Source organism: Patiria miniata, unplaced genomic scaffold (genome assembly GCF_015706575.1).
Source record: "Patiria miniata isolate m_02_andy unplaced genomic scaffold, ASM1570657v1 HiC_scaffold_6, whole genome shotgun sequence".
NCBI classification, from domain to species: domain Eukaryota; kingdom Metazoa; phylum Echinodermata; class Asteroidea; order Valvatida; family Asterinidae; genus Patiria; species Patiria miniata.
The window spans coordinates 14710347-14763302 of NW_024037073.1; the positions used below are offsets into that span (position 1 = coordinate 14710347).

The 52956-nt window shown below is 40.8% G+C and overlaps 2 protein-coding genes across 2 annotated transcripts; both read left to right on the forward strand.

Moving 5' to 3' along the window:
• The first annotated feature begins 316 nt into the window (after positions 1-316).
• On the forward strand, positions 317-34269 carry LOC119743285 (zinc finger FYVE domain-containing protein 26-like). The gene is made up of 27 exons (XM_038219688.1): positions 317-320; positions 1258-1358; positions 2872-2964; positions 3714-3921; positions 5480-6537; positions 8199-8435; positions 9376-9441; positions 12005-12190; positions 13383-13478; positions 14282-14441; positions 15745-15909; positions 16843-17117; positions 17988-18127; positions 20068-20123; positions 20501-20694; positions 21825-21985; positions 22882-23058; positions 23667-23832; positions 24940-25032; positions 25322-25384; positions 25778-25924; positions 27273-27470; positions 28263-28516; positions 29043-29211; positions 29910-29969; positions 30524-30757; positions 31544-34269. Exons 1-27 carry the CDS (start codon positions 317-319, stop codon positions 31772-31774), a joined length of 4992 nt encoding a protein of 1663 aa, XP_038075616.1. The 3' UTR covers positions 31775-34269.
• A 6544-nt stretch (positions 34270-40813) lies between these two features.
• LOC119742618 (galectin-4-like) lies at positions 40814-48505 on the forward strand. The gene is made up of 8 exons (XM_038218740.1): positions 40814-40862; positions 41982-42070; positions 42723-42927; positions 44730-44858; positions 45747-46013; positions 46435-46523; positions 47543-47723; positions 48279-48505. Exons 1-8 carry the CDS (start codon positions 40833-40835, stop codon positions 48429-48431), a joined length of 1143 nt encoding a protein of 380 aa, XP_038074668.1. The 5' UTR covers positions 40814-40832; the 3' UTR covers positions 48432-48505.
• Positions 48506-52956: the final 4451 nt, after the last annotated feature.

Here is a 52956-nt window from a genome sequence, read left to right on the forward strand (position 1 = left end):
GTAGTCCTTTGTTTTACATCTCGGCACAGCTAGAGTGTATGGGTGAGAGGAAGCAGAGAGCCTGGTTGCACGCTCAAACACCCTGACAGGAGCAACCAAGTCAAACAAACTGATGGAACAACTTGCATGCCTGATTATAGTAGTTCTTTGTTTTACATCTCGGCACAGCTAGAGTGTATGGGTGAGAGGAAGCAGAGAGCCTGGTTGCACGCTCAAACACCCTGACAGGAGCAACCAAGTTGAACAAACTGATGGAACAACTTGCATGCCTGATTATAGTAGTTCTTTGTTCTACATCTCAGCACAGCTATAGTGTATGGGTGAGAGGAAGCAAAGGGCCTGGTTGCACGCTCAAACACCCTGACAGGATGAACCAAGTCAAACAAACTGATGGAACAACTTGCATGCCTGATTATAGTAACTCTTGGTTCTACATCTCGGCACAGCTAGAGTGTATGGGTGGGAGGAAGCAGAGAGCCTGGTTGCACGCTCACACACCCTGACAGGAGGAACCAAGTCAAACAAACTGGTGGAACAACTTGCATGCCTGATTATAGTAGCTCTTGGTTCTACATCTCGGCACAGCTAGAGTGTATGTGTCAGAGGAAGCAGAGAGCCTGGTTGCACGCTCAAACACCCAGACAGGAGCAACCAAGTCAAACAAACTGCTGAAACAATTTCCATGGAATTATCTGTAGAACAGACTGAGGGTGGCTACTGATCGATGTCACCGGAAAGGTGTGCGGGCAGCACTCCGATTTCAACGGACGCAATATTTATGTTAACCAATCAGATTCACAAAGGGAGTCACATGATTAAAAATTAACAGGTCCCATTTTGTCGTCATGTGATTAGAGAACGGAATTGGGCATGTGCGGGTTAATATTGTGGTCTCAGTAAACCAGTAAAATCAGAAAGGTGTGCACTTTCAGACCCAAAATTAGTCTGCAGTCTCATGAACCAGTATGTACGTGTATTACATACCATACATTCTGAGGACAGCAAGACAAATAGAGAACAACAGATTCTTTGTTGTCCTCTAACGTACATTTTTTGTCGAGAACAGTCCTCGAACATAAGTCTGTGTGCTTAGTCTATGGGAGAGTTTTATATTACAGGAACAAAGGGAAACACAATGCCTGTGCCAATAAGTCAGGGATATTTTTGTCCAAGTGTTAAATTGAGCAATTATGTGTCACGACCCCACCCAAATTTATAAACATTACAGTTGTTGATTTTTATTTGTTGGTTTATCAGCACTAAATGTGGAGGACCCGTGGCACAGGTATTTGCCTCCTGCAGAGACGCGTTTGCTGTTTGTTATCTCCAATGGATGCCGAGTCTCTCCTGCTTTACAGGTAAGGAGCTCAGTTGTCAGGCAGGGATGATGAGTGATTCTACATTGGATTTTCTAAATGAACCCTAACCCTGCTGAATCCAACAGGATCCAACTATGTCACATACCCGATGGAGCCTGTTGGATTGAGCAGTTAACCCCTGGTGTACATTCCTCATGCAAAATGTTGGATTCAGCAGGCAACTGAACCGCATTATAACGCATTGTTGGACTCCGTTGGATTCAGCAGACAACTGAAAATGAGGCACAGTGGATTGAACAGGATAGTCTGGTTGGACTCTGTTGGATTTGGCAGGGTAGTCCTGAGGAAGTACTAGGGGGTTAGGGTTACCCATATCCAAACTTGTGGGGAAATATTGTCTGGCAGCCAACATTTCGAAATTTGTCAAGGACTAATTTTATAACTAAACATGTCTCATTCAAAAACTGTATAACTTTTGTATTTATCCAACTTGCACTCGGGAGGTAACACACTGAATATACAGTGTTTATACGTCAGTGAAGGGCAAAACCTAATTTGACTTACATTACCCCGACGCAAATATTCCACCTTATGAATAGTTTATGCGGTACCCGCAGCTATGTACATCAGATTCGAACCAGCCAACCGATCCCGTTTAAGCTCGATGGTCGAGTGGTAAGACGTCTGCACTAGAAAGCAGGAGGTTGTGGGTTCGAGTCCCACCTGAGTGATTTTTCCAACTTGCACTCGGGAGGTAACACACTGAGTATACAGTGTTTATACGTTGTAGAAGGGCAAAACCTAATTTGAACTTTTGTATCTCTAGAAAAATAGCGATTTAGAAGAGGAAACTATTTTTCAGGATGAAACTTGAAAATAGTACGGGGAATAAACTTTTAATGTTTAAATTGCGAGGTTGCAAAACAATACTGTACAAAATAAAACTATTGGGTAGTCTAAATTGTGCATTTAGTAATGTGCTATCCTATGGAAAAGGGTTGTTGGTAATAACTATGCCAGTTTTGAGGTGCTTGTGTGTCACAGCATCAGATTTTGTTGCTATTTTGAGGAAACAAATTTGGGAAATCTCTGTCAATGGGCCGTCAGGATTCAAATATGAACTGTTGAAAAGATTATCAAACTTTTCTTTTTCAAGATTTCTCAATGTTTAATAATAAACGATTCCCAAAAAAATCATGTTTTGTGGAGAAAAACACTTACTTATATGTTCCCCTTTTCTTTTAGTTGTAATTTCTGTCATATGAAGTGATGCAAATGGTCTATAGACAAATCCGGCGGCAGCCATTTTCTGCGGTGGCGCACAAACGCGTGAGTCGCGCTCAGGCAGTACGCATGCACTCTGGGCTCCTTGGACCAATAGAGTTACTAAAATGTGTGCGCGCCTCATCATTAAGAACGCATGCAGCATGCTTGTTAGCATGACACCACCGCAGTAAAAGCTTCTAATTCTTGTCGCCGGATACCAGTGTAGAGCCAATCCATCCATTTTTACTGAAGTGGTGTTAATGTATACGTGGGTTGCCATTCACAGGTGCTGAAAGTCAACAATGTGGAAGAGCAACTGGAATTGGCAATGCAGCAATTTCTGGAGAATTACGTCATTGTCAACGACGAAAAATTGCGTGTAAGTTTTTGTGGAACATTCTTTGGGAGATCGTTCTTGCAACGTGATAACTGAATGTATCTCGCCAATTCCATGGTAACTCGCTTTACATTTACCAGGGGTCTTCCTTCAATTTGTATTTAATACTTTTATTCTATAAAGCCAAAGTATTTAGGGTGGAGTTTCCTTTAAATTAAGTGACTGAACCATAAAAAAAGGCCAACAAAATAAATTTCTGTTGGTTTGGCAATACATTCTTTATTGGTATCTAGCGTTAGAAGAAAAGGACATGGAAAACATATAGGCCTAAATACTCTTCCTGTTGAAAAATTTCCTCATACTGTGCAGTGATGAAAAAATCTTTTTAGTGCCCTTATAAAATCTGTATCTAAACATAAGGTGCTAAAATGACTACCTCCAATCCATAAGTAAAAAATAAATTTCAACAAAATACCCTAGTTTTTTTTAAAGAAACTTGACCGTATTTTGTCTCACTGCCACATCACTCAAATGAAAGGTCTTGCTGTCCCCTTTAATTTGATACCACATTTGAGATTGTAATGCTTGTAGTTTTGAAGATTCCAGAAAGTGTCAATTTTTCAGCCTTTCTCATGGAATATCCCATCTTGATTTATAATGGAAAGTTTTGCCAAAGATGAACACGTTTCAACTGCTGTGAATTCCACGGCAATTGCTTCATTCCCATATGCACGAAGTATGAGTTGGCCCTCATTTGTATGAAAACAATCCTTCCACTGGCTGTTTGCTAGGTCACCATACCCAAGCAGCTAGACTGGTTCCGGAAGGACTTCACTGGAAAGAGTCTGGGCACAGATATAGAGCAGGGTCATATCTACGGGGGCCTGCTCAACGTGGTGGCGCCCCACATGTCCAAACAGCTGGGGGAGAAACTGGAGAGTTTTGTCTTGAGCTGCCAGCCAGGCAAGATACAGCTGGAGGAGAAGCCTAGCTCACCAGGTCAGTGGTTCACAAGTCACTACAAGACCATCACAAGTCATTACAAGACCATCACAAGTCATCACAAGTTATGACAGGTCATTGTGAGCAATCGCAAGCCATCACAATGTATCACAAGCCATTGTAAGCAATCATAAGTAATCATACGTCATTGTGAGCAATCACAAATCACCACAAGTTATCACAAGTCATTATGAGCCATCACAAGTCATCCCAAGGTATCACAAGTCATTGTGAGCAATCATAAGTAATCACGCGTCATTGTGAGCAATCACAAATCACCACAAGTTGTGACAAGTCATTATGAGCCATCACAAGTTATCACAAGTCATCACAAGTTATCACAAGTCATTGTGAGCAATCATAAGTAATCACGCGCAATGTTAGCAATCACAAATCATCACAAGTTATCACAAGTCATTATGAGCCATCACAAGTCATCGCAAGTTATCACAAGACATTGTGAGCCATCACAAGTCATCATCAGTTTTCATAAGTCATTGTGAGCAATCATTAGTCATCACAAGTCATGGTGAGTAATCACAAATCACCACAAGTTATCACAAGTCATTATGAGCCAGCACAAGTTATCCCAAGACATTACAAGTCAATCGCAAGTTATCACAAGTTGTCACAAGTCATTATGATCCATTGCAAGTCGTCACAAATAATCTTAAGTTATCACAAGTCATCACAAAGCACCACAAATCATCACAAGTTTTCATAAGACATAAGTCAGTCGCAAGTCATCACAAGTTGTCACAAGTTATTACGATCCATAGTAAGTCGTCACAAATAATCTTAAGTTATCACAAGTCATCACAAAGCACCACACGTCATCACAAGTTATCATAAGACATTGAAAGTCAATAACAAGCCATAACAAATTATCACAAGTCAATCACAAGTAAATGGAAAGTCATCACAAGTCAAATAATTACAAGTCAGCTAGTCTCAATTCATGTGACAGGATATTCACATGAACTGCGGCAAACACATTTGGTTCCTCCTGTTTTTCATTCCATAGAGTGAAATAGCAAGGCCACAATTTGTCTTTTAGTTATCTCACATATTACCTTTTCAATAAGAGAAAGTCCTTATTCTCTCTCTGTATTTTTTCTGTACTTTGTTTCTCAATTACAGTGAAATGAAACCGAAAGAATACATTTGAAAGCAAAGTTTGGACAGTAGACTTGAATTCAGTTAGTAGAGAAACAAATGGTTATTGTGTGCTTGCTTCTAAAATAAAAGGACAGCTACTTGATTTGATTGAAAACCTTTCAAATTAAGGTGTTTCAATGTTTTCATTAACCATTTACTGATATCTACATGTATCAGGCATGCAACTTTTCCTCGGATCAGCTGATTTCCTCTTTTTTATTCCCATTTCAGCCATTCAAAATAGAAAAACACTGTACAAAGTCTTCTGAATTTTGGAATTTCCTCTTTTTTGAGAATGTACAGTTGCATGCCTGGTGTATGTAGTTGGCTTAATCTACAAAGTTCTATGTTCCTTTCCTTTAGAATAGCACTTACGGGTATGCTTTACTTTATCCAGGGTTGCCATTGAGACCCAAGTTACACCGTGGACGCTCCTTCAACTTCACGGTCAGAATCGAGCCATACGACTTCTCCTATGGCTACAAGTTTGAGTATCGATCCGCATCCAAAATGAAGAAGCCGATTCTGACACACCGACGCAGCTCTTCCCAACCAGAAGGCCTGCTGGGTGAGGTCCCTGTCAGGAACTTTGAGTGCCTGTCCCGTCCGACGTTCAGCATGACAGAGTCCACCCTGGCCTACCTGCACTCCAAGTCCAAGCTGGTGGCTTCCTTGGCTGGCCTCGTCAGCATGTCGGTGGATGACCGGCCGGACAGATTTGCCCTCAAGAAGTCAGTTGAGAGTAGTGGTAGCTTTAGCAGCTCTTTTGGTAGCCCAATGAGCTTGGTCTTTGACGAAGGGGCATTTGGTGAGGACAGGGAGTTCCTGCCGGACATAACAACATCACGGAAGGAGATGGCCAAGATGGCTCAGCATGTGATTGGCTACTCTGCCATGCAGCGCTACCTGGAGTCCTACATGTCGAATATCATCGAAACTGCAGAGATGCTGCAGAACAAAGCCAGTAGTCTCCAAATCCCAGAAGGCCATCCGGCTAACAACGTAGCCTTGACCATGCGCAACGCCCACGCCTGCACCTTAGCCAACCTGCATAGTGACCACTACCAGGCTATGGTGTACTTCAGCTTGGATCACCTCATCACCTACTCCAAGTGGACGGACGCCTTGCACCTCATTCACTCGCTGCCGAACTCGGATGCCTTGAGCGATTGGCTGCCGAACCTTTCAGTCATACAGGACTTTGTGCTCTGCTGTGCAGCTCAGGCTGATCTTCCTGGTAACACGGATGAGTTACTGATGTCTGATTCCTGGAGGGCGCTGATGTGCCTCCGAGACAAAGACTTGTGTGCGCGGGTGACCCTTGGTCTGTTACCCAGACTGCCAGTGGCTGTGGGTCTGCAGTTACTGGAGCACTGTGTGGCAAATCCTGCCTCAGAAGCCAGTCTGAAGGAAGCTGTTGCTTTTAAGTTGGATCAAATGAAGACCTACAGTAAGGTAATAAAAACGAGGTTTTGTTCACTCTTTTGCTGTGGGTAGTCAATAAAGGAAATGATGGCTCTGTCCCATTCAGAGATATTTTTTAATAGACTTGGAGAACCTATATCTGGTTTGACAAAATTTGTTTCCGGAAATTTGAGGAGTGGTTTGTTGATCATTAGAACTGAGCGTGTGGACAATATTGTGTTTAGAGTGGGTTTGACAATGGAAATGTATTCATTTCATTGGCTGAGGGGTTTTTGATTTATTATTCAATAACCCCGGTACATCTAAGTGTGTCACTTGATTAAAACGGCGTACTTATTTTTAAAAAAAAAACGATCAGGAAAACTCAATGTTACTTTAATTGTTCTTTGTCTGCATGTGTTATTGAATGATTTCATTACTTGTAAATTAGCAATTTCAGAGACACACGTATAATCAGGCGTGCAGCTTTTCCTCAGATTAGCCGATTTTCTATTTTTCGCTTCTCTCATGCGTCATTAGAATTGAAAAACACTGCAGAGAGTCTTGTATAGCTTGGAATTTCCTCTTTTCTTGTGATCTCCCAGTTGCTTGCTGGGATAATGTAATTTGCTACACTTCACTCTATTACACCACTCTCCATTCATAAAAAAAAACACAAACAGTAATTAAAAAAAAAATAGGGAAAAGTAATTAACTGTAACATTTTAGCCCATTTAACTGTTTTTATACCATATAGAAGTGTTCACACACAGTATAAGCAGTGTTCCATCAGCAAATGATTTTTATGCCCCGCGGCGAAGCCGAAGGGGCATACTGTTTCCGCCTCGTCCTTCCGTGGGTGGGTGGGTGTGTGTGTGGGTGGGTGGGTGGGTGGGTGTGTGTGTCCGGACAAATCTTGTCAGCGCAATAACTTGAGAAATACTTAACATATGAACTTCAAATTTGGTTTGTGGATTGTTCTTGGTAATCCTAAGAAGCCTTTTGCATTTGGGGCCAAAAGGCCAAAGGTCAAGTTCACAGAGGCTAAAACAATAGAAATCTTGTCAGCGCGATAACTTGAGAAATACTTAACATATGAACTTCAAATTTGGTTTGTGGATTGTTTTTGGCAATCCTAAGAAGCCTTTTGCATTTGGGGCCAAAAGGCCTAAGGTCAAGTTCACAGTGGCTAAAACAATAGAAATCTTGTCAGCGGGATAACTTGAGAAATAATTAACATGTGAACTTCAAATTTGGTTTGTGGATTGTTCTTGGCAATCCTAAGAAGCCTATTGCATTTGGGGCCAAAAGGTCAAGGGTCAAGTTCACAGTGGCTAAAACAATAGAAATCTTGTCAGCGCGATAACTTGAGAAATACTTTACATGTGAACTTCAAATTTGGTTTGTGGATTGTTCTTGGTAATCCTAAGAAGCCTATTGAATTTGGGGCCAAAAGGTCAAGGGTCAAGTTCACAGTGGCCAAAACAATAGAAATCATGTATTTATTCTGAGATTATAGGGATTAGGGATTAATTCATATAAAACCTACAGAAGACACTAATGCTGTCAATGAATGTTCCATGTGACCAAGGTACATGTAAGTTGATGTTAAAAGAGTGGTGTTATGTCATGGGAACTGTCACCGTTGCGGGGCATTTGTGTTTGTAAACACACCTGACTTGTTTTTTCATATTCTTCTGATATAATGAAAGATCACTGAGTATGCACAGGCCAACGACTCGTCCACGACCTTTGACCTAGACACGCAGGACGAGAGCCACCCTGACGCCATGCTGACCTCTCCGAGCCCTTACATCCAGTGGCAGCAGGTGGCCTCTGATAGCCTAGACAACCCCCACGCTGTCTTGGGTGTGCTGCTAGCTGCCAGGGACTTTGAGCTGGCCAAGGAGTGGGCAGTCCTGCATGACGTCTACCCAGATTTGAAAGAGGTAACTTTTAATGCATGAAGGAGAGAGTTTATCATGGTTCTTACGAGGCCCGAACGCAAACAATTAGTTTTGGAAGGATTAACCTGTTTGCATCTTTACAACATTGTATTACATTGTATTTATTCCCTGATGAATCCATAAAACATAGAGTGCTGGGGTGGTTTTGGGTGGTACAGGGTGAAACCGGCAGGCAGTTTGGGGCGGTAGGGGATAATAGGTCATTTTTCATTAACACTCTCAATTCGTCCTTGCACTTAATTACTTTTTACATTGGGTATTTTTCCTGAAAATCCCAGTCAGCCATCACAATATCATTATATCTAAAATGTTTAAGCAAACTCCACGTTTTTTTTGTAAGAAATTTGCGTGTGTGAAGTTTATAAGGATTTTGGCTTTAAAAAATGTTTTTGACACATGCCCTTGCACCATCGTAAAAGGTAGTCTTCATTTTCACTCCCTGACTTCTGCTTAATAACTAGCAAAGATAAGTGAATAAGTGACACAACAATTAATCAAAATAATCATTATGGGCCTGCTTATTGTAAGCCTCTCTCTCACTGATAAATTCAGCTACGCCGTCACAGCAGTCAAAAATCAATCAAGTGACTGTTTTAACAGTTAAGAATTCCCTTGTTAATTGTGCCTGTTTTGCCAGCTGTACTTACAAGTTACCTCTTTTGTCTGTTGATGTAATTTGACTAGTCACAGTGTTAACACGAATGTGATCTGATGATTTTTTTTACTAGCCTGTACATACAAATGCATGCCTGGAGAAGTTGAAGAAAATTTTGACTGTCTGTGACTGATCAAACAATTTTCATTAGTTGATTAGGGAACTGACTTGTGACTGGGGTTTGATCGGTCAAAGTGTTGTAATTAATTTATAAATTGATCTGCGCTTTGAATGTTCCTTTTAATATTCCCTTTCTTTTATCGGCAGACAATTCATGAGAAACATCTACTACACCTATTGAGTGATAGTAGCAACACTCTGATGGCGTATCAGGTGAGACCAATAATCTATCTATGAGAGATTCCTGTTTAGAAGACGTTTTATGATAAATTGTGGTTTTTCTCACTGAAGACCTATAGAATCATTTGTTTTTCATGCATTTTGTTCATTTCCAATAATAAAATCACTCAAAATCCAAACAAGAATGTTGCAAACCTAACCTGTCGAATTTTCAGCTCAGTAAATATTACACAGTGAAAACCCATGCACAACCTTTTGATCACGAAAGGCGATTTCATCTATAGAATTCTTTAGCTCCAAAAATCAGTCAATTTCTTGATTTCTCCTAAATGACAACAAGCCAAACAGAATAATGTAACGGGGTGTTTAGTACCAGTACGATCTTTAACCCTAACCCCCTAGAGTGATTTGCTAGGAACCTTCCTCATCCTTGCAAATTCCAACACCGTATGGTAAACTGTACACAAAAACTGTTGGTCTCTGTTTATTGGTGGTATGCCTAACCCCATGTAAAGCATAATCAGTTTATTAGTGCAGTACTCATCCTAACAGATTCCAACAAACCCTGATGTTGGAGTTTGACTGGATGGGAATCGTCAATCCAAGAAAGCATTTTGATTATAATTTGGAAGGTTACTTTTGGGATACATGCCAAAGGGCATTAATTAATCATCTCTATGTAATGTATGAGTGACCAAGCTGTACTTTTTGCAATCCTTACAAATTCCTCCAAAACCTCCCAGGATAGTTTGAAGGATCTTAGAAGGTTTGGGCTAAATAGCAATCAAATTAGTGATGCAGTATTACATATAACCCTAACTCCCTAGGCCTTTTTGCTAGGATATAGCCTCAATCCTGCAAAATCCTCCAATTGGCCTCATGGAAAAATAGCATATAGCCTCAATCCTGCAAATTCCTCCATTATTTCTTGAATATGGTCCGTGAAGGGGTGACCACTGCCTGATCCTGCAAAATCCTGCGACAGTGACTGTCAATATGTTGAGGCTTGGCCAGTGACATCCTGGATCAGTACGGAGGATTTCAAGCATAATCTAGGCCTATATTTATGCGTGGCTGAGCAAAAACAACACAATGTCCAGCCCAAGACCTTGACAAAGTGCATCTTACGAAATCAGTAACGCACTTTTGCCATGTAACCTGAAGGATTTTGAGGGATTCAGGGCGGTTAGGGATAATGAATGTTTATGAGTGCAATGGTAATAATCTTTTCATGAGGTGACAGATGGAATTTTCCATCAGCAAAGCCAATGCAACATTGAATAATTCATCCAAAAAACTGTGGATTGGGACAAAGAATCCATGACATGTGATTAACGACCGACCAATCAGATGACGCGATATTATTATGGGTATTGTTTAAACTGAAATGTACTAATTACATAATTATGTTATTGTATATGCTGTTGAAAAAATAATACTTTAAATTAAGCTACCATATCCATTTAGTCCAAACTACTCAAGGAAAGACAATATATTAGCAAATGTGATTGTCGATATAAGTTGATACGGATGAACTTGTATTCTCAATTTTTTTACCCCTGCCAATAATTTGGCCCCTTATGAATATATCTGACATAAATGATTAACTGTGTCTTGTATCACGTTGTAAGGTCAGTGCGATGGAAATAAAATAATTGATATAATTGTTGGGCAAATCTGTCACTGTTAAAATATGCTGGTATGAATAAAACAATATTGATAAGAAATTGATAAACTGGTGGACTTCATCCCAACACAAGCACAGTTCTCCATGTTCATCAGAGAGAAGGGCTGTGTTTCGGTCTTCAGCTCGGAAATAAACAATGTCATTTGTGGGTTTACATAGAAATCAAAGACTGAATGCAAGGGTCGCAATCATCTTCACTGACAACGAGCCTGTGCCGTACCGACTCCATATAAGTTTCTTCTGCACAAATCTGCGAGAAGGGAAAGGAAATAGGCTGGTAGCTTGTACTTCATTTACAGGACTCGTCACTTTGTCTGTCCTGCCTACAGGTTACCAGACAGTTACACCCCAGAATGACACAAGTCTTTGGGGAATCAGATACCAGGCACGATTTGCACTTGTCACTACCTGACTGGCAGGCCCTAGAGCTGATCCGACATCATTCATTGTGACGATAGATCTGAAAGATCCTCACAGCAGATCATCTTGCCCATTTCATTCTTGTTTTCCTGGCTTGCAGATGCTTTAGCAGATCCAAGATCATCCAATGTGCCTTCAGATCTGCAAGATCCTCGCCTTGTCAGTCTTGCACATCAGCTTAATCCTGTACTAATACCTGACTGGCAGCCCTTAGAGCAGATCCAACATCCTCCATTGTGATGATAGATCTGAAAGATGCTCACAGCAGATCATCTCACCCATTTATTTCTTGTGTTCCTGGCTGGCAGATTCTTGTGCAGATCCAAGATCATCCAATGTGCCTTCAGATCTGCAAAATCCTCGCCTCCTATACTATACTTGAGATCATCCATTTTTGCTTCAGATTAACAGATCCCTGCACGAGATTATCTTAGCCATTAAATTGATACATCTGAGTCTTATTCTATCTTATCATAACCCGATTTGTAGATCCTAGAGCAGATCGGTGATCAGCTTTTGTGTCTGAGGATCTGTCGGAGCCTCCTGGAGGCCCAGGGGGAGAGGATCAGCCTGGCTAGCACGGTCTTCCTGGTCCAGTTTATGATGGATCACTTCCTGGACCTGATGGCCATGGAGCAGGTAGAAGAGCTTCAGGCACTCAGTCTGGGAGCCAAGGTCAGTTCTGCCGAAGGCTTAGACTATATTTCAATAATAGTAACGGTACTTTTTGATACCGAAAAATACCGAATGATGTTGTCGAAATACCGACGACCTCGGTATGGGATTTCTTTAGTGTGATTTTCCCTCTTAAATGTGGCCAGAAGTTTACAGAAGCCCTTTTGAAAAAAGTTGGCAGAAACAACTTGGCCAGATCATCGCTATATGAATGGTTGTTTAAATTCCTTGTGGTCACGTTATCTAGATAAGGTGAACATTGCGCTGCCCATGCTGCCTGTTAGCAGTTTCCCTAACACCACGTGTCTTATTGTGCTTTGATGACATAATAGTCTGCTCAGAAAAGTACCTGATAAACCAAATCCTGTACTATTTTTGTGACTCTCAAAAATCCAATACTGCACAAGTTCATTCTGCCAGGGAAATGGACCCAAAACACCATTCCTTGAACATAACATTTTTTGTTAAGTTTTACTGGCAGAATATAAATAAAAAGTTGTGATGCCCTTTCAGAAAGGTTTTATCTGCGGAGAAGGTATGAGGTTTTTAAACAAAAGACAAGAACCAAATGTCTGCCATTTGCGGATACACAGGTATCCATCCTAGCCCTATTCCTGTTAACAGTAATCATGCAGTCTGCCCCTTTTGGGTTCCCACGACACTTCTAGGTTGGGGCAGGCAAGTTAAGATTTAGTCAAAATCAATTATACATCAGGGGCCAATTTCACCGAGCTGCTAAGCACAAATATTTGCTTAGCACAACAATTTCTGGCTTATAAAAGCAGGTTACCAGCTAAAACTCCATGTGATATTCATGCTATAAAGCAAACAACAGCTGAGTACCAATCACGAGCAATATACATCACATGGAGTTTTGGGGCTGGTAACCTGCTTTTATAAGCCAAACTTTTTTTGTGCTATTAAGCAAATTTTTGTGCTTAGCAGCTCCTCAAAATTGGCCCCAGCTGGTCATTAGTTCTATGTGATAAATAGCGATAACTTATGATACCTTTCTTACAGTTTGTTTGCATAGCTCAACTTGAGACTGGAATTAAAATGTGTCTTGTGATTGACGTATTTACGACTCGACATCTTTGGAGGCAACGCCCTTACCAAGGGGCTTTAAAATTTATTACAAATGACAAAACTTTGGTATATATACACGCCGTGATTTTTGTTTAATATCTTATAGGCATTACTGTGTCTACCTGAGCCTGAGAGATCAGACTGTGAGCATCTTGTGTCCAAACCAATGCTGATATTGGAACAGTTGCTCATGAACACCAAGGTATGTACTAATCAGTCCTGTTACAGTAACATTCAACCTTTCATTTTTGCCCATTTGCTGTGTATGGACTCCTCGCATCAGTAGATCTGACCCTCCATGTGAGCTCTAGGTAGGTTACACTGGGGGTATTCAAAACCCCGTATTCATGTTGAATGAACACCAAAACAGGGTTTTGAATGACGAAAACCAACACGCGAACGGCATTTGCAATCGGGATTTTATTTGGGGATTTATTATCCACTTATTGGGTTATTATATCCACTTATTGGGGAGTGGATGAAGAACGTCATGAACAAAGATAGTGGGTACCACAACTTGCGTTATGTTTTAAGTGCATAAAATCGAAAATGTTTATTCAGTGCAGGAGCAGTAATGATAAACAAAATATAATTGTACATGAGCATAAAGTGGATTTGTCTTTGCCAATTTTTACAGCTTTTCTGGGATGTAAATTATTCTCGTAAGATCAAGTCCTTTCCTTTCATTCAACGTTTTAATACGGCGGCGGCCATCTTGAATGAGCATCCAGCTGCACTCCACACGCACTTGGGCATGCGTAATCGGCAACCTGAGAACACTGTTGGCGGGTTACATAAGAACGGGGTTTGAATACGCCAAGTGTGTGTGTGTGCATTGGTTTGCATGCGAATGGTGCAAGGTGCACACAATTAATTGTATCCTGAGTGTGCTCAAACCTGTAACATCTGCTTGAGAACCAGTCGTATGGTGGTCGAGACTCTGCCCAACGCCCTTGTCGCCGCTGGGAACTATACATCCTTTTGTCTTTTTTACCCTTGTGATAGATTGAGCATGCCTCCATGGTAGTGGATTGCTTGAGACGCGAGCTTTTGTCCACACACTTCCGCCCTAGTGATCTCTCCTTGGCGTCCTGTGATGCCTTGGTCACCAAATACGCCAAGAATGCCATCTTGTTGGTAGCGGCTGTACAGAGCCAGCAGACAGGTCAGAATATATGCACCTGCTTCATTCAAATATCTCTTAAATAACAGTTGCTGCACCTTTTTTTTTAAACTGAAAAGAGTATTCTGTTTGAGATTGTTTTTCTCACTAACTGAGCATTCCTGCTGCTGAAAAAAAAATTAACAACTTTTTTAATGCAAATTTTAATCAAAGTTGCCAGTGTGCAGCAGAACAAACTTACTTTTCATATGTTATTTAATTGGTGTTTGTTTATATTTTTGTGTTTGCAGGGAGAAAGCAGAAACTATATTTGCCCGTAGTTACCACGATATTAACAGAAAGCCATCATGAGTGCAATGTTTTGTTTCCAAAAACTTTAGTTGCCATCTTGTGCTCTGAAATGAGAGATTATTTTATAACATAAGCAACGTTTCTTCCCTTTCACTTCATCTAGCTAAGTTTGGGCATAGGCCATAGCTTGAAGAAACAGAGTTGTTTATTGACCATCAATCACAAATCAGGTGGTAAACCTTGACAAAGGAATCCTTTCTCACAGTTTCTTAGGCCAATTAAAAAAATTGTTATTCATCCGGATTTTCTTTTTAAATGAAGGAGGCGGCCCCCTTTTTTTTTTCCAAGATGGCAGATGGATTCATCAATTTTAAATCGTCAATTGAATCCTTTGCTGATACAAAAGTGTGTCCAAAGGAGCCGTCACCATTTCTACAAGTTTGTTTGAAACAAATAAAAAGATATCTTATTGACAAAATTGAAAAGGTATTGCAAATGTACCAATTAAAAATTTAAAGGGAAAATGAGATGGGCGGAATAAAGGAAGCGGTGGGGGACGAAAAAGTTGTTTATTTTTTTACTTGGCCCATATTTTGCAATATTCTTTGATGCTGGATAAATTGTGGTTGACTTGAAGACTTTTGAGAACTTGATTACAACTTTATTATTAAAGAAAGCTCTTATGTAGACTTGGCTTTACAAAACTTCAGTTTATACGAGGAGGAACATTCACACAATTTCTCTGTCGTTCTTATGGACTCCCTGCATAAGGATCTCCTCAACGGTTTCAGAGCAAGAATTGGGGGGCCCCTGGGAGGGACATGAGAAGGCAGTGCAGAAGGCACCTGAAGCTCACACGAAGACGCCACAGTTTTGTGCAAATTCAGCACAAAATGAGTCTTTCGTACTTCGTGCCATACTTTTGTGAAAAATTCGCACGCACAGTGCGTCCCTCCCACTTGGGCTCTTGAAAAGTCACAAAGCACCCTCTACATATGTGCACAGAGTCCATTGCTATTAATTAGAACCCCATATCTCCTCCTGCATGGAACAGATTTTGAGTCCACGTTACGGAGCGTGTCGGCTCAAAGCGTGACCTCACCCACTGGGCAGAGGAGGAGCAGAAGTCGCATGAGCGTAACGTCCTTGATGGCCTCTCTCAGTCCATCACCTGCCTCGTCATTGTCATCACAATCCGTCCCTGTAGCCAGGGACAGGGGTAGGTGGTCAGGCTCATGCAGAAACTACCTGTTTTTGTTTTTTGTTTGTTTGTTTTTTTGGGAGGGTTGTTTTGTTGCTGAAGTTTTTCATATTACTCTCACTGTTTTTGCCAACATATATGTGACAGCCCATGTTAAAACCAGGCTCTTTTTGGGTGAAATAGAAAATATATTAACCCGTCAGCAACTATGCTATGTTATGTTACATTGTGTTTACTCACTAATAAATCCATAAAAGTGCTCGGGCAGTTTTTGGCACTACAGTGAGTAATATGCAGGGCGGTTTGGGGCGGTACAGTGACTAAAGTGTTATGTTTATGTTTCACTCATTTGTCGTTATATATAGTTACGGTGCAGGTTTGAGTGTGAAATCAAACAGCGAGGGAAAAAACAGCAAATCTGACATTTTGACATTGTGATTGAGTTTTAGAAAAAAAATCAGGAACAGCCTGGGTTTGACACGGGGCATCACACAATTTGTTTACTCTGTTACTGTTTTACTGCTGCTTTGCCAATGTTGCTGCTGCAGATGCTCCAGATATTGCTGGTGTTGCTGCTACTGATCATGATGTTGCTTCGATAAGGTCCTGCTGTTGTTGCTACTAATCTTGCTGTTGTTGCTGATGTTACTGCTGGCTGCGAATGCGGAAAATTGCTGATGTCAATTTTGATGTTTCTTAAGCCTGTTTTTTTTTATATTGCTGCAATTTTTGCTTATGTTACCGCTGCTGTTTTTTCGGCAAGTTTTGCTGATGTTAATGCTGTTACTGTTTTTGTTACTGTCGCTGTTTCTGGTTCTGTTTTTAGCCAAGCAACTCTCACCGTTATATGTCTTCTGTAAATAAACCCATAAACGTCCATGAAAGTAAGGCACACATTTTGCTCAACTTGGTTTGATTTAACTGTTTTAAATTTGATATCTTTTGGTACAGCACCCAGCCCCACACCTTCGACACATAGTGTATCTAGGGGTCTGTCGCCACGCGGTCAGTCAACCCTCGTGGGAACAACCCCTCGAAGAGTATCTGTCTCGTCAAGTGTCATGTCCATGGGGGGCAGTGCGGAGCCTCGGACTGGTGCCTCTTTTCCACCTCCCAGCATCAAGGAAGATGTGGGCCTGCCTGCTGCTCCTCCAAAGAGAGAGGACTGGGTGCCAGACCTGAAGGTGACACACTGTATGGTGTGCAAGGAGGAGCGATTCAGCATGGTGAGCGGTCTGGTTCCCTGTGGCAAGAAGTCAGTTGCTGAAGGGGTTGTAGATAAGGGAACTTTATGTGAAGCTTAAATTTCCACGTGCTCTTCAACAAATTAAGTTTTGCCTTTTTTGGACGTTTGCATCCCTCTGAATAAAAGGTTTTTGTTTTGGGCACAAACAGATCCTCGCTGCGAGCAGACTGGCTCACATTATCGATACCGATTGTGGGGCGGGAACCAGCCTACCCCGCAAGAACAGAATTATTGTCTGGCAGCCAATAATGAGAAATTCAAACAACTAAAAAACATGTCCTATTTTTGGGTCAATGTCTCATTCAAAACTGAATAATTGACAATTAGCAATTTACAAAAGGAATCTGTTTTTCTTGGAATGAAACCCGGAAAAAGCACGGGGAACGCAACTTTAATAATGCTTGTTACTGAACCTTTTGCTGAATGTACAAGCACTACTTTTATTATCTAATTAAATACATCAAAAAGTCCCAGTCTGATGCCACTAAGAAATAAATCCCTTTTGAGAATTCATCGAAGCTTCGATTGAAGTAGTACAACAACCCATCATGAATCAACCCAGGTCCTGTTTATCAAGAGAGCACAGCATGGCTGATTGGCTATAACTATAGCCAAAAGTCCAATCATAAGTCGGGTTACAAGTGTCTGGCGAATGAACAATGACAAAGGAGTACTTCGGTCACAGTTCTTTAAAACTGCTTAGTGCTAGACTTGTGACTGGATGACTCATGATTTGCTTTTTGTTGAGGAATCGACCCCAGCTCTTATTTTGTCACAGTCTTGCTCTGTTTGATGAGTAATCTCCTGTTTCCACTAAACGTTGATTTTGTTTCCCCATTATTTTCTACAGTTCAACCGGCGTCACCATTGCAGGCGTTGTGGCCATGTGGTCTGCTGGCGATGCTCTCAGCTCAAAGCAGTAGTAGAGGGTTACGGTGACGCACCGGTCAGAGTGTGTGATCATTGCTACCAGGCGTTCATCATGCCCAGGTATGATCCCATAGACCAATCCATTAATTAAACCCTGTCCACTGAGCGGTGCTCTGGTGGCGATGCTCTCAGCTCAAGGCAGTGGTAGAGGGTTACGGTGACGCACCGGTCAGAGTGTGTGATCATTGCTACCAGACGTTCATCATGCCCAGGTATGATCCCAATAGACCAATCCATTAATTAAACCCTGTCCACTGAGCGATGCTCTGCTGGCGATGCTCTCAGCTCAAGGCAGTGGTAGAGGGTTACGGTGACGCACCGGTCAGAGTGTGTGATCATTGCTACCAGACGTTCATCATGCCCAGGTATGATCCCAATAGACCAATCCATTAATTAAACCCTGTCCACTGAGCGATGCTCTGCTGGCGATGCTCTCAAGGCAGTGGTGGAGGGTTACGGTGATGCACCGGTCAGAGTGTGTGATCATTGCTACCAGACGTTCATCATGTCCAGGTATGATCCCAATAGACCAATCCATTAATTAAACCCTGTCCACTGAGCGATGCTCTGCTGGCGATGCTCTCAGCTCAAGGCAGTGGTGGAGGGATACGGTGACGCACCGGTCAGAGTGTGTGATCATTGCTACCAGACGTTCATCATGTCCAGGTATGATCCCAATAGACCAATCCATTAATTAAACCCTGTCCACTGAGCGGTGCTCTGCTGGCCATGCTCTCAGCTCAAGGCAGTGGTGGAGTGTTACGGTGACGCACCGGTCAGAGTGTGTGATCATTGCTACTAGATTTCATCATGCCCAGGTATGATCCCAATAGACTAATCACTAAAGCTCCGCCCACTGAGCATATGTGCAACAACACGTGCGCCTCTTCAACCCTAACCCTCCTCAATCCTCCGAAATTCTCCAGGCGGTTTTGGAGGCATTTGGAGGATTGAGGCTGAATGGCTAAAAAAAAGGTTCAATTGATGTTGAATGATGCTTTGTGTCATCGTCATACTCTGCCTTGTTAATGTTCAGACATGCCTAATTCAGGCCACGTTATACTGGATACCATCCACACTGCTTCTGTATATCATCTGCACTGCCTCAATGTATTACAGTAACTGTTGGAGGATTTTGGAGGATTTTGAAGGATTGAGGCTGTGATCGCCCCTTCACTGAACAAATTAAAGAAATAACAGTTGATTTTGGATGATAGGGGCAGATCGAGATGGTTGATGTGTGTGTTCTGTGGGTCATTGACTTCTTAAGAAAACATACTCCGAAAAAAAGGACTTTGTAAAATTGTTACTTGCATATCAATTCATGGAAACTGATAACATCGCCTGACTTGAAAGAGAAGTATCGTGCCAAAACTTGACCTGTCACTTCCAAAAATCTGAAATACATGCAGTCTAGTGCAATTTATGGATGTATATTCCTGAATCGGTTAACGTAGATGAGAATTTCTGAAATTTGTGGTCATTAGGCATGTTAGGTGATAACTGAAAGTGAAATTGAAGACCAAAATATCTTTTAAAGCTTTCAAGTTGTGTGAATAAACTGAAAGGACTCATTAGTATTTACAAGAAAAAAAAGTGACTGTTTATAGACCAGCAGCCATGATCTGCTCAAGGCAACCCCACTAAATCTAGAACCCAGCGGTTGTAGGTAGGCAAATCTTCACACCGTTATACATTCTCGTTCTCATGTAAGTAGATGATATGAAAACAAACGTCCACAGAGCCAGGAGACCTAGGAACGACAATGGCGGATGTGAAAGGTCGTAAATGACATTTGTTTGTACCCATCTCCAAGTGATTTTGTCTTCAGTTTTACTTGAAGAAAAAAATTAAAAATTAAAAGATAAAATTCCAACATGAGTGTACACACATACTGTCTTGCTATAAGTCTTTGAAATGGTTTGACTTTGTAACAAATTTACAGGGTGATTTTTACTTTACTTCAGTATTTTTTCTCACTCCATTCCATCTTCCAACAGGCCACAGCAGAGCAACATGTCTTCTCTTGAACAACGATTGAAAGCAAAGCAACCAGGTAATAAATAATAAGACTAAAAAGAGTATGACACGATATAAATTGCAGACAATTTTTCCTATTTGTTTTATTTTCCCTTTTCGGACTTAAAATAATATTTTTAAAAATTGGAAACACCAACATATTGGTTTGACTGTAACATCAATCAAGTTTGACATGGCTGGCCTATGCAAAGAAAAGTAAAAACCTGTTGCTATAGCAACAAGCCAGTAACCTCTGACTGACGATAATTTTAGCAAACTATGGTGGCTATGTAAAATAAAATTTAATATTTTCATAAATCCATTGTGTATCACCAAGAATTGCCTTGAAAATCAACAATTTGTACACTAACCAACTTTTTTATTATATTTTTATATTTTTACCAAACTCCATAGGCAGCAGACATTCGCCAGTCAACCGTGCATCATCCCCTGGTTCTTGGCAGCATCGTACGCCCGTTGCCGGCACCAGTCTTACCAGCGCTCATTCAGGAGGAGCTGACACGCTGCTCATGGCAGGCATGGAGTGGCAGTTGACACTGGACGATGTTTACAATGCTCTGATCAGAGAGGACTTCTACTATGAGCAGGTCAGTATCTTGGGCTCCTTCCTGAGGTGATTGGAGCCTTGGGTCACTTCATCTAGCCTGCTGTCCCCGGCATTATTATTCGTCACATTCGTACTCTTACTTAGTCTCTTTCCAGCATACTTTTTATCCGGCATCGGCATTGCATTGTCTGTAATCAAATTATTTTGTGTAGTCTCCTTCCAGCCTGCTCTTTCCAACTTAATCCATCATAACTGAACCTTGTCTAGCCTTTTTCAAGCCTCCCCGTTCTAGTTTGATAGATCATCTGCCACTTTCATGCAGCCTCTTTCAAGACCACTTTTTTCAGTTTCGTCATCTCCTTAAGTCATCTAGCCTCTTTCCAGCATAGTTTTTCCAGTTTTATCCATCATCGCAGATCCTTCCCCAGCCTTATTCCAGTCAGCTCGTTCCAACTTGTTCCATCTTCACCTTGCCTCACTTAGCCTCCTTCCAGCCTACTCTTTCTAGCGGGTTCCATCATCACCTAACCTCGTCTAGCCTCTTTTCAGCATTTTTTTCCTGTTTAGGCCGTCATTGCAGATCCTTCCCCAGCCTTATTCCAGTCTTCTCTCTTATCAACTTGTTCCATCTTCACCTTGCCTCACTTAGCCTTCTGCCAGCCTACTCTTTCTAGATCACTCTATCATCACCTAACCTCGTCTAGCCTCTTTTCAGCAGTTTTTCCTGTTTAGGCCGTCATCGCAGATCCTTCCCCAGCCTTATTCCAGTCGGCTCTTCCAACTTGTTCCATCTTCACCTTATCATACTTAGCCTCCTTCCAGCCTACTCTTTCTAGCGGGTTCCATCATCACCTAATCTCGTCTAGCCTCTTTCCAGCATACCTTTCTCCCAGCTTTATCTATCATCATAAAACTCTGTATAACCTCTTTCCAGTCTGTTCTTTCCAACTTGATCAAGTGATAACATTACCTTACCTTCTTTAGTCTCATATCAAGCTTGCTTTTTCCAGCTTGATGTATCATCACCTTACCTTACCTATCCTCTTTCAAGCATATCTTTTCTGCTTGTTCAGTCACTTCACCTCATGTAACCTCTTGCAGTTAAATCCAGTTTTTTTTGTTAAAACAAATAATTATTTTGTTGGTTTGTTTTTTACCCCACTACTGTAGGCTCCCAGTACATCTGTGTGCCTGTCCATTCTAGACCTACACAGTGACCACAGTACCTGTGGGACCCTCATACTCCAGATATGCCGCGACTTGTCAGAGTATCTGAGGCCGATCCGCCCGGGGGTGCCCAACCCAGAAGTAGACTACAACCTCATTATCAGGTGAATAAGGACAAAGACATCATTATGATGATAAGTAATGTTTACTTCCAAAAATGAGACCAATGTTTCTTTACAAGTACTTATTGCACTGTAGCTCACTAATTCAAAACATGGAGAAGATACTGAAGAAACAGTCAGTTTTAGAGATGCAAGAAAAAAAGACTTATGTAAATTGTATGTGTAAAACCCAGATAATTAGGTAGGAACTGAAAACCTTAATGCCTTTTGCAAAACTAGGTATGATTTGAACAAAGATCAGAGGATTAAAGTACCACCACATCAGCCTTCCCAAACATTAATTTTAGTAGTAGGAAGTGACCAATTCAATTTAAGAAACTCTTAATTTGGGATGAGCGGTGAATTTACTAAGCGTTCTGGCCCTCCTCAGGTTTTGGTGCGAGACAATTAACCTCTGACCTCTGTAGCTGCCAAACATTTCATGCCTTCTAACAAGACTTTTGTAATTCTTGTTTACTATGTGTCGCGTCTTCACTGTGCTGACATTTGTTATGGAAGAGTTTGTAAAAGTCAGGTTTTCATCCAAGAAATACATAGCTTCTATTTTTAAAATTATGAGTCTCCAAATAAATTATCTGTTCCCTTTGGAAAAAGGAGTCCTTTAAAAATATGGACCTTAGCACATGTACATTTTGGTTTAACAAACAAATATTATTTGAACTGATTTTGATTCCTTAAGTTACCTTATTTCACTGGAAATTGAGATTTTGTATTCAAAATTAGCATTTGGTAAATGTGAACAAGATTTAAAGTTTATTTTATAAAGTGCATATTTGAAAAAAATTGTTGACGTAATTCCCTTTGTAAGTTTGTAAACAGGTGCCTTTTCTGTATCCCTTGAGAGTGGTTTTAACGAAGTGTTGTTGTTTATTTTGCAGCATGATGAAGACACTCCTGTTTAATGCTAAGCTGCGATTCATCAAAGATGGAGACAGCAGCAGCATTGAGCTGTGTGATAGTTACAGAAGCTTTGTGGATCTACTGAGTCTATTTGTCAGGAGTAACAGCGCTGATATACCCAGCATACAACAACTGGCCAATGCTGACTCAGCGAGGTGAGTGATGAGTAATTATTTGATTGTGAGTAACAACATTGAGTTGTGGGTTAGTTAAAGGAGCTTTGTGGAACTACTGAGTCTGTTTATGAGGAGTAACCTCACCGATATGCCAAGCATACAACAACTGGCCAATGCTGACTCAGCGAGGTGAGTGATGAGTAATTATTTGATTGTGAGTAACAACATTGAGTAGGCTAATGGGTTAGATAAAGGAGCTCTGTGGAGCTACTGAGTCTGTTTGTTAGGAGTAACAGCGCTGATATACCAAACATACAGCAACTTGCCAATGCTGACTCAACGAGGTGAGTGATGAGTAATTATTTGATTGTGAGTAACAACATTGAGTTGTGAGTTAGTTAAAGGAGCTTTGTGGATCTACTGAGTCTGTTAATGAGGAGTAACAGCGCTGATATACCAATCATACAACAACTGGCCAATGCTGACTCAGCAAGGTGAGTGATGAGTAATTATTTGGTGGTGAGTAACAACAGGCTTGTGAGTCTTTTTGTGAAGAGAAACATCTATTTAATGGCCTTTTTAAAGCACACCGCAGATATACCATCCTTTAAAGAACTATTCCATCTTTGACTTCTCTCATTGCACAGGCAAGTTAGAGATCGTCTAGTCCTTGCGGAGCGTCTATCTTTGGCCACGGAGGTATCCACAAAGTGTGGCCTGGACTCGTCGGCTGTCTGGTCAGCCTGGGGGATGAGCTGCCTCAGGGCAGGCGACTATCAAGGAGCTAGGGAGAAGTTTGCAAGAATTCTCAAGGTAGTCAAACCGAGGGGCCAATGTAGTGACTAGCAAGACCAAGGGCCAGATGTCTGTGAGGCGTTCTGGCAAAATGAGACAGTACTGGGTAGGGATTGAAATGAGGGTTTGGGGTATTAGTAAAGAGAAGAAAATGATCCTTACAATACTGTTTGTTGCACTTCAATCGGACACTTCGTTGTCAAGTTATGTTTTAAAAGTTTGAATATATCGACTCATCAAAAAAGTTAAATACTGAGCAAAAGCCCTTTAAAGTTTCGAGTTTTGTAGTCTTGAAAATGAAAGATGCCATTTATTTTCTTAAAAACAATGTGATTCCACAAATTTTGTACTATTTCTTTAAAATTTCTTACAAATATCAATAAATCTGAAAATAAAAAAGAAAATAGCCCCATCAGTTTTTTGCATTTTCTCCACTGCCCAGTTCCATCTCATTTTGCGTACGCCTCAAATATGGTGCTGCGTAACCATTAAGTAACTGTACTGCCCCAAGCCACCCTGCCTGTTACTCCCAATGCTGCCCCTAGTCCGCCCCATCACTCTATGGTTTAATGAATTTGACTCAGGAATAAATATAATGTACTAATACTAATAAATATATAGTACTAATCAGTTAAAAGGTAGCAGAAAAGCTGTTCTAACTAATGCAGAAAATTTTTAATTGGTTTCTGTGCCCCTTGGCTGTAGTCTGATTATCTTACTTCTCTCTCCAGCACATTCGGGCATTATGCCGAATGCTTGTTGATATTCAAATTAACTTGATACTCCATGTCATAGGTCATCAGGCCAAAGCCATGCTGGCCCTTCTCTGACTCTAAATCCATCATCCAGCATTGTTTTGAGGCTGTGATCAGACTACAGAAGTAATAACTGTATATCCATGAAAATAGTGCCAGATTTCCACTGTTCTTATGAGGTATATCCAATCTCAACTCTAGTAAGAAGCCATTTAAATGATTTATGACAAAGGCATGCCTGTGTCATTATTCATAATATTTCACTTGTGATTGACTCAGTCACTTGTGATTGACTTGATTACAACTCTCTTTTATAAACTTAAATTTCCACTGTTTTTTGTTTGTTTGTTTTTCATTTCTATTACTGCAGGCCCCGATCGATAAAAACGTCATGAGCGTGCCGTCCAAACTAGTAACCGACGTCATTCAGTATCTGGAGACATCAGCGTCACAAGCAGACACGGTCTGTAATGTCTACAGTTTTCAGGCCTATCCTTTCAAAACGAAGATATATTTGGCTTGGGACTTTGTCCATGACAAGTTGCTTTTTTTAATTCTGTAAACACCTCATTGAAATGGTGGTGGTACTTTTTAACTGTGACTAACTTACAGCCATGTGAAGGACTTGACATGGTCTTACTGATGTAACCTTTGATTTTGTTGGTAAGGGATCCATTCTGATATATTTTGAAGTTTATTGAGTTATTTATCTGGTTTTTTTTTTATTTATTTATTTATTTTTTGGGTGACAGGCTCAAGCCATCCTCAGTGCATCAGCAGCCTCCATCAGAGATTTCATTGCTGAACCAACCAATGTAAGCATGTAGCATCCCCCTGTCGTTTGGCAAGATGTAAAGATTTCTGTTTGATAAGAAGAACCATCTCACTTTTTGTCATTTGGCCAAAGGCAAATGGCGGACACTGTGTCTGCAGTAACTGCTGTCTAAAGTCTTGCCAGTCCTAAAAGAAGACAAATTGGTTTGCACATCAACTTTGAAGCATGCAGACCAGTTTAGTCCTAATTCGAAGCATTGTAGAATTCTATCATAACCAACACCATGAAATGATGATAAATTTGTATATTTTAAGAAGATTTTCACTATAGCCAAGTGTTCATATGATGCCATTTTGAGAGAAAAAGGGATTAACCACATATGGTGTAGTATGTAACACAAGCAGGCAATCAATGTGCTATTCTTTCTGCCTAGGCGTCATTCTCTGCCACTGCTTTAGACAACCCAGCTCTCCAGGAGTGCCAATACTACATCACCACCTACTGCCCTCATATCTCCATGGTTCAGTTCTACCGTCGGCACAGCAGGCTCTCCCTAGCCGTGTCCTACATCCTAAGCCAGGTAGATGGACCCTCCAGGGATCCAAACACCCACTATAGACTGCTGGACTCATCAGCAACTGAAATGCAAGACTGGCATTTTCCTGGTGTTTTTACAAAACAGTGTATTCATGCCTGGCTGCAATTTCGAGGAAGTTTCAACAGTTATTTATAACTAGAAACCAGTGACTAGGGTCCGAATTTGTGGGGTCGGGGGGGGGGGGCACTTCAGGGGCATCATTTTCTGAAGGGGAACCTTGTTCATTTTAACAAAAAAATATTGTTTTGCAATCGCCAAATAATGAGTGGGGGACACAAAAGGGACACATTTTATCGAGGGGGGGGGGGGGGCTGCCTGCCATAATTATGCCTCTGCCAGAAACCATCTTCACTTTTTTGTGTTGGATATTTATAATATGAAGACAGGAACAATGCTCAATGCCTCTCCTGTGTATATTGGGGCAAGCGCCAACTGTTGTTAATTGTTGCCTGCCTTTTATACCCACGAATAGTCTGCTTACAAGTTTTGCGAAACATTTGACAAATTAAAGTAGATTTACCTTATTTCAAAATTAAGTCTTTGCATTTTACGAGCGTATTGGCTCAAAATGATGCCCCCTAGAGACAATGAGCCAATACACCTGCTTAAACATCATAGCACATTGTTGAATTCCATCTAACTTAGTGATGGGATTTAAATCCGGATTTTTTTTTATTCGGTTTGAATTTCACTATTCGGTTTCGATTTTGGAAACCGCCGATATTCGGAACCAACTGAAAAAAAATAAGCCTCCCATTTTTTGTAACACCGGCTAAAGAAAAACAACTAGAACATCCCCTTATTTGTTCCGTGGTCTCTGATTGTAACTGCATTCACTTGCTAGTGGTGTTCTCAGTATATGAATAGCCTGCCCACGACTTATCAGAGAGCTTCTACCCACTTTGTCAACAGTACAGTTCTGGAGTGTTTTTGTAAAGGCCCAGTGGTCATTGAATCCTGCAAACTATACCCAGTCATTGGGAGGGCATTGCATGTGGCACCTCACTCGTCACTTTTTGTTGGCATGACTGTGAGCTGAATAGGAACTTCCGGTGAAATCAGATAGCCGATATTCGGTTTGAAAAAGATAAGGAAAATCGGATTTTGAAATCTCTGGATTCTCTCACCACTAATTTAATTTAAGGCCAGCTCATACTTCACCCAGAAGCGAAAGCAAATTTTATGACATCAACAATGGAAGTTTCATTGTGATGTTGACCATAAGCCCATAACCTTAACAAAGTTGCTTCGCACTGAAATTGGCATGAAGTATGAGCCAGCCTTAAGACAATTAATTTCATACTCAGAGAGTTAATATTGGTTTCTTCAGCATTGTTCCACTGAAGTCTTCCTGGAGGGCCTGCTGGCACCCTGCATGAAGCATGGCAACTTAAAGGGTCTGCAGACCGAGATGCTGAACAAGGATCCCACCTTGGTGTCCTGGAGCAACTACCTGACGGCAACCTGTCGATACCTCAACGCCCACAGTCTGGCCCACGTGCTCTACAATGTACAGCTCTTTATGAAGGTAAAGTGTGTATCCCAGGTTAACCAAGATGCGACTATACATTGTATTACATTTTGTTTATTCACTGAAGATTCCATAAAACCATAGAGTGCTTGGGCGGTTTCATGTGCTACAGTGAGTAATAAGCGTGGGGACTTGGGCACTAAAGTGACTTAAAGGTTTAACAGTAAAGCGAGTCTCTACACATATTACAATTTCTGGATTGAAGTCAGTGACATGTTCTGGAAAACTCAGTAAGGAACTTCACAGTTATTGTGTTTACCCTACCCTTTGGAAGCCTACATCTCAAGCCTTGCTTGGCAATCACTTATATATTTATAAAGATATTAACAATAGGCCAGTTCGGTATTTTGATGAAGTAGTCCAGGTCAAAGGTCATTCGGGATAAAATCGCTGACGTCATGTTACGCGAACACCCCTTTTGCTCGTTATTAACACGCGAGCGGCGTACGCCCGTCTACCTGCGCGTTCAAGCACCTTCGATGAGCGTTCGATTATCCCGAATGACTCATGACCCATATCATTGTGGGCATGCGCTGTTGAAAGACCAAACTAGCTTATTGGGAGGCAACATACATAGCACAAGGTAGCTATTATAGGTAAAGTGCAGGAACTGTGTTTTGGAGGTCCGTGGTTCAAATCCCGCACTGATCAATTTCTTTGTTATTCTAAAATTATTTATATCATAGGAATCCAGTCAAGGAATAGAATCAACACATATTCTCTTTTTCTCATTCCTTGTCAAAGTTTCCCTTTTGCCTTTTTCAACATTCTCCGTTCCTGTTTTCCCAGGATTTCGTCCGTGCCTCCATGACGTGCATCAAATTCTACCAGTCTGGTGCCAAGACCTACTCGGACCTGTTTGATCGCCTCCAGTACCTGACTAAAGCCAAGGAGCATATGCGGGCCGTGCTGGATGAGAAACAGTGGGAGAGTGTTCCCAGACCGCCCATGACAAACTCCACTGCCAAAGGCGGTGTCCCGTCCTGGGCACTGGCTAGTGATGTTAACATTAGGCTCATGATGTCGCCCTCTCAACTGACAAAGTAAGCTTTATAAAATTAGTGGGGGTGGAGGTTAGAGTCCTTTTAAAACAAAGACTATATTTGTGAAGACCGCAGTTTTTAAAAGGGAGTTTGTTTATTGAGTTTATTTCTTTTTAAGCTTTACAATGTGCATAGATTAGAAATTGTTTAGTAGTGCAGGGAGAAATTGTTCGAAAAGTTCCTGTCTGGCTGTGGGAAATCAAAATAGTGCCTTTTAAGCTAATTAGGTCCAATCCTGTCTGGCAGGTAAATACATTTTTAGATTCAGGCTTTTGTATGCGAATTTTCTCTGGAGCGAAATGAGTGCATAATAATGACAATATGATAGCAGCACCCCTTCTGTCAGGAAAAAGGGTGGAGAATATTAAACAGAGAACAAACCACTTGGACTCTAAAACAAAAACAAAAAAATTGCGTCTCCTGTTATTTTCTGACAATCCAGATGCCTTTTCAGTGCGAAATTTGTCATCATGGCCTCTTCGAGTTGTGCCGTAAGTGTTTAACCAATCAGCTGCCTTTATTACAGTCACATGAACACCATCAGCCAGCAGATTGAGGTCACCAAGTTCCTGCATAGGATGTCGTCGTCAGGGAAGACCTCCCTCATGGGTTCCTCTCAGGGGGCGGAGTCCAGCTCCCAGCAGCTCCCCACGCTGTTTGGCAACAGCAAAATCAAAGCTGAGGTGGCATACAGGGTGAGTGCCTCAAATTTAATCGATATTCAAATTTTTTTGAAAATGGATCAATTAAGAGAGTGATTTTTGTCATGTGACTGTCAGTGTTAACAGACCTAAGGTCATGTTGTAAGAGATTTGAAGCACACACAAGAAACGATCGTAGCAAAAATAGTTGACCAGCCAACATGCCAGGCAATGTGTACTACTTGTGGTTTGTACCAGAGCTATATTTTCTGATCATCTGTCGTTCTTTAAAATTTGGCCCAGAACTGATAAGGGGAGCCTGATCTTTCCTACATATAAAGTGCCAATGACATGGAGTTGTGTCCTATGGAATAGGTTGGCCAAGAAGCTTCAGGTAACTTGTAGAAATCACATGTGTTGTATTTGCATGAACTGGTACACAGCTGTTTTCCCCCCTTTTTGTGTGGGGGGGGGGGGGGGGGTTGGGTGTGGGGCTTAGCAGGAACATGTGATATGCAAATATTTTCCTCTAAGGCAGCTGTATGCATTAACTGGAGTAATGAAACTCAAATCAAAGCTCAGAATGACAACAAGTAGCCAAGTTAAGTGCTCAAAAACATGTATACATATATATGCATGAAATATCTGCTGTGCTGTCTTATTAGGTTGAATCCCTCCCCCCCCCCCAAAAAAAAATGTAAGTAGGAATCTCAGTAGCGTCTTTGAGAGCTTTTTGTTTTTGTTTCTTGCAGGTTCTTCTTGCTGGTCAGTCTGTCAATGACGGCTTCCAGATGGCATTTCAGATTATTCAGGTAAGGAGATTCTCAACTGGAACCAAAAAGAGGGTTACTCCCAGAGACAAAATCAAAATGATATGAATTTGACAGAGAGTACTTTTTTCTTTATAGACACACTAGAAGGAAAATGTTTTGAAAGGGGCCATAACATGAAATTCATACTATAACATATTTTTGTAAACGTACCTCTGAATTGCATAGAAAAACTAAAACACTCCTTTTGCTTCATTGACCTATCACCGTTTGCAAGTTAGCCACGCCCCTTAGACAACCCTATGGAATTTTTGTACACTTTGTTTGTCTCAGATTTTGCACGTTCCGCGTCCATTTGTATATCATGTAATTGGACAATATTCCACAAGCTGCGTTCATGCGATTCTATCGCGATTCTACCGCGATAGGTCAATTGTTTGTAAAGTGCATTTATGTTCACGTTTTTAAAGGCCGGCTATTTCCTAGCACTAGAGGGCGTTGTGTGGCACTCCTGTTTCTGAAGAAATTATTAATCTAAAATGTTTCTCGTAAAAGCCCATTAATTGACAATTAATTGTTATTAATTTTTTTTAAAGGATTTTCGTCTTCCGGACACGCTGATATACAGCCATATTGGTCGCCGGCTGGCCACACAGCACAAGTACAAGGACATCCATCAGCTGTTGTCTTGTGTGCGGAATACCGGGCTGTCTAACAATGAATGCTGTGACGAGATACTAGACGCATGCGTCCGAGTCTTGGCCAGTGATACCAGCCAGACTAAGGAGGTGGAAGCACTCATCAAACTCATCAAGAGTGATACCAACAAGGTACGCCTTTCACTGGTACCCACCGCCTTAGCCAAGGGCACCGGTGATGGGCTCGTTTGAGCTCTCATAAGGAAAGATTTTGTTGAATCTGTCACCTGGAGACAACATTTCTGCATGTGCATGACATGCATGCATCAAACACATGGAAAGCTAACCAGATTTTTTTGGCGCCCCCCCCCCCCCCCAAAAAAATACTTCACAATATGGTCAGTTGCCTTTTCTTAAATCAGTTTTTGTCAACTGTCTGTTATCAAGGTGTACTATCCAGTGCTTCAAATGGATAACTATGAAAAGGACCTAAAAGGATCTAAAACTAAATAGTGTTGGTCTTGGTATGTTAAGAAGACAAAGAAATTGAGGCAAATTTGTGATGTGTGCCACCATCCGGATGAAAAATGAAAACTTCAAGAATCATTTGTGGCCTCTTTCAGTTTTTAAAGTTGTATTTTTCCTGGTTTTTTTCTTTTGTCTCATTTTTTAGCCCCTGTTACCCTTTTTCCTGACTATTCTTTACCAAAATTGTTATTAAAAAAACCCCAAAGAACTGTGAAAGGGATTTTCCTTATTTGAGTGTTGAAGTCTTGGTGCTTGTGATTGCAGGATCACAAGTACATCACAAGTCTTATTGCACGTAAATCACAAACCCAGTCACATGTATCACAGCATGAACTATAGCACAGAAATTCCCACACTGTATATCACAGTTGATTCGAACATCTGGTTAGCTGACTTTGGACTGGATGACTTGTCATTGACTACCACACTGCTTGTTTTGTGTGCACCCAGATCAATGCCCTGATGCTGTGCGGCAAGCTGAAATCGGCCTATCTCATCGCCGTCAAGGCCGAGCGCGTGGAAGACGTGCAGCGCATCTTGAGTGCTGCCCAGCGGGCTGGACCGGGACAGGCCCAGATGAAGACCATCTGTGAGAGCTGGCTGGCCTCCCAGGCAGAGAAGAGAAAGAGAGAGATGAAGGCCAAGGAACTGCTGACCAGGGGCAGGCAAGAGAGGAGGTAGCAGTGAGGAAAACGAAGGAGGTAGCCAGAAAATGGATGAAGTTACCATGGTAATTTTACATAGTAAAATGTCATCCTGAGAGGAGATAACCATGAAAGTGTATATTTGAAATGAATGCAATGGATGCTGTTACCATGGTAATTAATAATGGTGGAAACTTATTCGAAGAGCGGCTAGCTGTTTGAACATATATTTGGAACAGATGAAGTAACCATCGGAATGGGTGCAGTTACCATGGTGATAAATACAAAAATTAAAGAGAAAACTTTTGAATCATTATTAAAGTTGGAATGAATGAGGTAACCGTGGCAATGGATGTGGTAACCATGGTAATACAAACAAATTGCGCTTACTCCATCTGGAGTTAACTACAGGAAGAGGTATTGGGAAATGAGGTTGATGGTCAGATAAGCAATTGCTGAATTCATTAGAGAGATGCTAAAACTGCCATAAAGGACATTATATTTCTTTGTATTTCAACTATTAAAACAAACAGTTTGTGTGGTGCAACAAACTTTTGTAACTTTGTTTCCTCGTGAAGAGAAAAATAATGGGTGAAGCTTACTAAGAGAATGGACAAGAGAGACGTGTACTCGGGAACTATGTGCAATGGACTCCATTGCAATGGACTCCATTGAAAGGAAATAGGGCAATAAGAAACCCAAAGATGCAATCAAACACTGCCTTAAGATGTTGCTGCCATTACTGTCATAGTTCATTTAATTATGTAATCATATCTTCTGAGCTGTAGGAAAACAACAGATCACACAAAAATACTAATAAGTTGACAAAGCATACTTTTATGGGTTGTTTTAACTACAAGAATTCTGCACATCATACAATATTTGAAATCTTGATAAAAAGAATAATTTTCCCGGTATGAAGACATTACTGTTGGTTTTACATTTTATTATAATTTTTAATAGTTTTAAAAAAGCCAAGAAACATTGTAAAAGAACAGCCTTGTACTAGGGATTCCTTCCCAAATTTGAACACAGAGCAAGTGTCCTGAACAATCCCCCCTTTCCCGAAAAGAAATCAAAATTGGACGGCAAACAGTATAACTAAAAGGACAGAAACCGAGTCTGATTAAACACAGTCCAAATGAGAAAAAAAACATACTTCATAAAGGAACGGTAATTAATAATTAATCCTAAGTATTCATTCAGTTTTATTCATTGCATGAAGTTTGGGGAATTTTCATTGGACAAACTTAAATGGGTGCTATGTTGATTATTTTTTTTATCAGTAAAGTAACATTAGTACTTAAAAGTGATGGTTTTTCCAGCTAAGAATGTACATTAAGGTTTTTGTATATCAAAGTGTGAGAGTAACCTTTTTGTCATGTGTTTCTATTCTGTTTTCCAAATCTTAATGCCAAGTCAAATTTCTACCTCACCAAAATTCGAGTTGAATATCTAAAATGAAGAATACCTACTTCTCAACACAAAAAATGCTCTTCTTTGTTTTGCCTGTATGAGATATAATCCCAGAATACTGAAGAATGTTTAGATTTTATTTTATTTAAATCGTTTGTGCCTTTGGTAGATGTACAAAAGTTGTACCTACCTTCTAAAACCAATTTCCTCTCAATTCTAGGGTTTACGGTGTAAATTTAACTCTCCATTTCTCTTTCCCAAATTCTTCCATTTTCTACACAAAAGATCAGTCTAATTTAGTTAAACATGTAAGTTTTTGCATCAAACTCAGTTTACCTGATGCAATTTTGAAGTAAGAGATCTGATATTCTGAAGTATTTTCCAACTGCATCCGTATTATTAAACTTAGCTAGCAAATAATATGTAATCTAAAAGTGTCAGCTATCTCAGAAATGTCTGATTCTCTTGTAATTATTTCAATGGATCGCTCAGGGATCGACGGAAAATCCTAAGAATTCTACTAGGTGTTGTTTTGAAAAACAAACACAAATCAGGATGTGTGCTCTGGTATGGCTTTATGATCGAGAATAGACACGCAAAGGGAGAACAAAAGATCCTTTCAGTCCTCGAGCGTTGGGTCTTTTGTTGAAAATAGTCCTGGATCCTACTGCTATGTGCTTAGTCTATTGGAGAGTGTTATATTACAGGGACAAAAGAAAACACAAAGCATTGTCCTCGGGCGTATAGAAATTCACAACTTCGTGAAGTGGCATGTGTCTACTGGCTTGATTGAAATCACTCTGCCTGTCAGAGCTCAGCCTGAAATGATTTTTGAGTGGAATAATCGTTATATTAAATAATATTTTGCTTCATATTTTCATTAAGAAAAATGGCAAGTATAAAAATTAAGCTGTATATCTGATAACGGAATGTACAGATATATCTACTTCATAATATGACTACATAATCAATTACTGCTGACCTATATAAATCATCTAATAAAGTGAAATGAAATGTTTTTATTTAATTGATTATTAAAGAAGCTTTGTTGTTTGTGCCATTTTTGATTGCAGCATATCGATAGCAAACAATAAACATATTTTTTACAGAAACACATTTTTTTGCAATTTCCAATTTTTTGGGTGTTTTATTTGGACTATACAGGGTAGTCCAAAAAACCCGGAACTTCATACTTCCACTACCCTGAGACTCAAACCGCACATACCAATGCATGGAGAATCTTTTTAGAAGAAAAATGAAACCAAGGTCGCCCGATTCGGTAAGGTAGTTTTTTGTTGTAGAGCCTATTTTGTGGAGCAAGTAGGCGGCATTTTTGTCCCGATGAATTACTTAATTGTGCCGGGGAATATGACTTCCATTGTAATCGCTAGAGGAATTGTTATGTATATGTTCATATTTCACGCGAATGCCAATGTGAGGCAAATTTGACGTCACGAAGCATTCGCTGCGAAATTCGCCCGAGTTGAAATATGTTCAACTTTTACGAATTCGCAGCGCGAATACTTGCCACGACGTCACAAATTCGCGTTCGCTTTCGCTTTCGCGCCGAGTATGAACCGGGCTTAATAATGCCCACGTGAAAGAAGTGTGCTTCACAAAATAGGCTCTGCAGCAAAAACTCCTGGACCGAATCGGGATATTTTGTAGGTATAATTCTTCTAAAAAGGATTCTCCATCAATTGGTACAAGTGGTTTGAGTCTCAAGGTAGTGGAAGTATAAGGTTTTGTTTTTTTGTTGGACCACCCTGTATTTGTGGACTTTTTTATTGTGTTTCTTGCAAGACCACTCTTTGATGAGGACGTGTTCATTATAAATGTTCTTGCACTCTCTAATATGAATGAAATTCACTTTATAGTTTCTTGGCAAAAGTCTTTTGCCATTAGCAACGAAGCCTTGCAAAAGTTGATACAGTTGTCACGAATGACCTGGATTTATTCTTGGTTTATAAACAGAAGCTGTCTATTGTGTCAACTTTATCGTGCAATTTGACGTCGTGCTTTCTGACATTTATTAAGCTTTGCCTTGCAATTTTATAAAAGACAGTGGGACTCGAGAAATTATCTTCAAAAATCTCAAGTTGATGGCAAGCTTCCAATAATGCTTTTGAAAAGTTTTGGAGGAACATTTTGGAGAAATTCTTCTCTAATTTTATTTAATTTTAATTTATGCCTTCTTGTTCTCAATGGCAACTTTGGTCATTCTGTAGAAACGATCTTGATAAGCATCGTGTGGAGCACCAGACAGTTCCACTAGCAACTCGGCCTTACACATACCCATAAGAGTGTTTGTAATTGATAGAGGTACAGAGAAGCATTGGTACATACACCAAACATAGAAACAGTCAGTACAGTTCACTCGGTAAAGGGCCTGTCACATTATATGCGATCTTATAGGAGACCTTACGGCGACCAAAAATATTTCATAAATTTAACAATCGCAGTGAGGACGCAAGAAAATGACAACTTTCTGTCTCAAAGAAGCTCAAGCTACGTTCATACTGTGCTCTTCCCGCGCTTACGATGCGCTCAACTCGCTCTCTACGCGCCCCTGTCAAGCTCAATTACTCGATCTAGTCGCTGCCGCTGCGCTGTCACTGCGCTCACACTACGCTATGCTCGCTGTTGATACGTCCTAGTAGCTCGCGTCGCGCTCTCTATTCGACCAAAATACGCTCATGTGACGTCACTTGCGCTGTATAAATACCACGACAAAACGGTCAATACACAGTCCAGTTTCAAAATTATTCTACAAGTTCATCGCAGTCGAGTTACTTTCTCATGGAGACTACATCGACTGCCTTGCGCCTATAAGCTGCCTCAATGCCACTTCAATATCGCACGATTCACGCTCGCACAGCGCCCGAGATGCGTCATTACGACGTCCTGGCCAGAGCGCAGAGGTGTTGCGATTGATTTGAGCATGTTCAAAGACCTTGGCGCTCATCGGAGACCATTAAGACCCTCTGGCGCCCATCTGGCGACCTATGTAGTTGTCGCTGCTATCTAGTAGTTGTTTTTGCGCCCCAGCTATTTTTTCAAGGACGCAGTCAGAGCGCATATAAGATCGCAGACAGTGTGACAGGGCCTTTAGAGCTTGCGATCGTGACTCAAAACAATCGTTGAATTTCATCTATATCACGCCACCAATGCATGTTTAACTATAATGCCAGCTCTTACGCAAACTGCTCACAACAGCCCGCACAATAAGCAAACTCGACCTCTCGTGTAAGCAATGAATGGCAGACAGAATTTTGGACGAACAAACCCACGTGATGCTGTTACAAGCTTGCTATCTATTGGACTATAGGACCACGTGTTCCGTTTATCCCCAAAATTGCATTGTTCATATAAGAGTTTGCACAGGCGCAAGTGAAATGTCAAACTGGCTTATTCACTCGGTGATGGGGCTTTTATAATAGTGGCACAAAAAGATTACTGAATTTCATCCATATCACGCCACCAATCCAGCTTTTACGGTACACTGCCTGGTTTGGCGCTATTGTGCATGGTTCAACTTGAATGCGTGGTCGAGGGTCGAGCTCGTCGAGTGCAGCGCAGTCCATCCTGCTTGGCCTGATGATTAAACACCCTGAAGTCAAGTCAGTAAATGTTTTAAACATCCCTCCATGCTCTGAATTTGTGTTTGCACATGTAGTATGCATTGAGGACGATTGTGGACATCTGCCTTTCTGCTTTCAGAGTAGCAAGAAACTCAGATTGAACATTTTCGAAGGTTCCATTTTCTGCTTTTCTGCCTTTCTGCTACCAGAAAAGCAGACTACCTTTTATTAAGATCTACTCTTCTGCTTTTCTGCTACCTAAAAAGCGGAAGGTTTCACTTGTCCTTCTTTGTTGGCGGACGAAAAGTTGACTTTTATTTTTCTCTTGCTCAGGGAGCAGAAAAGCAGATCGAACATTTTCAAAGTTTTCATTTTCTGCACTAGTTTCTGCTTGTGGGCAAAACTTGACCGGCACCTCAGAGGCAACACGTCAGCTTTGCGGCCGCCCATCAGAAAAGCAAATGGCCACTCACCTGCCGCCTAAAGAAGTGAAATCTTTCTGGGTTTCGAAAAGCAGAAAACAGTGTTGTCCAAACGTTCGATCGGCTTATCTACTTTTCTGAAAGGAGAAAAGGAGATGGCCGCTTTTCGGCCGCCTGTGTAGAATCTGCCTTCCAGCTATAAGAGCAGAAAATCAGAAAATGGAAACGTCGGAAAATGTTGAGTCATGGAAGTAAATGTTGAGTTGAATTGAAATTGTATTGAGTCGAAATCAAACCTCAGCTCCGATACTCATTTGAAATGTCAACAATTAGATTAACGATGATCTTCAGAGCCGGGGGTCGCTGAGCTACATGTAAATTCAATTATCAGTTCAGGACGTGTGTTTGTTTAGTTTAGAATACAAAAGTAGTACAAGTTTCAAGAAAGTGCACATCATGGATCATGGATGTTTTCCGTGTCTTTATAAAATCTAATAGCGTTAAAATTTTCATAATGCTATTTTGATTACTTTTCCTTTAATTAAGAACAACAAAATTCAACTTCCTATTTTCCAGGTGTACCTTTCTGAGGGTTCCTAATCTTCCAAAATCTATCACTATGTAGGAACACAATTAAGTTTGTTTCTTTGAACCGTAAATTCCAGGGAAATCAAGCCCCATTTTCAGCGTTGTCCAAACGCAGTAGAACACTTCGATTTATGCACAAATGTCATCATGCAGTGCTTCCAAACCTCTCTGTTGACAAGCCTCAAATTCATTAAGTTATATATTAATCACAGGCGCGGATCAAGAGGGGAGGGTTTGGTGGTCTAACCCCTCCCTCTGCTCTGACAGCCCCCCCCCCCCCTCCCTCCCCCGCCCATTTTTGTTTTAATTGTGCACAAAGTCAGGCTCAGAGTTTTCAATTTGACACACTTCTGAATGAATTTCCCAAAATGATAAATTGAGAAACTTATTTGAAGTTAACAAATTATGATAAACGATTAATATCTCCACACATATCCAACTAGATATCCATCTACTGTGTACATGTTTGTCGGATATTGGTTTTCTTATTTTGGGGTGCATTTTCATGCTGGCACTTCAAAGTAAAATGGAGCATCATGTTGAAAAAATATATAGTATAACTTTTTTTATTCCAAATTTATGAACAGGTTTACTATATTTGGAACTTGTAGAAATTTTGACTTATGCTCAAACAGGACTCCTTAGAAGAGGGAATATGTGATGTGATGTGATAAATGAGTCATTTGTCGGGAACTTTCCTTTGGAGATACAGGCCAAAATAGGGCCACTTCATACATCACTTCATCACATCTCTTGGTGTTCCGACTTCTATAATTTTTTAACTAAAGATGTTACCAGCATGCGGTTTCACAGCAATAATGCTGAGATGGTGCTCTTTTCAAATCTGTTTAAAAATTGACTAGGGCCGACAAACGACTCATTTAGCTTGATCACATCACATATAATTTAAAATGCCAACATGAGGGGTCAGTTGTCATATAGTTGCTTGATTAGTCCTCAATCCTACACAATCCTTCGAATCATCCAGATCAATTTTGAAGGATCTGGGAGTGTATTTGTGTGCAAACTTGTCAATGAAAGTCTCATGCAATATATATACGTACAATCTACATGTATTTGGATTGTGTTAATATAAGCCATGGGTGAAATCAATTCAGTCTGCCATATATACTTAGTGGATATCGAAACTCTTTTCTGTCTGACCTCTGTATTCATCAAAACGAAAAATGTATTGTTCGGAAATACAAAACAAAAAATAGTTCGTGTGCATGTGCATGTACATGTACGTGTACTGTACATGTAAAATACTGATACAGGCTGCTGAATACCTAAATCGAGTCTCTGATATATTGAGTGTATTGCTGAGTGCATTGAGTGTATTGTTATACATGTAACTTTCACGAGATAAGAATATCTTCGTTGCTCAGTTGTCGTGTAAATCGTGAAAACGAGTCAGAAAGAATAAAGTTACCACAGCATTTATACATGACTTGTCTACTTTTTTGCACACGGGCCCATTAATCAGGGAATAAATACAGCGTGTGTCAATAAAAACGCAGGATTAGAAACAAAAATATTAAGAATATAAACCACCCCTATTCATCATAATGTTAACCCTCTTTTCAAAGTACCTTTCCTTCTCTTCACTATGCTTTTTATCCCATCTCATTTGGACAATCCTGTCCAGAGATAGAGTACATTGAAGAAGGGTTATAAATTCCAAGCTGGTCTGATTTGTGAAATCACACATACCTAATGAAAGGTTTAACTTCAGTACAGGTGAAAGTATTTGTGGATCACAAAGAAGGACATGTGTGGCAGGATTAGGCTTACATAATCCTTTAGTCCACAATCAATGTTATTAGTCAATAATTCATGATGCTTTGAAACAATGATAGTCCAGTTATTAAATTTAAGTGATACTTATCATCAGTTGTTTCAAAGAAAGTTTTGTTCCGGTTTAATTGTCTTCAATGCATACCTGCATTGTACATAACTGGTCGTTGTGTTAAGGTCATTGAATCAGACCAACCCGCTTCAGAAGGGCTTCACAAAACTTGTCATAACTTTTGAACCAAAAGTCCAAATTCCACCCAACAAAAATCGTGTCAAAGATGAAATTATGGACAATCAAATCCTTATCAAATTAGGCACACTAGTAGCATGATTTTCTCAGTAAAAAAATCGCTTTGAATCCTGCGTTTTTATTGACACACGCTGTATGTTCATGGCCAGTTTTAAACACTCTGTTTCTGGATGCTGATAATTCAGCATCCACACTCCAACCGGTCTTAAACATAGTGTTTAATACCGGCCAAGCATATATTTATTCCCATTAGTAAATACCTTTTCGGTTAAAAAAAAATATAAAATTTTTCGATCCACTAGTCAAAGAAAGTCAACAATTATACATTTTTTAACGATTTCGTTCAATTCAACATAACACCCCTCTAGCTGTGGAATAGCTATGTACAACCGATAAAACGGTGCTGGCAACGGATTTCAAATTTTATGTGACACTGGAAAAGTGTTTAACACCTGCCAGCCATATCTTTATCATCCGTTTAAAACCGACCACGTGACGGGCTCTCGACCAATAGGAGTGGGTACACCGTCTTTATTTATGAATAAAACTTAAAACATTGTGATACAAAACAGGACATCTCAGTGGTGGGCCTGAAAAGTAAATACATGATGCAACTATGCGTTCTTTCATGAATCATGCAATTTCTGAAGCTAGAAAAAAGCCGAAAGATTGAAATGCAGAATAAGTTGGAATTGTGCTTTTGAAACCTAAGCACAATTACAGACAGAATTTAAGCCATATTTTCTAAGTGGCAAATTTATTCAATCTGTTAACAGACTAGCATCTTTTGATGCACCAGATAGTTCCATTACTAGCAATTCAGCCTTTCAAACTTAAGATGTTTTACTAATTGAAAGATGTAGAGAAAGGGATCTATCTACATTGTACATTCACCTGGCATCGTGTCTACCCAGCTCAAACCATCTGTGAATATTTGCATCTTTGAAGTGTTGAATATATGATACTTACTAATTTCATTGAAACTTAGTAATCTCATTGTTTTCTCACTTTTATTAGTAAAGTATAAACAGAACAGCAAAAATGGCAAGTACCGTGATCTCAACCAACCCAGTAAGTATTTTGTTTCAATTAAAACGTAAAATAAAACACATTTTAAAAGAAGGAACTGAGCAATTTGCTGTTAGCACACAAAAATTATGTCAGACACCTTCAGGTATTTAAACAAACTGTACTTGTTGATCTGATGGTGTGATTGCAAAGTGATTTTTCCCCTGTTTCACAACACTTTCAATGTCCGTTAAAAAGACAGCACTTTCAACCAAACCCATGTGATCATTAAAATGCACTTTGGCAAGGTAGACCGAGGTTTGTTTGTATTAATATTTAGCTTGCAAAAAAATAGTTAGTGGCCTGACGTTTCGACCCTAGCAGAGTCTTTCTCGAAGGCTTCGAGAAAGACTCTGCTAGGGTCGAAACGTCAGGCCACTAACTATTTTTTTGCATTTATACCATAGGTCCTTTTGGTTGGTAAGCAGTTTGCAACAGCTAATTCTATTTTTCTATATTTAGCTTGAACACAATTCAAATACAGGGGTCTTGACTGATATTAAAACTGATTTTTGTTTAGAGGGGATGTCTTTAAATGATTTTGTCAGCCTTTCCCCAAAGTTTAATCTAGTCATAAGTTACCAGTACCACAAGTCAATCACAAGCTAGCCAGTCTTATCAAATAGGTTTTGCCCTTCACCGACGTATAAACCACTGTATACTCAGTGTGTTACCTCCCGAGTGAAAGTTGGGAAAAAATCACTCGGGTAAGACTCGAACCCACGACCTCCTGTTTTCTAGTGCAGATGTCTTACCACTTGACCACCGAGCTAACGGGATCGGTTGGCTGGTTCGAATCTAATGTAGATAGCAGCGGGAATAATCAAGGGCAAAACCTAAATTGATATACATCCCGACGCAAAACAAATTACATCTTATGAATACTAACCAGACTGTCTTACGCCAAGAAACAAAGACAAAGGCATACCTTTGTCGTTGTTTGCTCCATGTTACTTCTAACCGGCTTGCATTTTGACTTGTGACTGACTTTTGTCTTGTAGATAACTTGTCATTTAACTTGTGATGTAATTAATTGCGATTAACTTCTGATTGGCTTCTAGTAATAGCCATGATTAAAACTCTGCCTTCCCCATTATTTGTCTTCCATCTATTAATCCTCAGGGTATTCCTTTCACTGGCGTCATCCCTGGCAACATGTCCCCTGGCAAGATGCTCTTCTTCCAGGGATACGTCAATCCCAACGCACTAAGGTATGTAGCTAGTATAAAACTTCCACTGAATGAGAACATGGTAGGAAGGTTTTTACCGAAGGCGGGCACTGGGGGGGGGGGGGATGGCAAAGCACATGCATGTGAGTACGCAGGCACAGGAGTCCACAGCTTTGACAAAGACTAACTACTATCTGCCCATAAATTGTTCTCCAAAAAGCACTTCTGTCTTGCTCCCCTCCCGACAAAAAAGGCGTTCTCAATAATTTCTCATTTAAAAAAAAGGTTTAAGTGTTATTACAAGTAGTAGCAATTTCTGTATTTCGAAAAGAAATAATGCAGGAAAATTGGGTTTTTAATGCCCAGCGCCTTTCTTCACATAATAATCAAGGTGAGCTGAATTTTGCGAAACTGCTGAAAAAAGCGGAAGATGTTACTTCTTGCACTTTTTTCGAAATGTAATGTGACAAAAACAAAACGGTAGTAGCAGCATTCAAAAATTTCATAATTTTGTATTGACCAACTAAGGCATTTGCAACATCCCTTCAATTTTGCTGCGTGTTGGCGAATTATGTATATATCTGGGTATAAACGGTAAATTAGATCTTGATGGACGCATTCTAAGCGTTCTTTTTTGTGTGGCACTTGAGAACTACTTAAAAACACCTTGCCAATTCGGCCCTGGCTTTTGCAGGTTCACGATCTCCCTGACCTGTGGCCTGACGCAGGCACCATTGGACGACATCGCGCTGACCTTCAGTCCATCCTTTGGCCAAGGCGTGGTGGTTATCAACCACTTCGAGAAGCAGACCTGGGGCCAGGGGGTGCAGGTTCAAAACCTCCTGCAGCCAGGCCAGAATTTTGAGATGATCATTAGCGCCGATGCATCTGAGTTCAAGGTAAAGATAGTGAAATTGCTGTTCATAACCCAGTTTTCCACCAAAGTTTGGATCTACAAAAACCACTGCTGCAGTCATCACGGATGACTGAGCACCATGGATTTCAGCATGCAAGGAAGGTTCAAGGTTGGCGTCCAAAACCAATTGGGGTGATTTTGTGGTGGCATGGCAAAACAATGCACGTCCCTTGCAACTGCATGTATGTGGGCCACTCCTTCCAAGACACAGCTCACAATGATAGAGCATCTCACTGCTCATAAACCCAGCTTGGGAAATAAGGTTGCAGGCCAGTAAATCGGTCCGAAATTGCCTACGCCGGCCAAATCACGATTTGCATGCCCTCAAAATCTTCGGTATTTGAGCATGCTGTGGGCCATGAATTTGAGGGTTTGTAAAAAATATGGGTGGAAGCCGTGCACAGGACTGTGAGCTTGTAGTTCCGTTCAATTTGGATGAAATTGGGGCCCTTAAAGCGCTCTATTTTGCAATGGAGTGTAGGCATCGTTTTTCAACATGGCGATGGGCTTCAGGAATATTTTCAGGGGTGATCATCTTCGGATGGAAATATCTCCTAACAGTCATCAGTTAACCCCCCCCCCAAAAAAAAAATTGAAAAGAAAATGAAAGATGATGAAATAAGCTTTAATTTGATGTGTATCTCGAACACCTTGGAGAGTTGTGAGTATTTTTCCCGAATTTCTGAAGTGTGAGCATTTACCATTGGGGTCTATGGAAGTTTATTTACTGGTCTGCAACCATAATAGTCCCCATCTCCATGATCTCTTGTAGAATCAGTGGTGCTCAGTCATCCATGACTACAGTGGTGCTCAGTCATCCGTGACTACAGTGGTGCTCAGTCATCCTTGACTACAGTGGTGCAAGTATACTTGCACCACTGTACCCTATAAGGTATCATTAAAAAGTTGGCGAACTACCCTATCAATCAGATACAATGTTCAAGTTCAATATCTTGATAGCAATTTGGGGTTTTTATTTTTCTTGATACACGAACTAAAATGTTGGCAAGTAAAGGGTGAGCGGGACCCAAACCCCAAAAATATATTTCATTTTTAAAAAAACATGTAGCACCAAAAATTATAATGACTGAAAAGCCAATTACATAAGCTTCTTATACATGAAAAAAATACTGAAATTGCTCAATCCGTTCAAAGAATATCACCATTTAAACACAATGGCCTTAAAACCTTTTTCGCCCAAAAATGGGATTTCAAGAATCATTGTCACAACTGTCTTCAAACATCACCAGCGATAAAACCTCAGTTTAAAAGTTAAACATATTCAACAAAGCCCTTTTGAAGGCCCGTCTTTTAATACAACTGGATTGTATAAATCATAATTTTTTTCCTAAACAAGGTTGTTATTAAAGATATTATGTACTACAGTTGTTGAAACAAGTATTTTGTGTCATTTTCTTTGTTTTTCCAAACAGTACGAACACACAATAACTTTTTTTTGACAAAACATGTTCTTAGGATCATTGTGTTTAAATGGTGATATTCTTGGAATGGATTCTGCAATTTCAGTACTTTTTTCATCTCAAAGTAGTTTCTGAAATTGGATTTCCAGTTATTAATATTTTTGGTGCTACATATTTTTTTAATATGAAATATTTTTTGGAGGTTTGGGTTCCGCTTGTTTTTTACTCACCCTGTATTTTTAACCCAAGTTCATTTGAGTGTCTTTCGTCAAGTTTTTACAAGAAAGGCGTTCTTACTCAAGATGCAGAAGTGGTCCAGGTTCTCTCCCATTTTTAATTCAACGTTCTGATTTTTTATTTTCAGATTGCGCTCAATGGACAACACTTCGTTGCCTACCCTCACTACATCAAACGCTTACAGAGGATCTCCCATATCTCAATCAACGGTGACGTCATGATACACAACATTCGTATGGAAGGTGGCAGTGCACCTGTATTGTCTATAAATCCTATCATGCCTGAATTATCTGGATTTCCTAACTTGTCTGTTTCACCTGCTGTACCCTTTGTAAGTATGAACCCTCTTTCTCTGGCTTACAGCTTCGTCGGTTCATCGGTGAAGGGCAAACTCTAATATATTTCTTAAATATAGTATCCCTGATACAAAATTGTGAAGGGCCTAAAAGTATTTGCAATTTTTGATCAGCCCCTTCATTACAGGTCTTTGTTGTTGTTTTTTGTACTATATCAACAGTTTCCAACGGTAACAGTCCAACTCCCTCAGCCCACTTACCCAGCCCAGCCCACTTACCCAGGCCAGCCCCCAAACCAAACCCAGCCCACTCCCCCAGGCCAGCCCCCCAACCCAGCCCAGCCCACTCCCCCAGGCCAGCCCCCCAACCCAGCCCATCAGCCCACTTACCCAGGCCAGCCCCCCAACCCAGCCCAGCCCACTTACCCAGGCCAGCCCCCCAACCCAGCCCAGCCCACTTACCCAGGCCAGCCCCCAAACCCAGCCCAGCCCACTTACCCGGGCCAGCCCACCTACCCAGGCCAGCCCCCCAACCCAGCCCAGCCCACTCCTCCAGGCCAGCCCCCAAACCCAGCCCAGCCCACTCCCCCAGGCCAGCTCCCAAACCCAGCCCAGCCCACTTACCCAGACCAGCCCCCAAACCCAGCCCAGCCCACTTACCCAGGCCAGCCCACCTACCCAGGTCAGCCCCCCAACCCAGCCCAGTCCACTTACCCAGGCCAGCCCCCCAACCCAGCCCAGCCCACTCCCCCAGGCCAGCCCCCCAACCCAGCCCAGCCCACTTACCCAGGCCAGCCCCCAAACCCAGCCCAACCCACTTACCCAAGCCATCCAGGCTACCCAGGCCAGCCCCCCAACCCAGCCCAGCCCACTCCCCCAGGCCAGCCCACCTACCCAGCACAGCCCACCTACCCAGGACAGCCCCCTTTAAACCCAGCCCAGCCCACTCCCCCAGGCCAGCCCACCTACCCAGGCCAGCCCCCCAACCCAGCCCAGCCCACCCCTCCAGGCCAACCCGGCTACCCCGCACAACCCAGTTACCCAGCTCAGCCCAGTAACCCAGCCCAGCCCAGCTACCCAGCCCAGCCTTCATACCCAGCCCAGCCTGCCAACCCAGTGGATCCCATGAAAGTCATCAGCCCGGTAAGCATTCCGTTTTCTCTCTGCAATACTCAAGTTAATAAGGCGACTCCATGCAGAACTCAAAAAGAAATTGCATAAATGACAATTTAAAGCAGGATTCCATTTTTTTTAAAAGCTGATTCCAGGAGAAGCTGGTTGCAGTTGTAGAATTGCACTTAATATATATGTACATGATTGTTTTAAGTTGAATTATTACAAGATCCACTCACTTAATGCATGTTTTCAGTCTAAAGTTTCAAAAGTTCAACACTGAGCTATTTTAATTTGCTGTTATGTTGGAAATCAGCATATGGACTTGGCTATGGTACTGTTAAGGTTCACTAAATCGTCTACTGTAACTGTCAGATAATTCTATTGTTGTAAATCTGTCTGTACATGTATTTTTTTTTTTCAGCCTCTCCCCTTTATGGGAATGATCCCGGGAGGGATGAAGAAAGGAACAAAGATTGTGATTGAACTGACTGTGAATTCAGATCCAACCAGGTACAGTTATAAGATCGATTTCGAGGTCAATTTCCTGCCCGCACAGTTATGACAGATCTGTTTCAGTTTTGAAAATTGTGACAAATCGGTTTGGATGTCGGTTGCCTATTAGAGAATGCGGGTTCAGTCCTTGATAATTTTACTGAAACGTGTGTGGTTATGATTTGAACAACATGTAAGTCTTTCAATTACAAAGATTTTTTTTTGGGGGGGGGCAGAGATAATATCAATGTTCAGACTAGAAATACTAGACTGGACATACAGGAAATGACGCAGTGGCAAAATAATGCTGGGTCATAGCATGGTTAGTGTGACAGGGAGTAAAGCCGCATATTATTTTTTTTTTCTCTCTCTCCATTTACACTTGTTTTCTTTTTTAAAAATGTGTTTAAAAAATGGTGGTAGTTGCTTTGAATGAGTTTCCCTCGAATCGTTCTTTTTTTCTTTTGAAAATGAGAAAAAAGGAACCCTTTTTTAATCAGTTAAGATCAATTAAGACCCATGTCTGAGATTTACTGAAGTGTTAAGTTTTAAAATGACTTCATTGTCTTTCATTCGGAACCAAGATCTTTTGTTATTGTTTTGACCTCTCTAGTCAAAGAACTGCAAAGCATGATCACTGTGGCTGTCATTTGTTACCACTGTGTTTCTCCAACTAATAATTTTGTTGGTTGTATAGTGGTGTCCATCATCATCACGTCCTCACTAGTCCATCACAAGTCAATCAAAAGCCTTAAAGTCCAAAGTCAAGTAACACGCTGTTCAAGTGGACTTTTGACTGGACCTTTGAATGGATTTGTGGTGAACTTGTGACTGGACTTATGATGTGGTTAGTGATCTCCATAAAGAAAACAATCTGGATAGCCCAATTGTCTGTTGGAAGTGTTGGAAGGGAGGCCAACGAGCTATCCAGATTTTGTACAATAAATCAGTGGCTCGCGGTGCACATGAATATAGCTCTACGACTCTCACGGACTGATCTCAATCCAACTATACTGTGCTTTATCTGTTTCTGAAAGCTTCTACATTAATCTCCAATGCGGCATGGATGCGTTAAGCGACATAGCATTCCACTTCAATCCACGCTTTAAAGAGAAAGTGATTGTCATGAACACGATGCGTGGAGGCGGCAAGTGGGACAGCAAGGAGGAGAGAAAAAAACCAATATTTTTCCCCTTCAAACCAGGCAAGACCCACAAGGTAAGACTGTTATAACTTGCTTGGCAATCCGGCTCGTTAGTAAAAACGTCATACACGCGCACGCACCACTGATTACTAGCGCCCATTGGCTGCAAACGCTCGAACTGCGTTAACTTCCGGTTCCAAACGGTGCAGAAAGTGCTGGAGGTGACGTCACACTAACGAAGCGGATGAACCGATCCATTAAGCGCCGCCCCATGGTGTTTTGACCAATCACAGCCGTGATTTATGTCCGACGTGCGTGCACTAAAGTCCGACCACATGCGCATGCGTGCACGCGCGTACGATGCGCGCGGAAGAAAAATGCAGCGTGGCATTGGAGCGGAGCACGTGTTAATATTGCCCACGTGCGCACTGGGCGGGGCTTACTGGATCGGTCCATTGAGCATTCCCTCCCAATGTCCACTTCCTCATACTTTTGTTGACAGGCTCAATAAAATAATACAGGTCACCAAGACCCTTTGATGTCGACTAGGTATGCGCGAGCTGTTTCAAAAACCTACATTATGTACATAATTATGACTAACAATCGATATTTTCTGTTTGTCCATGTAGCTTGTGATCCTGTGTCGGCATTTCCACATTAACGTAGATCTCGATCGTTTTAGTGTGGGTTGGTACGACCACCGTTTGCCGTTCAAGAGCATCAAAGTTTTGGCCATAGATGGAGATTGCGTCATCAACAAAATCAAGTATGGTGATGACTGAATCCACAATCAATTTGAACAAAAACCCTCTACATAACAACCAAAAGTTTTGCTGTGTGTTGTAATTCTTACGTTATTATTAATCGGAAGTTAATTCATAAATTTCATATGGGGATTATTTGCTTTATGTTTTGCATTTGGTATTAGAGTTACTGTACATAGATTAGGCCTACTTCGGTTTTGGCGTAATTGTGAGATGTTGGCAGTTGTCTAGATTTGAAATTAAATAGGCAGTTTGATTCAAAAACATATGACGCGTCAGTCACACTGATAGTCGAAACAATTCGCCAAATTTACCGAATTTGGGACGAAAAGAATGGTACAAACTTGAATAATACTGCACCTAAAATGAAATCCATTGGTAGCTTTTCGAATTGAAATTGAGAATTGAGCTCGACGATGTTCGGAGACGAAATAAAGAATCGTTTAAAGGGAATTTGTGTGATGTGAGTGTTAAATTAGCTGGGAAAATGTATAGGTTTAATGCAACAACTGCTGATGTATTATTTAACGGCATTTTATGTGATATATTAAACTGTAGAAGTGCTCATGGCAGTAAGTGGTGTATATTTTGAACGGGAAATCTGTGTATTTTTTTTGTATCGTCCGAAAAGCTTTTTCGAAAGAGAATTTTTAAATTGTTAACAAATCTTGTATTTAAAATTGTACTTTCACAGGAATTGTTTAAACGGTATAACTTTACGTTGATTTTTACGTTCAACTCAACTTGCGCACCGTATTGTATTTGCATTTTTTAACGGGAATGATCTGATCTTCAACGATTAAAACGGTTAGTAGTTGATGTTGTTGATGCGATATAATGGCACGTTCGGCAACCTAGTCCCCTTTGTGCCATGAACAATACTTCTGCGTTACAGATCAGTAAAATGGTAATTAACCGTAATTTGCCCTTTTTAAATCAAAATGACCTTGAAGTTTGTTGGGGTGTTTGTTTGTTTGGTTTTAACTATTTTTTTACTGAACATAATTATCTAGCTAAGCGGTGAGCCATCATGGTCGACAAACGCGATGTCATGTCTTTCCTTGAGTACGGGCGGTGCTGTTTGAAGAATTGTGCGTTCGATTACCTTCACCGTGTATACACTGGGTTTCACCCGGGGAAGCCACGAAATAAGGCTAATCGAACGCTGCGGTGTATTTGCATGAGCATTCTTGGAAATTAAGGTCACATGTTGTTTTGGGGATGTAAACACATCAGGCACACTGTCGTCTGCTGCTCTTGTAAATTTAGTTTTATCACTGTAACCAGATCAGTAATTGCTGCAATCGGAGTACATGCTCTGAGTTATTAGAAATTATGTAAATCTCATTAAGCAATTTAGTAATTGGCAATGTTGTGTCATAAATCTCTCCACTATACTCACTTCGTATTCACGTTTCCGCCATCTTTATTCTTCCTACCAACGAAATCGTCCGCTGACGTCACATACACCCGGGCAACCACCAGAGACCCGCTCGCTATCTGGGGCAGTGGTGGTTTACACCAGGGCAGACACGAGGACACGTGGCTAATCGAATGCTCTCATGACAGTTTCACTTGCACGTGTAAGCTAATCGAACGCACCCATTGCCATATGCCATATTGCTCACCCATTGCTCATGCCATATTTTCAATGGGGAGCGCCAATAAAATCCTAAAATCATTCACAATATATTAACTAATGCACCCTTGTCACGGCTATTTCTTCTTTAGGGGGAGACCGTTCGCATGTACATCACAATCCTTCTTTTTGCTAATGCATTTTTTTTTACGGAATTTATTTTTGGGGGGGCTAGACAAAAAATTTGGGGGGGGGGGGGGGGGGGGGCTACAGCCCCCCCCCCCTAGGCCCCCCCCCCCCTGTAGAACCGCGCCTGGAATTGAGCACAACTGTAGAGATGCATGGCTCAAATAATCGTCAACAGTGTTCATTGAAGGGATCATTTGGACAGTCGCACATAAACATTATGAAATTTATAATTCAGAGCATATTTTTTCAATTCCAGCAATTATTGATCTAATTGCATACACGCTGTGTTTACTTTCATTTTCCCAGAATGCCTGGCGAATATACCATTCCGTGACTCCAGATGTAAACCTTGTGTATACACGCGGAGGTTAATCGAACACAGCCTGTATTTGATAGTGGAAGAAGCCACATTTTATAACTGACTGCACTAAAACAGTGTGCCTTGATTTCTTTTTAACGGTGATTTTCATCCTAGGTTTTCTTTTTATAAAAGCATATTAACCTCTCATTATCGTATATATAAAAGTGTGTTATTGGTATTAAAATTAATGTTTGAGAAATGTTTTATAACTGACTGCACTAAAACAGTGTGCCCTGATTTCTTTTTAACGGTGATTTTCATCCTAAGGTTTTCTTTTTATAAATGTATATCAACCTCTCTCATTATCGTATATAAAGGTGTGTTATTGGTATTACAATTAATGTTTAAGAAATGTTAAGATTGTTTACACAAAATGTAGTGTTAAATTTGATTGACTTTTTTGGTTACATGAGTGAATTAAACATATCACGTTATTTTCATGCGATCCTTTCTTGTGCCTTTCTTGATATTTTTTTTAATAAGAAGCTTCTTCCAGATTTAAACGACATCGCCCTCAATATTACCCTGATCGTTGTGTATGACAGACAGGCGTGCTGCTGTTTTCATGTACCTTTTTCAACTTACCGAAGATGATCTGCACATGACTAAAACGTTGGGTTGAAAAATATCGGGACCTTATTGGTCAGGGATTCTAGTCGAAATGGTTGTCCAAGGGTTCGAATCCAACTAAGGGGGAGGGGGTTATTTTTATCTCCCTTAGCCACGAGGCTTTACGCCATATCTTCAAAAACAAGAACAAGGGATTGACTCCATAAGTAGAGAGAGTTGGCATTGGGTTTAGGACAGTACTAAAAGTCTAAGTCTGGGATTTTGAAAGGAACACGTGTGGAAATGAATGCACACAGAAACCATGCAAGGTTTGAAGTGTTGGGAATTTGCAGTAATTATTTCAGAAACCTAAAGGAAATTTGAGTTTCTCTGGTGACATACCGGTAATTAACATTGGTCAGACAGAAGGCAGAACCAACCGCTTACATCACTCCTTGATCTTTAAAACTGCTTTCCTATCTGCTGGGTTTTTAGCTGCGGGTAGCAGCTCAACAAATCATCAGGCCTCTCCGTTAGTCCGTATGTTAACGTCCGTTAGTCCGTACGTTAACGTTAGTTAGTTAAATAGTTAGTTAAGTGTAGTTAATTAGTTAGTTACATGTAGTCAGTAAGTCAGTCGGGGAGTCAGTCGGGGAGTCGGCGAGTCAGTCAGTCAGTCGGTCGGTCGGTTACTTAGTTACTTAGTTACTTAGTTAAAATATCAGTAGCCCAGCCCCAACATGTCACATGACCAAACTGGGGTCAAAGGTCACCATAAGGTCAAGGTCAAAATAACGTCAAATTTCAAATAGGCCTAAGCTAAAATGACAAAAGTAGCACTGTCAACATGTTGGCGTCCATGGTGACCTCTTCGTCTGACCTACAGTTATGGGGTCAAAGATCAAAATAGGTCAACTTTCAAAGAAGCTCCAATTGGCAAAAGTAGCGCCGATTCAAGGAGCATCAATACAATAAATCTGGAGCAGGTTATTAAACAAACAAAAACATCCCACTTGAATTTCCAGCTCAGTACATATACTTTTTGAGAATTGTGAAAATGCATCATCATGTTTCCCGAAGCAAAGCATACACGTTTCCGTTGAAAGCGGAAACCTGTGGTCATAACCATCGCGAGGAAAGGATGGTGATTCTTCTTTTCTCGAAAATGACAGCGTAGGCGCAATATATCACAGGATGCTTGATCCTATTATTTTGGCAGGTCATTTGTTTATGTTTGCAAAATGGTGTCCACACCTTTAACAATGAAAATGTTAGCGGTGTATATAATAATCAGGTGATGAATGTGGGCGTCTATAGCAGGAAGATGAAGCTTGTACTTGGCCAGGTTCCTGTGAATTGACGATTAAAGTTAAATTTAATTTAACTCTATAAAATAATCCAAACTTATTAAATATCAATATGTCCATGAAATTAATGTTGTTGGTTTTTTGGGTTTTTTTTTTTTGCTGTTACTACCGCGCTGAGCTGTATTAAAGCGCTTTCACCAGTGGCCATATTTCATGTAGGCCCGAATCGCATATGACACCCAAGTTATTGCATGCTGAATGGTGAAGCGTCACGTGATGATAGGGGTGTAACCAAGTTAGTAAATGCCCTTAGACACCAGTGATAAATCCCCATACTTTGAAATTCTTTTAAATATACTCAGAACTCTCACAGGTGTTCCGGCTGAAAAACGGTGATGACTTTGTCGTCTTTCGTTTTCCTTTCATTTTTTGGGTGGGTCGACCAATGACTTTTTTGGAGAAATTCTTACCCAAAGAAGATCACCCCTAACATGAATATTTTTCCAATTAAGTAGCCATTTTGCAAAGGATCCCTCCACAACATGGCTAATAGTGCCA

Excerpts from the sequence above, each read along its gene's own strand:
- LOC119743285 (XM_038219688.1), top strand. Across the intron at positions 20,124-20,500 it reads ATTGAAAGCAAAGCAACCAG|GCAGCAGACATTCGCCAGTC; the intron begins GTAATAAATAAT and ends CAAACTCCATAG. Across the intron at positions 29,970-30,523 it reads TGGCATTTCAGATTATTCAG|GATTTTCGTCTTCCGGACAC; the intron begins GTAAGGAGATTC and ends TTTTTTTTAAAG.
- LOC119742618 (XM_038218740.1), top strand. The coding sequence starts at position 40,833 with ATGGCAAGTACCGTGATCTCAACCAACCCA. Across the intron at positions 40,863-41,981 it reads CCGTGATCTCAACCAACCCA|GGTATTCCTTTCACTGGCGT; the intron begins GTAAGTATTTTG and ends ATTAATCCTCAG. Across the intron at positions 42,928-44,729 it reads CCGATGCATCTGAGTTCAAG|ATTGCGCTCAATGGACAACA; the intron begins GTAAAGATAGTG and ends TTTTATTTTCAG.